The sequence below is a fragment of the Pinus tabuliformis genome, chromosome 7 (genome assembly GCF_031772625.1).
Source record: "Pinus tabuliformis cultivar Carrire ecotype Pingquan chromosome 7, CPIR1, whole genome shotgun sequence".
Lineage (NCBI taxonomy): Eukaryota > Viridiplantae > Streptophyta > Pinopsida > Pinales > Pinaceae > Pinus > Pinus tabuliformis.
The window spans coordinates 1,910,853,275-1,910,925,363 of record NC_142293.1 but is presented as its reverse complement, the minus strand read 5'-3'; the positions used below and the strand labels follow the sequence as shown (position 1 = coordinate 1,910,925,363).

Below are 72,089 nucleotides of genomic sequence, written 5' to 3'. Positions count from 1 at the left end.
ACAACTCTCGGAGGATTACCATATGAATGGTATGTGTTAAGGACTACTCTTCTGAACAATAATGTAATTCCTAGTTTCGAGGAATTAATGGCTAGATGCATTCAAGAACAAACAAGGGTAGAAGAGCAGGAAATGCCATTGCCTAAAGGTCCTCCTGCTTCTTTTTCTTCTCATGCTAAGAAAAGAAATAATTCTGGGTCTAAATCGAAAAGAAAGGCTGGATTTAAGAGTGGAAGAAAAGGACGATGTTTCATTTGCAATAAAGCAGGTCACTATGCAAGGGAATGCCTTGATAGAAAGGACTCTCACCGTGACTATGATCAAAATCCCTCTCATGGTAATCGAAGGAATGGAAAATTAAACAACAAAGGAAAAAGGGATGTGGGAAATCAAGGAAGAGGGCAATCATTCAAGAAGGCTAGAAATTCCAGGTATGAATCTAACACTGTTGACGATAAGCAGGCTGAATATTATCTACCAGCTGCTCTATCTACCTCTGCTCCTTCGGACTCAATGGGAATTTGGCTCATTGATAGTGGTGCCTCAAGACACTTCACTGGTTACAAAGAAGTACTTTATAATCTGGTAGATAAAGAAACTAACCTGGAAATTGTCCTTGGAGATGACATGAAATACCCAATGAAAGGTGTAGGCAATGTTTCTCTTAAACTGAATCAAGGTATTACGATTCACTTACAAGATGTATTATATGTACCTAATCTCAAAAAGAACCTGGTATTCATCTCAGAAATGGAAGACAAAGGCTATAAGGTAACCTTCAGCGATGGTAAGGTACGCATATGGAAAAATAATGTTAAAGATGCTTTCACTCTTGGGTTTCAAGTTGATTCTTTATATCAAGTCGGTGGAAGTCCACTAGGTGTCATGTCTTGTGACACAATGCTTCAGTTCGAACTTTGGCATCGGAGGTTTGCCCACCTTCATTACAAAGCTCTACCCGATGTAAGACAGATGGTAACAAGGATGCCCGAATTCCAAGTAGAGAAAGGAGGTGTATGTCCGGGATGTGCCAAATGAAAGCTCAAAAAGGGGACCATTCCCCTCAAGCCAAAGCAAGACCTTCGATATATTACAATTAGTTTACTCAGGCATATCTGAGGTTAGCATTAAGAGCGAGACTACTACACCACATACTCCTGAGCAGAATGGTGTGGTGGGAAGGAAGAGCCACACGATGATGGAAGTTGTCCGGGCCATGCTACATGATCAAAGACTTCTAAAGTTTCTATGGGCAGAAACTACAATCACTGCCGTATACGTACAAAATCGATGCCCTCATCAAGCATTGGGTTCCAAGACTCCTGAAGAAAAATTCACCGGTAAGAAACCTGATGTTTCTCATTTTAAAATTTTTGGAAGCCGTGTATACTTTCATGTCCCGAAAGAGAAAATAAATAAATTGGGAGCATCTAGAAAGAAGGGAATTTTTGTGGGCTATGGTGAAAATACTAAAGGCTATAGAATCTATGTAGCCGGTCAAATGGAAGTCATAATTAGTCATGATGTCACCTTTGACGAAGATATGGCTCTCAGCAAGGTGATCAATCTTCTGACTTTGAGGAGCTCTCAAGAAGCCGACACTAGGGAACCAAAAGAAAAGGATGATGAATCAATTCTTGATGTAGAAGAATCCATGGATCCGATTGATCCTCCTCCATATGAGCCTTCCTCTTCTAGGAAGAGGCCTTCATGGCTTAAGGGATTACTTGATGATGTTGAAGGACATGCTGCACCCTGAGGAACCTTTCGTGAAAGTAAGAAACCTAATAGGTATCAAGGATACCTGACCATCATGAGCACGATCATACAAAATGAGCCTTCGTCATTCTCAGATGCCGTCAAGCATCAAGTATGGAAGGATGCTATGACCGAAGAATATGATTCTATCATAAAGAATGATGTTTGGGAAGTAGTTCCCAGACCCGAGGACAAGACTGTTGTTACTTCCAAATGGCTTTACAAGATAAAGCATGCAACAGATGGAAGCACGGAAAAGTATAGGGCTCGTTTTGTTGCTCGAGGTTCCTCCCAAAAGGTATGTATTGACTATGATGAGATATTTGCACTTTTTGCCAGATATACGACCATCTGCTCGATCATATCCCTTGCCGCTTCACAAGGATGGAACCTACATCAGATGGATGTCAAGACTGCGTTCTTGCATGGCTCGATCAAAGAAGAGGTCTACGTGGAACAACCCGAAGGATTTGAGATTTATGATCGAAAATCTCATGTATGCAGGTTGAAGAAAGCTCTCCATGGGCTGAAGCAAGCACCCCGAGCATGGTATGAGAGGATAGATAGCTACTTGATGAAGCTGGGATTCACTAGGAGTGAAGCCGATCCTAACCTTTACTTTAAGGTTGAAGATGAAAAGCCTCTCATATTGGTATTCTATGTGGATGACCTCTTTCTAACAGGTGCAGACCCTCTCATTCACAAATGTAAGAGGGAGCTGGCCTCTGAATTTGAAATGAAAGACCTAGGACTGATGCACTACTTCCTAGGACTTGAATTGTGGCAAAAGCCAGGAGAAATTTTCCTATCTCAAGGAAAATATGTGGTGAAGATATTGGAAAGATTCGGAATGGTGGACTGCAAGCCTGTAACTACTCCGATGGAGCTTGACTTCAAGAAGTTAAGCGGTAGTGCTGCTAGACCTGTTTTACGAAATGCTACCGAGTATCGGAAACTCGTCGGAGCATTAATGTTCTTAGTGAACTCCCGTCTAGATATATGCTTTCAGTCAACATGTTGAGCCAGCATATGGTTGAACCCCACCACATACACTGGATTGGTGCCAAGAATCTGCTGAGATATCTTTGTGGCACTATCACTTATGGGTTAAGATACATTGCCAGAGATGTGAGACTATTTGGATACATAGATGCTGACTGGGTAGGCAATGTGGAGGACCGTAAGAGAACTTCCGGGTGTTGTTTCTCCTTGGGATTTGCTTCGATATCCTGGATGAGCAGGAAACAAAAGTCGATGGCTTTGAGCACCGCCGAAGCAGGATATATTGTTGCTAGCATAACCTCGTGTGAGGCAGTCTGGTTGCGAAAGCTCTTCAGTGATCTGTTTGGATTTACATTGGATACCACTGTTATTCTCTGTAACAACTAGAGGTGGGATTCGATTATTGAGGAATCCTGTATATGTCAATTGCTCCAGCAGATAGACATCATCTGGGATATGGTAAGTCGATGAGCAAGGAAGCTCCATCACATTAAGATGATGTACAGGTTGATACACCTTGCCAAAGCCCCGAGGAAAGATCTAATCTGTGATTTTCCCAATGACTTGGAGTCAGCAAGAAACCCTTGTACAAGGGTCCTGCATACATTGAGCTCTGAGGGCTTGCAGTTCCTATTGGAGCAACATATGACCACAGGGTGACTCACCCTCCCCTGGTGGTGCACACTAGAACAAGATGTTTCGCTCTCTTGTGGGACAGGATGATTCACTCTCCCATGTAGCAAGATGATTAGTTCTCCTGTGAGGCTTAGATTGATGTGTTCTCCATGGCAGCCTCGATTGATGTGTTCTCCATGGAAATTGTAGCAGGATTGATGTGTTCTCCTGTGAGGCCTAGATTGATGTGTTCTCCATGGCAATTGTAGCAGGATTGATGTGTTCTCCTGTGAGGACATGATTGATTAGTTCTCCTGTCGAGGTATCCTACCCATGCACTCTGGGACTCATGGGAAGTACCTCTCATCTGATCAATGAGTAGGGAAATGAAGTTAGGGACCATAGTAGTACCAATGGACGCATCGTTGTAACTACCGTACTCCCTACGCTAGGATGACCTCCATTGATCTGGGATTAATGATACTGGTCTGGGACCAGTGGTAGGAGTTGTACCATACTATGAGACTGACTTCGGGTCGGTTGAGACTGGTTTGGGATCAGTGGTACATACTCTGAGACTGACTTTGAGTCAGTGGAGGATGATATTGGTCTGGGACCATTGGAGTTGTACTCACTATGACACTGACTTTGGGTTGGTTGAGACTGGTCTGTGACCAGTGGTACATACTCTGAGACTGACTTTGAGTCAGTATGATACATCCTCGATCATTTATTCTTCTTCATAATTCAGACAAAAGCAGAGTAGAACAAAACAATGCAAGAGCTGAACAGAACAAAACAAAACATTACAGATTAGTGCAGGTGTTACACTAAAAAATGTCACCATAGCTATTTACAGTTGGTATGGCTCTATCAACAGTCATACTACCCTCTTAAGCAAGTCTTATGCCTCTGCTATTCATGTCAAACTCCAAGAAAGAGAGAAAGTCTTTATAAATATATTTATCTCTGGGTACGCAGGTTCTCTCAAACCTTGCCTGCGGGTACGCACCTATTGTTCATAAGGTCTGCGTCCAAGGACGCTCTGTATCTAAAGGGGCAGGTGCGTCCCTCTGAAAAGGTTAAAATGCGCAAGTTTTATCTTCAAAAACTTACTTGTGGTCATTTCTAGAGCATTCTAGAAGGTTGTTTGATGTGTATTGAGCGCCTCCAGATGGTTCATGCACTCCTACCAAAGAGGAACTTATCCCATCAATAAGGGAGTGATCCCATCCAAAGAGGGGACTATCCCATTGATGGTGGACCTGATTAACTTCCTCTTGAGCACTATAAATACAGGCATTGGGACAGAAGGAGAAGAGGTTGAAAGCTATACATTTCTAAGGGTAAATGCTGCAGGAATTAGGACTCCCATTTAGAAGCTTGTGAGGAGAGATTGCCATCTTTACTTGTTCTATTTGGAAGTGGGTGAGCTTTGTCAAAGTAGAGGAAAACTCTTGTGGACCCTGGAAGGAGATTGCACAACACCAAGGCTCAGGTTGTAATGGTTCCTTTTGATTACCTTTAATGCAAATTGGTCCATTCTTCTCAATAACTTGTTGTTTATGGGTTATTTCATGTACTCCTTGGTCTATATGTTGAATATGCTTTGTTTTATGTTATAATCCGGTGCTATTTAATTGTTTGACTGTTGGTGATTGCAGGCTTTGGAGAAAAGGAGGAGCTCATCCAGATCAACAAAGCTTGGACTTCTACAACAACGTTTGGACAAAGGTAAGAACGAAACACTTGATTTCTCATATCATAATGTATGTTTAGAGAAGGATAGCTCCAGTTTGTTTTGTTTGTCATTAGAATGGCTTAGACTTCTAGGAAGGTCGGTAGTGTCCGCACTCTTGACTGATTCCGTGTGACAAATTGGCGACTCCGCTGGGGATTCCATTGATGAGAAAAGTCTTTTCCGTTGTGTGAACTTTGCTTTGAGAAAATTGGTTTATTTTTCTAGTTTTGGCTCTGTGACTTTGTCTCTGGGTGGGTTAGCTTAGGGTTAGATTTATTTTGGTTTTTCTTAAATTTTCCAGTAGGACGCACCCTCTGAGTATTGCATAGTGCGGGCCCGCACCTGGTTTAACTGGTTGCCTGCGTCCCCTGCTAAAAATTAAGAAATTTCCATTTTTTGCATTTTTCCTCTTAGATTTTGTTTTTTCTTAGTTTTTTCTGCCCAGATTCATTCGTCCCTTGCCCAGAATCTTCACCTAAGCTTGTTTCATTAGCATTCCTGTTTTAAGCTTTCATCAATTGGGTGTTTTGAGTCTCTTTTTTGAGAAATTCTTGATTTGATTTCCTTTGGTCATTACTTGGAGGTTTCTCTCAGTCCTTTCACAATTTTGCATCTTTTTGCTTCTGTTTTTGCAAAAAAATTTCCCCCTCATTCGCCGGGGGGGGGGGGAGGGGGGGGGGGGGCTAAATTGTGTATGAGTGTTAATCGCCTTTGAGTGTTTTTATTTTTGATCTTTGGAACTCTCACCCAATTTTCTCGTCTTTCACTTGATTGGTTCTTAGATTCCATTAGAATCATCTTGTGTTTGAGAATTCTTTTGCATAGATCACATTTTCATAATTAGAATTCTCATTTTCAGAATATGAATGAAAAATGTGCATAGATTACATTTGCATACTTTTCAATTGAATTGTGCATAGATTACAATTGCATAGTTTACATTCTGAAAAATCAATCGTAGATTTAGATCAGTTTTCTTTGATTTGAATTTACACAAAAATAAAAAATAAAAAATGGTTTGGAATTGATTTGCATTAGTTTTTCTTGATGAAATTAGTGCATTAGAGAATTTGTTATATTTTCTCTTAGTGATCAATTTTTTGCATTGTTGGAAGTGAATGGAAACTCTCTCCTTACTTTAGTTAGGATTCATCGAATTGAAAATATTACATTATCATATTCGATTGCATTCAGTTGAGTCGGGTCATAACACCATTGGTTTCATATCCATTTACCTCTTTGAGTAATAACAGCCTTAATAACACAACGCTTAATTAAAATTCATCTAGTAATTTTTACATTTCTAGGGCTCTGATACACCAACATAGCTTAGGCTAGTGTCTTGGAGTAGGAGAGTAATTAACTCTCCAAGACAGCAAAACCAAACAAGTAGCTCATCTTGTGGTAGGATAAATCCAATTGTTTCATTTGTACTCTGGGAAAGCTCCTCTTAAAGGAGAAGCACGAGCTCGTGTCCGAACCAGTGAGGGGATCATTCCCCCCTCGTTGGGAACGACGCCAGACACGCACGTATTACAAATGGTAAACCTAGGATTAACCATTGTCGAGGAGCCAGGGGTCACTTGTCGGTAAACCTTGGATTATTGTCAAGGAACCGGCAAGGGGATTGAGCTTGCTACTCTGCCCTTGCGTGCTGTCGGAGTTTAGACTGTTCCCCCAGGTGCATTTGTTGCGGTTGGTAACCTTAGTGGCCATTATCTTTAGGATTCTACCGAGGTGACGGTGGAGGGAAGGTCCCACTGTACCTGGAGCAGACGTCGGCTATACTCACTTGGATTTTCTGGGGGGTTCACTTCACTCGAGACGGTTAAAGTGGAGGAACTTGGTCCAGTCTATTCATTAAGCAGGTTTTCGGGGTAACTGTTCCACCCACTATTTCTGTACTGGATTCTGCGAGGTTGGGCTTAATCACCAACTAGTGTTTTCGGTCCGGAGAGCTTACTGTTTGTGTGTGGTTTGACTCCTAGATTTGATAGCGCGTGTTAATTTGTTTGTTTTTACTTTTAGAGACCATAGGTGTGAATTGTGAATTTTAATTGTTAGGTGTAAATTGTGAATTGTTAATTTTAGTTTAAAATTGTTAATAAAATTCACTGAAGTTGAATATAATGGCAAATGTTCCGGAATTTATCAACCTAGGAACCCCTCCTAATGAGAATCCTAGTACTTTTCCTTACTTTGGGAATGTTGGTCCTCCTTATATGGCTACTTTGTCATTACCTGGATTTACAATAGGTTTACCGATATGGTTATTTTCAACTTCGTTGGCCCAAAATACTCCAATTGTTCAACCTCAACCGAATGCTTCTCCTTCACAGAGTTCACCATCTCAACATCACCAACCTTCTGTTGACCCTTTACCTTCTTCGCCTAATTTTTCTTCCTCCATTTCTTCCTCTTCGCCTGGTAAAAGCCTTGATGCTAGTAACCAGGAGGCTAAGAAGAAGAAGAAAAGGAAGAAGAAGAAGAAAAAGAAGAAGCAAGATAAGAAAGAAGTCAACCAACCAACCACGACTGTAAGTGTTAGTTGTGTTGAGGAAAACTCCGACATGCACCGCAAACCCAAATACCCTTGCAGGCTTTGTAAGGGTGACCACTTCCTTGTCAATTTTCCTGGTATTCCAAAGGTCTTGGAAGTATGGTCAGAAAAATACCATCAACTTTCCATTGATCCATCAACCAGTGATAGTCAGGTTCCTGGGAAAAAGGGTAAATTTAGGTTTCCTTGTAAGTTATGCAAAGGGAGTCATCAAACTCACATTTTCCCTCACATGGATGAAGCCTCAACATTGTTGGAAAACCTTACTGTTCCACAACAAGAATTTCCAACTGGTTACCGTAAAATTTCTCCCAACCTACCATCAACTGACGGAGTGATTGATTTAAATTCAAGTACAGTCGATCACACTTTTCCATTGGAGAGTGAAACTCATGTCACTCAGGTTGATGATCCGTTAGTTGATCAAGTGATCGATTCAATTTCACATTCGGTCGATCACACTTTCCCTTTGGAGAGTGAACTTCATACCGCTCAGGTTCTTCTTGTTACATCAGATTCTTCTATGCCGGGGGGCATTTCACCTGTTTCTCCAGAACCCCCTCCAAGCACTGAGGTCTTTTCCTTTGATTGGAATAGACTGACAGAACCTCGTCTTCCTTCCTCCATCCCTTTCCAAATCATTGTCAAGGCTGGTGGTAGGGACATACATCATACTCAGGTAGATGAAGGTGCTTCTGTTAGTATTTTATCCTCAACTGTTTGGAAAGCTTTGGGTTCCCCTCAGCTTGCACCTATTACGCAGAATCTGAAATCTTTTAACAGAACCATTAGTGAACCTTTAGGGATCCTTCCTAAGTTTTCCATTACCTTAGAAGGTAAAACTGTCTGTATTGATCTTATGGTAGTTCGAGGTCCCTTGGATTTCAATTTACTCCTTGGGCGAGACTATGTTTATGCAATGAAAGCTGTCGTATCGACACTCTTTCCCGTGATGTCTTTCCCTCACAATGGCAGTATTGTGACTGTAGACCAGCTTTCATTCCCTAGTCTTGTATCAACTACCAATAATATGACACCCCTAAATGTTCCTGATTCTAAAGTGGTATCTACCCTGCCACGGGTTAATTATGTGGCAACTGGTCCCATGTTTTCAGTTACCGAGGCAAGTGAGCCTCTCACTTTTGATTTAGATCCGGTAATTGACATGGAAAACTCTATGGGATTATTTGAACACGATGTTCTTATCCCTTTTGAGTCCCTTGACATGTTTTCCTTCCAGAGAAGTGTTCTTCCTTCTGATGAAGACCTTTTGGAAGCCATGATCAAGGTGTGTCCATTGACATGTCTTTCTTCCAATTGGAAGCCATGATCAGTGTTAGTGAGGATAGTTTGTTCCCGTCTCAACCTCATTAAAAAATGAAACTGGATTTAGTGAGGATAGTTCCTTTTACTGTGTCAACCTCGTTAAAAAATGAATCAGTGGGTACGAGGATAGTTTTTTCCTGTATCAACCTCGTTAAAAAATGAAATAGGTTGTAGTGAGGATAGTTCCTTTTACTGTGTCAACCTCGTTAAAAAATGAATCAGTGTGAGTGAGGATAGTTTCTTCTAGTCTCAACCTCGTTAAAAAATTAAACTGGAAGTCATGAGCATAGTTCCTTGTCTTGTATCAAGCTCATTAAAAAATGAAACAAGGAGTTGCGAGGACAGTTCCTTTTCCTGTGCCAACCTCGTTAAAAAATGAATCAGGTACGAGGATAGTTTGTTCCTCTCTCAACCTCGTTAAAAAATGAAATTGGATGGTACGAGGAAAGTTCCTTTTACTGTGTCGACCTCGTTAAAAAATGAATCAGTGAGTGTGAGGATAGTTCCTGTTACTGAGTCAACCTCGTTAAAAAATGAATCAGGTATGAGGATAGTTCTTTTACTGAGTCAACCTCATTAAAAAATGAATCAGCTAGATTTTAGGATATGTAGGTAGATTGTAGAAAGTAGGGTTTTGAGGATAGTTCCTGTTACTGAGTCAACCTCGTTAAAAAATGAATCAGCTATGAGGATAGTTCTTTTCTTGTGTCAACCTTCTTAAAAATGAAACAACTCCCTTTTCAAGTTAAATATTGAAATTAAACCTTCATTTCATCCAGCCGGTTGAATGCAATGAAGCCTGGGGGGCATGTAACTCGCTTTGCATCATTATGCTGGGGGCATGCAAACTTTTTGAGCATAGTTCCTTGTCTTGTGTCAAGCTCGTTAAAAAATGAAACAAGGGTAGGTTAAGTAGGTAGATTGTAGATAGTAGTCATGAGCATAGTTCCTTGTCTTGTGTCAAGCTCATTAAAAAATGAATCAAGGATTTAAGAGCATAGTTCCTTGTCTTGTGTCAAGCTCGTTAAAAAATGAATCAAGGTTTTTAGAGTAGAGTTTTTGTTAGATAGATTGTAGAGTAGTTATGAGCATAGTTCCTTATCTTGTGTCAAGCTCGTTTAAAAAATGAAACAAGGGTTTAGAGGATAGTTCTTTTCCTGTGTCGACCTCGTTAAAAAATGAAACAACTCCCTCGAGTCTTTCCAAGATCTTGAAAGTAAAGCTTCATTCCATCCACCTCATTGAATGCAATGAAGCTTGGGGGGCATGTACCTCGTTTTGCGTCATTATGCTGGGGGCATGTGAACTTATAACAAGCAGAGTTTTTCGTTTCAAGCTTGCCTAAACATGAAACCTAATCCGAGCATAGTTCTTTTCCTGTGTCAAGCTCGTTAAAAAATGAAACAAATCCTCCTCTACTTGAGTCGAGAGATTGACTAGACCTCATAGACGTTAAGTATTTAGGTTAGTTATTTCGGTTTTTGCATAATTTTCTTATAGTTTTAGGTCGAGTCTTTCTGATGATCTCGTAACTCAGCCTTCATTTCATCCAACTGGTTGAATGAAATGAAGCTGGGGGGGCATGCGCTCTAGCAGTTATGCTTAGGGGGCATCAAGCACAGTTTTCTTTCTGTTTCAAGCTTGTGTAAAAATGAAACTACTTTGAAGCATAGTTTTTCTCTGTTTCAAGATTTTGTAAAAATGAAACCTATCTCGAGTCAATTTTAGTTATTTTCAAGACTCGTTAAACTCATGAAAATACCGAGATTATTTTGCTATCTTTCATTCTCGTAAAACAAATGAAAATGCCGAGTTCTTTCCGTCTTTTCCTGCTCGTAAATTAAATTGAAATTCGGCCCCATGAGTACATTTTTATCATTTTTTCGAACTCGCTAAAACTTATGAAAAAGTGAAAACTTAGAGTTCTCTTTTAAGCCCTTTTCAGACTCTCAAAATATGAAAAGATTGCCGAGCATTTATTTTACACTCGTTAAAACGGAACTAAAAGACGGTCCCCTTATAGCTCTTTTCTGACCGTAAAAATCAGGAAAAGATTGCCGGGTTTTTGTCGTTTCAAACTCGATACGGAAATAAAACGACGTGTCCTTGATCGCTTTTTACTTTTCAGGTTAGTGGCACTAATTATGAAAGTACTCCTTGGTCGCAAGATCAAGTGGTTCCCCCAGGTATTATTTTATACTTTTTCGGGCTTGAGGGACACAAATCTACGAAAAAGTTCAACTTGGAGTCTTCTTAAGTTTTTCAGACTCTCTAAAATTGAAAAACGACGAGTTTTTCCTATACTGGGCTCGTTAAACATTTCACAGTAAAGGACCTGTTCAATTACAAACAGGAACGAACCACTCCTTCCTAGGGTTCGAATCAAAACTGGGTTGGACTCATCCGAAGGATGAGCTTATAATCAAGCATATGTTATCCTCCTCAAGCTTGTTAAAAATAAAGAGGTACTTGCCAGAAATGGTGGGGGAAAAGAGAGAAGAATGAGCCTATTTGTTACCTTTTGTCTCAGAAGAAACTTTATTACCACTCTTGGACACGACACTTTTCATTCACCTGGGTTGGGAAATCTTTTACCTCACAGTTGATCAAACCACTTTTGAAAGTCTTCAACCGGGTTCCGGGGATTAACTTTGAGTTATTTAGCACCAAACCATCTGTCGTGTCGTTATGTGTTCAAGAGGTCTGCAAACAAAACTTTCATCTGCAGAATACTTGTCATCCATTTGACCATCCCTGAGTCAGTCCTTACAGCAACATTTCTTCAACTTGAACAATGATTTCGTGTTGTGGGCTTGCTTGCAACGGGTCACTTTCTATCGACATCAGCACATTATCTAGAGAGATGACTTAGAAATCGTCAGTACCTTGAAGTCTGCATGCATCAATGGCAGGTTTCTCGCCTTTGACGTCAGTTTACATCATTGACTTTCGATCAAAGGATTCCGTGAAATGTTCGACATCAACTCATTCATTGACATCTCATGGATTGTACTGGGTACTTTGAGAACCATTGACATTACTGGTGGTCTCTCTCACACTTGTTAACAATTTACATCATCGACTGGTAATCAAGTGGTTTCTACCATGTTCGACATCGACTCATTTATTCGCATGGCTAGAATCGTACCAATTCGAGAAGTAGGAATGAAGACCCTGGATCGAATCTTTACCATCCAGGCTGCGAGGAGTTTTGTATTCATTATCTAAGTAGACTAACCATAAATAGATGGCTGCGCCCATATTGTGTCTACAAAAGTCTATGATTATGATGTACTGCAAAATCATTTCTGTATCAGAGTAGTTAGTCAGTTAGTTAAAGTTTTAATCTGAGTATGGGAATGCCTACCTCAGTGATGATATAATCTTATACATGTATTTTGTGTTGAAAATTGCAGGTTCTGACCAGGTTCTCCACGAGATAATCCTCGAAATGATAAAGCGCTTCACCCTTCCTAGATAATACAAAACCCTAATCTATTCCAGGCTTCTCACTTTAGGGGGCAATCTGTTACACTAAAAAATGTCACCATGGCTATTTACAGTTGGTATGGCTCTATCAACAGTCATAATACCCTCTTAAGCAAGTCTTATGCCTCTGCTATTCATGTCAAACTCTAAGAAAGAGAGAAAGTCTTTATAAATATATTTATCTCTGGGTACGCAGGTTATCTCAAACCTTGCCTGCGGGTACGCACCTATTGTTCATAAGGTCTGCGTCCAAGGACGCTCCGTATCTAAAGGGGCAGGTGCGTCCCTCTGAAAAGGTTAAAATGCACAAGTTTTATCTTCAAAAACTTACTTGTGGTCATTTCTAGAGCATTCTAGAAGGTTGTTTGATGTGTATTGAGCGCCTCCAGATGGTTCATGCACTCCTACCAAAGAGGAACTTATCCCATCAATAAGGGAGTGATCCCATCCAAAGAGGGGACTATCCCATTGATGGTGGACCTGATTAACTTCCTCTTGAGCACTATAAATACAGGCATTGGGCCAGAAGGAGAAGAGGTTGAAAGCTATACATTTCTAAGGGTAAATGCTGCAGGAATTAGGACTCCCATTTAGAAGCTTGTGAGGAGAGATTTCCATCTTTACTTGTTCTATTTGGAAGTGGGTGAGCTTTGTCAAAGTAGAGGAAAACTCTTGTGGACCCTGGAAGGAGCTTGCACAACACCAAGACTCAGGTTGTAATGGTTCCTTTTGATTACCTTTAATGCAAATTGGTCCATTCTTCTCAATAACTTGTTGTTTATGGGTTATTTCATGTACTCCTTGGTATATATGTTGAATATGCTTTGTTTTATGTTATAATCAGGTGCTATTTAATTGCTTGACAGTTGGTGATTGCAGGCTTTGGAGAAAAGGAGGAGCTCATCCAGATCAACAAATCTTGGACTTCTACAACAACGTTTGGACAAAGGTAAGAACGAAACACTTGATTTCTCATATCATAATGTATGTTTAGAGAAGGATAGCTCCAATTTGTTTTGTTTGTCATTAGAATGTCTTAGACTTCTAGGAAGGTCGGTAGTGTCCGCACTCTTGACTGATTCCGTGTGACAGCAGGGCAGAACAAGACAAAGCAGAACAAGAAAAACAGAGCAGAGCAGGGCAAGGGTCAGGCTATACAAGGCAGTGCATTTGATGAATGAATAGTAACAACCGACAGACGAATTGCAGGTGAAGTTCTCCATGGTTGAGAGGGAGTGTTAAAATTGGCAACTAGGGCAAAAATTCATGTGGGTCATCTTATTCATGGCTAATAACATTTTTATTAGATTCCTCTCGTCGAGAGGTGTAGGATTGATATAAATATCATCGAATTCCGATAAGTATTCATGGAGATATGAATTTATTTTGATTATGGAATTATTATCAAGCCGACCTACAACTCATGTAGGCTCAGAAGCCCAACAGTCGCATCTATTCACCCACCAATGTTTTGTATAAATATAGAGGACTTTTCCTAATTTGGACTCACTCATCTCATCACATCTCTCTCTCTCTACTGCGCAGATATGAGTCTCTTCTCTACTGCGTTGAAATGGGTCTCTCTCTCTCTCTCTCACATGTGAAGCCGGAAGCTGTTGAATTTGAAAGTGCAACTGCAAAAGTAAATATTGACTTGCATAGCTTAGAATATCTCCTCTTTGGAACCGCGTTGTAGGTTCATCTGAACCTCCTTTGAAAGCCATAAATTTTGATGGTGGAATGAAGTCAATCTGACGAACGGTTTGCAAGATATCCACTGCCCTAGTTTGAAGCTGAAAATTGCTGAAACTGAAGCTGCAACTGCAGAATTAAAGATTGACTTGCGTGGCCTAAAATATCTCCTCATCTGAACTGCACTGTAGGTTCATCTAAAACTCCTTTGAAAGCTGCAACTTTTGGTGGTGGAATGAAGTCAATCCGACGAACGGTTTGCAAGATATCGACTGCCCTAGTTTGAAGCCGGAAACTGTTGAAACTGAAGCTACAACTGCAGAAGTAAATATTGACTTGCGTGTCCTAGAAGATCTCCTCATCTGAACTACGCTATAGGTTCATCCGAACCTCCTCTGGAAGCTGAAACTTTTGGTGGTGGAATGAAGTCAATCCGACTGTCGGTTTGTGAGATATGGTATGCCCTAGTTTGATAATGAAGCCACTAATGCTGATGCTACTGATCTAGCGTTTGCTACTGCTGATATGAATCAGATTTATTGTACTATTTCTCTCTGTTGAATTATTGAAGATAAAATAAGATTTGATCAAAGGGTTTCCCCACACATTGTGGGGTTTGTCCCTGGCTAGCCGCCACATCTTGTGTCTCTTGTCTTGGCTTGTTTTTTGTCGATCGTTTAATGTTCTATCTGCACTTTACTTTACGTACATGTGATTGCTAATCGGTGGAATATAATAAGAAAAAGAAGTAAACTGTTATAAGCATAGAACATACCATAACTTAACATAGAGTAACGACAACGGTAGAGTAATGACAGTTGCATAGTAACGGCACCAACATAGTAACAACAGTTGTGGAGTAACAGCACTGGTGGAGTAACAACAATTGTGGAGTAACAACGTCGACGGAGTAACAACACTGACGGAGTAATAGCAGTTGCGGAGTAACAACATCGGCAGAGTAACAACAGTTACGGAGTAACAACGTCGGCGGAGTAATAACAGTTGCAAAGTAACAACATTGGCAGTGTAATGGCAGTTGCGGAGTAACAACAACTATGAAGTAATAGCAGTTATGAAGTAAAAACACTTAGTGGAGTAACAACACTTCGTGACACACACCAGTGGAATAACAACATCTTAATGGCAGCACTGGTCGAGTAACAACACCGAGTGTTGCATTTCTCCTAGCCATATTTCTTTTTTATTCCAACAAAACACAAACAAATAAGTAATAACAGTACATATATATATATATATATATATATATATATATATAGAGAGAGAGAGAGAGAGAGAGAGAGAGAGAGAGAGAGCAGAGTGAGACTGTCCTCTATTCCAATAACCATTAAATCAGATGACGCAGAAAGATGTTTGACAAAGGCATCTTTAGAGGCTGGACGATGGTATAGTTTTAGATGATGCCCATTTACTACGAACGAGGTATGACTCTCATCTATTGTAGTTAGTCTAACCGTTCCATTGTTGAACACTGCATCTACTTGATATGGTTTCATCCAGCGAGTGCGAAGCTTGCCTTTGAAATCCTTAAATTGGGAGTCATACAGTAATTCCCAATCCCCCATATGAAACATCTTAGTTTTGATAAATTTATCATGCCATTTCATTCTCTATTGTTGAACAACAGTAGTCTTCTGGTCAACTATTGATCAAATCTCGTCTAACTCATTCAGCTGTTTTAGTCGGTGTTTCTATGCTTCTGATAGATCTAGGCCTACTTCTAGAGCTGTTTTGAGTGTACTAATCTCAAATTCGATTGGAAACAAGGGGGATTTCCCATAGACTAATTTAAAGCATGCCCATAAAGCTTCTGGAAGTTTCTGTGCCTAGTCCCGGTGATGGCTTGCTACTGTCTTTGTCAAGATATTTTCCAATACCTTGTTTGTGCTTTCTAATTTTCCATTCGCTCGGGGGTGATAGAGGGTTGTCACTTTATGTTTGACCCCATATTTTTGCATCAAATTTCCTATCATATGAGGTGTGAACTATGATCCTCCATCTGATACCATTTCTCTTGGAGTACCATATCAGGCAAAGATTTCTTCAAAAAGAAAGTCTGCCACTACTTGCTCTGTTTCTCTCGTGACTGCTCTGGCTTCCACCCATTTAGTTACATAATCAGTGCAGACCAGGATGTAAGCTTTCTGATGAGAAGGTGGATTGAAGGGTCGAACAAAATCAATGGCCCATTTCTTAAATGGTTCAAGGACTATCTGGGGCTGAAGAGGCATTTCATCTGCTTTCCCAGGTTGTCCCATCCGTTGAAAACTATCACACCTTCGAACATAATCCCAAGCATCACGAAAGATGGAGGGCCAGTAATATCCCATTTGCAACACCTTGTGACCTATTCTTTTATATGCAAAATGTGCTTGTTATAGACATTTTTGTGCCTTACAGCATTGAGCATGAAATGTCCATAATCTAAGGGATCCAAAGTCCCTAAACATGTTGTTCCTACCCCTAGAGGAACAAGGCTAACTAACCACAACAATTCACAGAAGTTCTCCACCTAAAAATGCTCAAAAACAAGTCAATTCAGGATCATGTCAACTGCTCCACTGACCGTCTGCGCTGAATGTCAACTGCTACACTGGCTACCTGCGTTGAATGTTAACTCCAACACTAGCTACCTACGCTGAGTGAGTTTGGACATGTGGCAGACTCATTCCTCAAGGTGTTAGAGCCCAGGAAGCTTCCAAAATGACACTTGCCTAAGGGAATTCGACTGGTGATGAGTAAGAGGTTCCAAATCTCCAAGTGGAAGCAAGAACCTCCAAGTGGAATCAAGAAATGATAGAGGGAAAGGACACTAGTCAGATCTCAAGCTGACTCATCCTCTCTCCAAAACATCTATATATGGATCTTTCCTCCATGAGATCTGGGGGCTGGAATTTTGTTATTGCAAAGAATTGTTGTTGGTTTGAGACTGGAATCGTTGGGTGCTTAATTCTTTGAAGGGAGGTGAAGATAGGAATTCCATTCTGCTAGGAAGGAGATGCTAGATTGGAGCCCTCTGGGTTGTATCTCTTCCTGAACCTTGTTATTTATCAATAAAGATATCTTGGTTTCCTCCTATATACTGATGTATCTCTGATGTATGATTGCATTAGTGTATTTGATTTATTTCTAATCCTGAATCATTTATGAATATGAATAACTGCCTTTGTGTTGTGTTCTTCTCTTGTCTCGAGTAGCTTTTCTCTTGTCGCAAGTAGTTGTTCTCTTGTGATCTTGCAGGAAGGCAAGTAGATGTTCTCTTGTGGTTTTGCGAGGAGGCAAGTAGCTATGAACACCCAAAGAGAAGAGGATCTAGATCGAGGGACAAACGGAAGACACCGGTAAGTCCATTGATCTCTCTTCTTTCTCATTTCATAAAGGAAGAAACCAGAATAGCTGTCTCTGTTTGTTGCTAAGGCACTGTCACACCTTAGGTGGATAGGATCATCCTACATAGGCATTTTTCCCCACAACAAATTGGCTACTCCACTGGGGAGATTTGTTTTAGTCATTTTATTTGTGTTTACATCATTTTTTGCTTCATAGACTCAACAACAACAATCGAACTGCTTCTGCAAAGTAGACAGTTGCTGCCTTGATCCTTCACTGAATTTTGTCTGTGATCTGAACAATGGACTAACAAATGACTTGATGATCCTTTGTGATAGATCTTAGTACCCTCTCAAAGCATCCCTTTGATTATACCTTGCTTGTGTTTCTGATTTGGCCTGAAACTGTTGATTTTTGAGCAAACTGTGACCCAGAACCCAGGAGAAACAAGAGTTTCTCCTTCAGCGCAGACACTCTGAAGGCAGTCTGCATTTCAACGCAGGTCCCGTGAAGGCTACCTGCGATGAATGTCAACTCCACAGTGTTGAGGTTGCGGTGAACCAGTTTGGCCTTGTGCAGCTGGGGTTCTCTGCTCTCTGTTGCCCTGTTTTGATCTCTGTTTTTTGCAGCCTTTAACCAACATAGGTACCAGTCCGATAACTCCTTTTCTTTGCTTAGATTCCGCCTCCTTTTGTACAAAAAGACTGTGAGTGTTTTTATGTGTTTTTACGTCATTTACAATTTTCCTTTGCATGAGTGAAATAATCATCCTTTAGCCCTTGATTCAGATCTGATTGACTGTGATCTTAGGAGAGAGTTCATTGGCTATTCACAGTTGATTATACATTTGCTTTTGCTTATTGGTTTGAATTTGTCTCTTTTAAGTGTCGAAACAAGTATTCATTTCGAAAGTCGCAAAGTGATTGTAATCTCTTCTACCCTTGTTGATTTCGAAAAAGTAAACTTGTTTGTATTTGTCATTTAAAAGCAAATTCAAAGTTGTACAAAAAGATTTCTTTGTAGGCATCAATACTAAGAAAGCGGAAAACAAACACCTGCATTGTGCATTTGCATTTTGATAAGTTTGCATGCTTGATTTAGGAAGAGTGCATTAGAGTGTGCTGATTGCTCTTTGAGAAAAGATGGTGTCTTTCTTTTCCCTTAGTAGCTAGGATTTTCAAAGTTGAAAAGATAATAAAGCTTGCTTATCATCTTAGACTGCATTTAGGAATTGTACCATACATCTTGTGGTGATCCTGAAAGGCAAACTTCTAAAAAGATCAACTTAAAATAAACTGAATGAACCTAACAACGCTTTGCAACATAACACACAACATAGAGGTCTAGTCTAGAGATGTGTTCCGGCGTTGTTAAGCCTAGTGACTGTCGATCTCGTGGAAGGTGGGTGATTCCTCCTGAGAGACGATAGCGCTAGTACAGATTGTGCTCCCAAGTACCGTCGCATATATATTGGGGGACCCCTATAGGCATATATCCTTTATCCTTAGGAAGTCGTGTCGACCGCCCTACTGATCGCAATGCAGTGAACACAACATTCACGAAGATCGACCGCCCGTACCTTAAAAAGTATTCTGCGGTTTTGCGAAAAGTTTGGCACAACCTCTGCCTAGAACTCTAGAGCAGTTTCTTTTGGCCTTTTTCAAACTCTATAACAGAAAAATTCCATCCGAGCATTTGTCACTTCGGGCTCGTTAAAACATCGAAGGAGACTAGAGTCATCTTTAGCTTTTTCTCGACTCTTTAAAAGTGAAAAAGCAAGTTGTGTCTAAAGCATCGTTAACAATTTATTTTAAACGGAACAATCACCCTTTATTCCCGACTTGATCTTTAGGTTGAAAAGATGGAGCACACCAACCAAGGAATTCCCCTTGGTGGAAATCCTAGTCCCTTCTCCTCTTGGGGAGATGTTGGTGCACCCCACATGGCCACTTTGTCACTTCCAGGATTGACAATTGGCCTACCAGTCTGGCTCTTTTCAACCAATGTCGTTCAGAACACCACCATTCCTGAACAGTTGAGTCAACAGTTAGACCAGACTAGAGTTTCCCACCAGCCTTCGACTTCATCTTCCTCTCCTCCTTCCTCTTCGCTTGACGGAACTGGTAGAACAAAAAACCGAGTTCCTAAGGAGAAGAAGGAGAAGAAGAAAAAAGAGAAGAAAAAGAAGGAGCCTAAGGCGACTGGGGGCAAACAAGTGTCGTCTGACAAAAATACACACACAACACTCGCAAGGCCTAAATCACCATGCGTCATATGCAAGGGAGACCACTTCCACCGAGATTGTCCCTGTATCCCCCGGATACTAAGAGACTGGTCCCCCCGTTTGCACAATTCGGTAGCGTCGACCTCTGATAGCCATGTTGACTGCTCACCGTCAACTAGCGGAAGTGAAGCCCCAGGACAGAGTGGGAAAGCTAGATTTCCCTGCAAACTGTGTGAAGGCGATCACGCCATCCACCGTTGTCCCTTCTTAGACGAGGCAAAAAGAGTTCTGGAAGATCGCCCGATTTTACGAGCGCAACTTCCTCCTGGATATCAAAGACTCCTGCCAAGTCCTTCGCTAGTTGAGAACCCGGCTGACCCACCCAGGTGGTCAGCCGAAGCACCTGTCATTGAAGATGAACCGTCTGAATCCATACCTGACAAAAGTCTAAAGGTTGAAACGGCAGTTGACCCGGCTTTTCCTTCAGAGGCTCTATCTTCGAATGACACCATCACAGAGGAGAAAAAAGACGACACCGTCCAAATTCTCTTCATCAACACTAAATCTGATGATCAAGGGGGCAATGCCTCCATTCCTTTATCGCCAGAAGGAAGTTCATCAGAGCGATATCCGGCCGTCTATTCGGTCCCACCACCAAGAAACCTGGTTGTGTCCTTCGACTGGAACCAACTAGGCAGACCCCGCTTGCCAGCTAGCATACCATTCAAAATTATTGTCCAAATATACATAATGGTAATGGCTGGCACAGTTATTGATGAAGGGGCATCTGTGAGTATCCTTTCCTCTATTGCTTGGAAAGCGCTTGGTTCGCCAGCGCTTTTGCCTGAAATGAGAAATCTATCAGGCTTTGATAAGGGAACCAGTCGACCTTTAGGGATCCTCCCCAATGTGCCCATAACATTGAAAGGGGAGACCGTTCAAATGAACGTGATGGTCGTTCAAGGACCCTTGGATTATAACCTACTCCTTGGAAGAGACTATATATATTGCATGGGAGCCATCGTCTCATCACTCTTTAGAGTAATGTGTTTTCCGCATGAAGTAAGAATGGTCAAGCTCGTGGACCAACTTTCATTCCCCGGATCACGCATCGCAAATAGTCATATACCATCCCTAAATGGTCTGTTCACGCAAGAAGTGTCTCAACCCACGGTCCATCCTCCTGATGAGCGCGAGTAATCAGGGAGGATATGGCTGGAACCAAGGGGGCATGCGTCCTGGTCTGCTTCGGCAGGGAAACTTTGGGTATAGGGTAGGTTTCCGCGGGAGAATATGACTAGTCCATACCCCGTCCGTCTAGGAAGAGGGGCTGTTCTAGAATAAGATTCTTTTGTCAAAGTTATGTGAGTTGGCGGGCTACGTCACTCACCTTTGCCTATTTTGGTAGACATCACTGAAGAAGTGTCTTGTTTGCTCCGCGAACGAGACAATCTTTGGGTAACCTGAAAGAGGTAAGCCTCTCTCGTTAAAACAAATGTTTTGGCGGAAGTGAAGTAGAGGTAACCTTGAAATCGTACTTTATGCCTGGGGGCATGCAAACCTTTTAGAGTGCAAGCAAGGGGCGGCTATTTGTTTTTAAAATTTTTAGGTCCTTCCCTTTAAACCTGTAGGTATAACCCTTTAAACTCGTAGGATTAGTCGTTTCCGAACTTGCATGACGAAAGGATCCGGGGCAAAGCTTACATGAGATGAAGCTCCATAAAAAATAGCATCTCCAATGAGACACTCTTATCATATGACTGGTATAAACGAGCAGTTTTAGCATAAAGTTCATGCTCGTTAAAAAATAAACGCAAGATCCGAGCAGTTTTAGCACATAGTTCATGCTCGTTAAAAAGTAAACATAAGTTTGAGCATTGTTTTGGCGCATTCAAGCTCTTTAAAAAATGAACCTATTCCGGTAAATAACCATTGTGTATGTAACCTTATCAGCCATTAAAAGCCTTGGTCGTGTTTGCACCATCACCTCCACTTTTCATTTGGCCGATCGTTCACCTCCATATGATTGTTTACCCATTTTGAGGAACAGCTGCGAAGAGTGATTTCACCTAGCCATCCTTGTGACACTGCCGTGATTGGAAAATTCCAACCTGTACCTGGAATCAACTTCTAACCCTGTTTATCACTCGTTCCTCAAAAGATGAGTCTTGTTTAAGCTCTTTTCAATTGACTCGTAAAACATGAAAAGATTGCCGAGTTTTGGCCTTCCAGCTCGTTAAAGCGACAGGAAGAGCTATCCCTCCTCTAGATTTTAATCTTTTTGGACTCGAGGGATTATTGCACAAAAAGATCGAGCGCTTGTTTCTTCGGCTCGTTAAAAGTATCGAAAACTCATCCCTTCTGTATTGTTTTATACTTTTTTGGACTTAAGGGATTAGATGATGAAAAAGGAATTTTGGAGTTAACTTTACGTACCTTCTCAGACTCTCTAAAAATGAAAAGGACCGAGTTATCCTTGTCGTTAGACTCGTTAAACCACTAAATAGCGACAAACTTGTCTTTAGACGAGAACAAGTTTCACTATTGCTAGGCTCGTTAAAACATAGCGATGGGCTTGCCCGAAGGGCAGGTTATAGAACAAGCATATGTTATCCTCCTCAAGCTTGACAAAAATAAAGAGGTACTGGTCAGCAATGAATGGGGAAAAATTGCGAGAAAACTAAAGAGAACTTTGATGGTAGCAAGTCGCTCTTGAACATGACACTTTTCCTCCGTACCACAATCGGGTTTGGTTGTTTCATTCACCGGCCACATCACCATGGTCTCGCCATACCATTAATATTTGGGGTAATGCTACCGATCCATCGCATCAGTGTCGCCATATGTTCAATAGAAGTCATTCAGAAAGAGTCAACCAAGTCCCATCCACTGCCATACATTATCCTTCATCCATTCATGACCGCCACCCTGAATCATATGTCACAGATCGTTTTCACCTCCATTAAAATCATTAGCTCCGTTCCGTGTCATTGATGTGGGATTCATTAAGGCCCTCCTTTGACGGATCGCTTCTTGTTGACATCAGCTCATTATCCAAGAAGTTGATCTAGGAACAACCACTTCAGTACTTTGAAGCTTTCATGCCTTAATGGCAAGTTTCTCACTTCCGGCGACAGGTATAAATCAATGACCTTCGACCAGATGATTTTGCGTGGTGTTTGACGCCAAGTCCTTTATTCACACCACATGAATTTTACTGTAGTATCTTGAGGGTCATTATCATTATCGATGATTCCTCTCGCGCTTGTTAACGGTTTACATCATTGACCGGTAATCAAGCGATGTCTTTCCATGTTCGACTTCAGTGCAATTCTCACATGGATCGACTTGTACTTAGAGTGAAGATCGAACGAGTTTGAAGACCCCGAATCTAGTTTCATCCATCCGGGCTGTGATATATATTCAGGAAAGATAAATACATTTGACATGTACATCATTGCAGCAGATGATCATCCTACCCAAAGGATGATAATTTCACCAAAATTATCAGTCTACCATCAGACGATCGTCTGTTCTATGTACAAAAATGAATTTATAAAGCTGAGCATGGGAATGCCCGCCTCAGCTAGATCATGAAAGCAGTATGAAAATAATGTATTGTATTGTATCTTATTACAGGTCTCCTCCCAGCAAATGGATGAACTTCGGACCCTCCTGGATAAAGAATTTCACCCGATAAACGGCCTCATACTTTAGGGGGAAACTGTTATATACATTTTTGTGCCTTACAACATTGAGCATGAAATGTTCGTAATCTAAGGGATCCAAAGTCCCTAAACATGAAGTTCCTACCCCTAGAGGAACAAGGCTAACTAACCACAACAATTCACAGAAGTTCTCCACCTGAAACTGCTCAAAAACAAGTCAATTCAGGATCATGTCAACTGCTCCACTGACCATCTGCGCTGATTGTCAACTGCTACACTGGCTACCTGCGTTGAATTTCAACTCCAACACTAGCTACCTGCACTGAGCGAGTTTGGACATGTGGCAGACTCATTCCTCAAGGTGTCAGAGCTCAGGAAGCTTCCAAAATGACACTTGCCTCAGGGAATTTGACTGGTGATGATTAAGAGGTTCCAAATCTCCAAGTGGAAGCAAGAACCTCCAAGTGGAATCAAGAACTGATAGAGGGAGAGGACACTAGTCAGATCTCAAGCTGACTCATCCTCTCTCCAAAACATCTATATAAGTATCTCTCCTCCATGAGATCTGGGGGCTGAAATTTTGTTATTGCAAAGAATTGTTGTTGGTTTGAGACTGGAATCATTGGGTGCTTAATGCTTTGAAGGGAGGTGAAGATAGGAATTCCATTCTGCTAGGAAGGAGGTGCTGGATTGGAGCCCTCTGGGTTGTATCTCTTCCTGAACCTTGTTATTTATCAATAAAGCTATCTTGGTTTCCTCCTATATACTGATGTATCTCTGATGTATGATTGAATTAGTGTATTTGATTTATTTCTAATCCTGAATCATTTATGAATATGAATATCTGCCTTTGTGTTGTGTTCTTCTCTTGTCTCGAGTAGCTTTTCTCTTGTCGCAAGTAGCTGTTTTCTTGTGATCTTGCAGGAAGGCAAGTAGCTGTTCTCTTGTGGTTTTGCGAGGAGGCAAGTAGCTGTGAACACCCAAAGAGAAGAGGATCTAGATCGAGGGACAAACAGAAGACACCGGTAAGTCCATTGATCTCTCTTCTTTCTCATTTCATAAAGGAAGAAACCAGAATGGCTGTCTCTGTTTGTTGCTAAGGCACTGTCACACCTTAGGTGGATAGGATCGTCCTGCATAGGCATTTTTCCCCACAACAGTCCTCCATAGGGTCCATCATGTGTAGCCTTTAATATCTCATAAATATCATCTTCTGCCACACAACGTTGAATCTGTTGGTCAACCCTTGTATGGAAGAGATATCCTGCCATCCATGAATATCGAGTACTCTGGTGAATGATCTTCCTCTGCTCCTTATATGACAGATGATGAGGCACCTTTCTTGTAGCAAGATAATAGCAATATCTGCATACCACAACGTGTTAGTAGAAATTGAAAAAAGATGATCATCTGGGAAATTATCTTCAATTGGTGTATTCTTACCATCATGTTCTATCCTAGATAAGAAACCTACAACCACATTGTCCTTCCCTGGTTTATCTACTATAGTAATATCAAATTCCTGTAGTAGCAATAGCCACCTTGTAATGCGACCAGGGGTAACAGTTTATTCATTAAATACTTGATAGCCGCATGATCAATATGAACAAAAGTAGGATACATGGTAGTGTAGTGCCAAAATTTTTTGATGGCGTAAATGAAACATGAAACTCTTTCTTAGTCACTGTGTAGTTTAATTCAGCAGGAGCCAAATTCTTACTAACATAGTAAACTGCGTAAGGTACTTTATCCTCTTGCTGTCCCAATACTGCACCAATTGCTGTTTGAGAAGCATCCATATGAATGTGGAAAGGTAATGCCCAGTCTGGTCCTCTAAGGATCGGAGCACTACAGACCAATTCTTTAATTTTTGTAAAGGTTGCATCACAGTCACCTGACCACACAAATTCTGAATCTTTTGTTAGTAATTGAAATAGTGGGTGTGCTACTTTCACAAAATTTTCTATGAAACGCCTATAATAACCAACACAACCAATAAAATTGCATACCTGTGTGGGCATTTTGGGTGTTGGGAAGTGAAAAATTACCTTTATTTTCACTGGGTCCATCCTGATTCCTTCCGCTGAGAGAAAATGCCCCAGAACGATTCCCTCCTCCATCATCATATGGAATTTTACTGTACTCAGAGAGACACGCGCTTGTATACACCTTTCAAGAAAATTTTCTAAAATTTTCAGCCCTTCTAAAAATGAGTCCCCATATGGAGTAAAGTCATCCATATATATTTAAACATTGTCACCTTCCAAATCAGAGAAGATCCCCAAAATTTCCCTCTGGAATGTTGCAGGAGCATTACACAGGCCAAAAGGAAGGACCGGGTATGCGAATGTTCCCCAGGGGCATGTGAAAGTGGTTTTATCCTGATCCTCAAGAGCTATCTAGATCTGGTTATATCCACTAAACCCATCTAGAAAAGAGAAAAACTTCTTGCCAGCCAATGTGTCCAAAACCTGATCAATAAATGGCAAAGGAAAATGATCTTTCTGCGTTGCCTTATTTAACTCTCGATAATCCATGCAGATCTGCCATTTACCATTTTTCTTGGGGACCATTACTAATGGTGAGACCCATTGGCTATCTGAGATAGGGTAGATAAAACCTACGTCCAGTAATTTCTGAAGCTCTTCTTTCACAACATTTTTCAATGCAGGGTTCATTCTTCTCTGAGGTTGTCTTACAGGATGACAATCTTCCTTAATATATATGTGATGGGTACATAAGTTGGCAGGAATCCCCTTCATATCTGAATAATCCCAGGCGAAGGCTTCTTTATGTTTTCGAAGGACGTCTACAAGTTGCTTCTTCTGGGACTCTGACAGGTTTGGATTAATATTCAAGGTTTTTCCTGGTTCTAATTCCACTTGAACCCTTTCATGGGGTACGTCAACAGGTGGTTCCTTTAATCCTTCCATTTTTCTATAGTTTCTTGAGTCTCATAGCTTAGGATATATTCTAGGATTTGTTGGTTTGGCTCTGAAATGGAGCAAGGATTATCCATGAAGGAAGTGACTGCATCATCTTGCAATTCCATTTTCAACTGAAGGGTATGTCCAATAGTGAGGACTGGTCTCAATTCCTCATTTTTCATTTCGTGTTCTTCCCTAGATAAAGTGTTCTTTCCACCTGCTGGTTTTATAGATGGGTTTGGTTCTGCAGGTGGGTATAACACTAAGTTCTTAGTGTTATTCCCTTTATAAATAACCATGTTACCTGAACGAAACCCAATGTAAGCAATCACAATAGCCAGCCATGGTCTACCCAAAATCAAAGGATGACCACCCACCGAAGATCGCATATGTAATACCAGGAAATCTATGGGATAGTTCCATGAATCCACTAAAATTGTTACATCTTCCAACTTCCCTACATGTTTGACTATAGATCTGTCTGCCAATTCCAATACTGTAGGTGTACGTTTCAAATTGCAAAGACATAATGCATGCATGGTTTCAGTGGTGATGACATTGATGGCAGCACCCAGGTCTACCAGCACATTTGGAATCTCTACCCCATTAATTTGTACTGTCAAAATCAGGTTCCCTGGATCTCCATACTTTTCAGGCATTGATTTTCCCATCATGAAATCTGATAATTTTCCCATAACATGGATAGTGAGGGGGTATTTGGATTTCTTTGCAGGTTTCTTTGAACAATATTCCCTAAGAGTCTTTGCATATATTGGCACATCCTTCATAGCTTGTAACAAGGGAATTTTAACAAATAAGTTCTACAATTCTCCTAACAAATCAAATTTAGCTTGAGGGCTTGATTTACTCATAATTAGTCTCTCTAGGTAAGGTGGTTCAGATTGATGTTGTTTTATAGGAGGTGCCTTATTTCTATTAGTTTGTTTTGGCTCTTCACTAATTGGTTCTACCTTGTTACCTTCACTATCAAGTTGTTCAATGATAACTGGAGGAGGTTGGACATTAACTGTCCACCCTGATGGCAGATTCATTTCATACAACTTTGTAGTGGAGATGCTATATGAAGGTAGGTTAAGAACATCAGCTTGATGAGCTCCCTTATTATTAGGATTAGGATTAGGTTGTATTGGAAGCTGATGACGGGTAGGCTGATTACTAAGAGGCACATTAGAGGGTAATTGGAGTTGCTGTTGTGGCATCTGCTGAGGAAACTTCCCAGGAGAGGATCCTCACCAAGTTGGAGCCCATGGAGAGCTCATACTGGCTTGAGGATTCCACTGCTACCAAGGTGGTAATTGGTATTGTGGCCACATGGGGGGATAAGGCACGGTATGAGGATTCATGTTAAAATGATTGAAATAATGAGATGGATCTGGGTACATACCTTGATTTCCTATCGGTGGTCGAGGCTGCCATGGCTTCCTAGACCCCATGAGGTATAACTTCTCCATGTCTTCCCCTGTCCCTTGAAATACTTCTTTCAGGCCTGGAAAGGAGGGGCATGAGCTTGTTGCATGGTTGAGCTCACAGATTACACATCCCTTTATGGAGTTTAGTGGACATTCCCTTTCTGAGTGTTTCTTTCTACACTTCGGGCAAAATATCGCCATGGTCTTGTCCAATTCTAGCTGCTTCTATTTTACTTGTAGAGTATCCATTTGTGCCAACAGAGTGCTGAGGATATCTGTCCTTAAGTTGTCTAACAGGTTTCTGATTTCTACTTTTGTAACACCCCCACCAGACCCCTTTGCTGAGCGAATCCCTAGTCTATTTCTTGCAAGCCCCCTCGAGCACTAAATGCATAATTCACAAATAGCTTCGAAAGTCTCCTTATAGATGTCTCCCTTTCCTACAATGTTCAATAGTTCCATCGAGTCCTCTCGAAAAGATCAAAGGAGGATAATCTTTAAAATTTCCTTATCTAGGCCAGAGTGACCTAACCTCTGTAAGGTGTACTTGAATCGCTCCACAAAATCTTCCAAGCTCTCGTCTTCTTTTTGTGTGAACTTGAAAAGTTCCTCCTTGATATTCCAGGATTTACAATAGTCCTAGTATTTCTCTAGAAAAGTTATCCGCATATCATCCCATGTGGAAATGGACTTTCCTCCAAGGCCCATGAACCATCGCAGAGCCGTTCCTTTTAATGTAGAAGGAAAACTTTTTAACTTTTGTTGATCTGTCGTGTAGTCATACCGTTAGCAAACTATGTCGAACTTGAACAAAAATGTGTCAGGGTCTTTTGAAACAAGCCCATGAAATTTTGGTAAGGTTGCTAATGGAATAGGCTTTGTGGGTGAACCAGATCCCAGATCCCTAATCGGAAACTCGATGGTGGAGGTTGTGGGAGCCATAAATATCTTCTAATGATCACTGGGGATTTCAACAGGCTCTGTGGAAGATGTCTAAGGATTCCTTACTACTCGGACTTGAGTCACTTTAGTAGCACTTCCCCAGTCCCTTGGTGATGCAAGTACCTCCTTGTTTCCTTCTACTGTGTCTTGATGGCTTGATCCCTCTGCTACAACCTCCTTTCCCTTACTAGAGTAGTCTAACCCTGTCGATGTTCTTCCTGCGACCTCTTCTTCTGCTATTAACAACGTAATATTTTCCTGGTTAGGTCTACCACTGGATGCTTCTTCCACTGCGAGAGGGTCCTGCTATGTGGAATCACCAAAGAATGTTGTAGACAACACTGGTTGATCTACTGACTATCCCTCTGACTTCACTCTCCTTGCCCTTGGTCTCATAACTACGTGAGAGGATGCTTCTGATTCAGCCTTTGCTATGATCTACTGGATATAGGTCTTTCTTCCCAGATCTAGTCCTCCACTCTTTGGGGCTATCCCTCTGCCCCTCTTATTTGGTTCTTTGTTCATACAAAAGTTGATATGATGGAAGGTCTTGGTATGAACCTACAATGCTTCAATCTTGAAGTAAGGTGTCAAAGGACCATTCCTTCCCCAAGACGAAAGAACTTACAAAAAAAGAAAGGCAGCTAAAAAAGCACAAGGATCTAGGGTTTAGGACCCAGAGCAGGGCATCAAAGGACTCCTCCCTCCCCAGGGCAAGAACTAGGAACAAGCACACACCACAGGAAGACCTAATACTTCCAGATCTGAAGCAGGGTGTCAAAAGACTCCTCCCTCCCCAGGGTAAAAGCTAGGGTTTCCCAAAAAAAAATACACAAGGGTTAAAGGAAAATAAATCTAACTCAGGGCCTGGAGTAGGGCTTCAAAAGAGTCCTCCCTCCCCAGGACAAGACAGTGGCCCAAAATCAAACATAAACTAAAAAATGAGAAAACGGAAAAACACCTATGCTCAAGACCTGAAGCAGAGTGAGGAAACTCATTCTCTCCCCAGGATGAGAGATTGACCCTTTGGATGGTCCGGATCGTTGTTTTGAACCTTGTTAGCCTCCCTGTCAATGGCGCCAAAATGCGGGTGTCTAGGTATGATTGATTTATTCACCCTATTCCGACATTAATTTATCAATCCCGGTGCATATCCTTTCAAGGCAACACGCAAGGTATATGTAGGGGAAAAAGCACAATCCGTTCCGACCAAGGGTTCATGGTTAAGATTCAAAACATTGCTTGTAAGATTAAACTAAATATAGAACTCTAGAAAACAATTGCAAGAATTAAAGAACTATAACAACAAGCATAAGCTACTAATTAACATATAAAGAAAGAAACAACACCTAATCAAAAGAGCGGGCCCAGCTCTCTAATTCGGGCTGCGTTAGTCACAACGAAGATTAGAATAGAAAAATAGGTGATACTTTATTAATCTGTAATAGGTGATTACAATATCGATTGGGGGGGGGGGGTTCCCCATTTACAGGAAAAATCTATCTTTTATACACAGTGCGGGAGAACAACATATTTCCCCAAAACATGGTAACCATATGTTCAAAAATATACATTATTTGAAACGACACCAATGCCAGATGAATAGGATCAACAAGAGGTCCAAAATGGTTCAGGAATTTGTGACTGTAGCTGCGCGACCTCCCTATGGTTGGTCATTGGAGAACAAAATATTTCCCCAAAACATGGTAACCGTATGTTCAAAAATATACATTATTTGAAACGACACCAATGCCAGATGAACAGGATCAACAAGAGGTCCAAAATGGTTCAAGAATTTGTGACTGTAGCTGCGCGACCTCCCTATGGTTGGTCGTTGTCGGATCTGCTATGAGATGTTGAAGCAATGGTTCTTGTTCTCCAGAAGTTGCGGTCAAACATACATTTTAGTGCTGCAAATAGGTAAGACTCTGTGACTTTACTTCATTAATAAAATATTCCAATAGACAAGTCAGGGGTGTTTACCTTATAGATTTAGCATAGCAAACGTGGGTAAATAAGTACAAAAGGGTCAAAAAGGGTGATGGAAATGCAATAGAAAGATAGCCCGATTTGGTGCCCAACAATATTGTTTTATGAACTATGGAATCTAAGGACAATTATTGATGCTTTGTAAAAGTCCAGTACATCTTGTAACCCTTCATATTTTGGAAGGCAACTTGAAAAGATATAGACTTCAAGCAGTATATCACAGACAACATCTTTGGTATGACTGAATCATTTGTAAGACATGACAATTAGGTTCATAATTTTGTATTATCATCATCTCAAACGAGTAAGTTGATGCACATTGTATAGTTATAAGAAGCCCACAGTATGTGTGACTTCTTATCCCTCTACAATAAAGAACATTATTTTGGCATCTCACTTATAGGAAGGTTAACATTGGCATTATCACACATACATACTTAGAGTCAACATTAGGAAACGTATTGGTATGGCATACTTGCAGTCCGAGGCAGTTATGATATTTTGATAAATTATTGATGATTGTATCATATTGAAATTATGATGTCAAGGCTTCACAATTAAAATTGGGAACAAGTCATAGGCATAGGTAGTTTGAACTTCTCTTTCCTCATCATTCAAATAAAGACTAGAAAATAAGGAGCAATGTTCCATTATTCTAATCATAATGAAATTCAAACCTGTATCATAAAGAAAAGTGAGTTGAGTCTCCTATATGAAAAGAATACCTACGATGATGGATCTCCAGTTAAAACTCATCACCTTGCTCTAAAGTTTGGACAGTAGCTGATCCAGGTGGATATTGGTGGCCACCTGCCAAGTCCACCTGGACCCCCACCATTTTTTTTCTCAGCATTTTCAGTTTCCTTAATTGTAGCACAACTTACTATTTTTAGCAGTTTTTCGGGTCGTGAACTTTGGGAGCCGTTTTGAGGCCCTAAATGACGTTTTTTGGGAAATCTGGGGGCAACATGGGTCCATGGACCGATGTTTCCCTTCCCAAAGTGGTAGTGCTTGGATAGATCTTTCTAACGAGCTATTGTACGCGTCAAACGGAGATCGTATGCCAAAGTTACGAGCCCAGGAAGTTGATGTACCAATTTACCCAAACGGGGCCCACAGTTTGGCGTTTCATCTCCTAGGGTTAGGTTTTGGAATGTTAAGGGTTTTCCATTGTTTCTCAACAATAAATAGGCCTTTGAGCCTCATTGTAACACAGTTCAGAGGCATGTAGCCACCACATCTCTTCTCAGAGATAAGCTACCATTTCCCTAGCTGGTTTATTTCCATTTCTGGTTGTAAGCATATTTCAGTATTTTCCATTAATGAAATGAAGTATTATTTCCACTGCATCTTTGTGTATATGGTTATCTCTGTAATTTGTTGCGTTCCTGTTTAAATCCGGATCAGTGGTATCAGGGCGGTCTGCTTTTTCTTTGTTTTTCTTTGCATGTCCCCAACAAGGTCGGGATATAAGGAGTTAGGGCTTGAACTGGTTGAACCTTTGCAAGACCAGCCTCGCAAATCTCGACGGCCTCCCATTGCGGATGAGAAGAAAGATGAGGGGGAAAGAGATCCCATCAAAATCTTGCTCGAAGAAGCCCTCGAGCGACAACGGAATGCGATGATGGACAGCGTTTCCCAGATCCTTCATCAGCTACCCAGAAGCGACGCATCGGCTTCCAGCAGCTACTCTGGAAACTCCACACCCTTTAAGGTACAAGTTAATTTTGAAATCCCCATATTCAAGGGTAAGATAGACGCAGATGTTGTAGATAAATGGTTAAATCTGCTAGAGGGTTATTTTTCTGTTCATGAATTTTCGAGTCGGGAAAAGATTTTTTTCGCTCTTCTCAAAGCAGCCCCCCACGTCAAGGACTAGTGGAAAACCTACTGCGAGCAGAAGGATGAAAGTACTGGCTCACTATTTTCAGCGGCACCTACCTGGAATTCATTCCGGGATGCCATCAAGGAGCAGTACTACCCTGTCGGAAGCTATGAGGATGAATACATAAAGTGGACGACGCTGCGACAGGGAAGGGACCAAGACGTGCCGGAGTTCACCAATCTTTTCCATACCCTTCGCACAAAGTTGGGTATCAAGGATTCAGAGCAACATTTCATACTCAAATACCGTGGCTGCCTGCACAAGTACATCCAGGAAGAAATACAATTCATGAACATCTCCTCGCTCGGCGCAGCATACCGATATGCCGTCAAGGTCGAGCAGAAGTTTAAACAAAAGAAGCGATACTTTGGATCTGTGAATCTAAAGCAGGGGAAAGGTGCCCCTAAACCACAGAACAAACGAAAAAGCCAAGGCGGGATAGCCCAAGACAACCTGCCGAAGCTGCAAGCAAAGAACAACGCCACGAAGCCAAAAAAGGACACTGGAAAATGGTGTGAGTTCCATAAGAGCTCCACTCACAACACAAGTGAGTGTCAGGCCAAGCAGTCACTAGTGGCTGAGCTAAAGGTTTCAGAATCAGATGCATGTTCTGACTCTGAGTCAGAACCCGATAAGGGGAATGAAAAAGGGAAGCAGATCATTGATGCGGATCCCAACGCCACTATTGCTACTGCCAAGATCCAGAAAAATGAACCCGAAGATCTAGAGGAGGAGGAGCGTCTCTTCCACTCCCATATGTGGGTAAAGGGCTCCCTGATACAGTTCGTTGTTGATAGCGGGAGTCAAAAGAACCTCATTTCGGCAGAGGTCATGAAGCGGTTGGGCTTACCGACCACAGCACATCCACAACCATACACCATTGGGTGGCTTAACCAAGGACGAGATCTTCGCGTGAGCCAGCAATGTCGCCTTCCATACAACATCAAGCCCTTCACAGATGAGGTATTGTGTGACATTGCTCCCCTTGAAGTTTGTGATGTAATATTAGGACAACCATACTTGTGGAAGGGACATGTTGTGTATGAATCAAGGCCCCGTGCTGTTATTATTACATTGGGAAATAAGTTGTACAGGATACCAGAGGTAGTACCACCTATCGCCATCTCTTTGATTACTGCAAAACAATGCAGTAAGATCATTTCCAAAACCAGGAAATTTGTTTTCCTGATGATACGCCCTTAAGGAAAGAAGAAGACGGTGGACGCAGCCTCCAGACGGGGTCCCTCTGCATGACAACTACAGATGGACAAGGTTGTGGAGGAGTACGAGGAAATCTTCACCTTCCCTGGAGGGGTTCCTCTGCACTGTCAGGTCAAGCACTCCATCGATCTGACCCTAGGTGTGCCGCTACCCAATGGACCAATTTATCGGCGCTCCGTTCTGGAGAACAATGAAATCAAGAGGCAGATTCAGGAGCTCCTGTAGAAAGGTCACATCTGTTTGAGTTCATCGCCTTGTGGGAGCCCGATAGTGTTGGTACAGAAGAAGGATGGGACGTGGAGACTCTGTATTGACTATCGGGCGCTGAACAAGATCACTGTCTATAATAAGTACCCGATCCCGCGGATTGATGACCTCCTGGACCAACTAAAGGGGGCGAAATATTTCAGCAAGATCGATCTGAAGTCAGGATATCACCAGGTACCAATCGAACCCTCTGATGTGTGGAAGACTGCCTTCAAATCCAAGGAGGGCCTTTTCGAATGGTTGGTTATGCCTTTCGGATTGACGAATGCTCCTGCAACCTTCATGAGGCTAATGGTTGACATCTTGCGGCCATTCACCAACTCCTTTGTAGTAGTATACTTGGATGACATTCTGATCTTCAGCCAGAGTTGGGAAGAGGACCTCCACCACATCTGACAGGTTCTCCAAACACTGCGGCAATACAAGCTATGTGCCAATTTGGAGAAATGAACTTTTGGCATGACCCAGGTTCAGTATATGGGATACATCATTGATGAACAGGGGGTGCATTTCGATCCAGCCAAGATCCAAGTCATTCGGGATTGGCTATCTCCAACCACTCTAACAGAGCTCTGTAGCTTTCTAGGTCTTGCCAACTTCTATCGCAGGTTCGTGTTGGGGTTTTCTCATATTACTTGGCCCTTGAGTCAAGTCACCAAGGGAGGGGCGAAAGCAAAATTCTTTTGGTCTGAATCTCAATAGAAGGCATTCATGGATTTGAAGGATCGCCTCTGCACAGCACTAGTGCTCGCATTACCAGATTTACAACAACCATTTGAGGTCGAGACAGATGCCTCTGATTATGCTATTGGGGCAGTCCTTACTCAACATGGACATCCAATGGCATATCACAGTGAAACACTTTCAGACACAGTTCGGAAGTACCCCACTTATGATAAAGAGATGTATTCCATTATACAGGCCTGCCGACAATGGAAGCATTACATTTTGGGGAAGCAAACGGTCATCCACATAGACCACCGACCCCTGCAGTTCATATAGACCCAAGGGAAATTGCAGAATGATCACCATCAGAAATGGTATAAATACCTGCAACAGTTCCACTTGAATATCAAGTATAAGAAGGGAAGCACCAATAATGTTGCAGATTGCCTCAGTCGACCACCAATCATGGCGTTAACCACCGTGCTCAACTCTTGTGGGCACGAGACTTCTGATTGGCCACTTCTCTACAAAAGTGACCCAGAATTCGGCCACACATACCAGACGCTCTTGGAGGGTCGGCATGTTCCAAATTTTCACCTCCAGGATGCCCTGTTATGCCACCTGGGTCACTTTTGTGTTCCTTCAAGCGAGCATGCCAAGATGATTCGGGAAGCACACTACAGTTTGGCTGCTCGGCATTTCGGGGTCGAGAAAACAGTGGCAGTACTACAAAATTATTTCTATTGGCTGAATCTTCGACAGGATGTTGGGAAGTACATCAGATCATGTACTGCATGTGCCATTGCCAAACCGACCATTAAGAAGCATGACCTCTATACCCCATTGCCTACCCCTAGTCGACCTTGGGAATCCATCTCCATGGATTACATGTCAGGCCTCCCTTCCACTAAGCATGGAAATGACTGTGTTTTTGTGGTCGTCGATAGGTTCTCGAAGACGGTCATTATGGAGGCCTGCAAGAAGAATATCACAGCAGAAGCCACTGCTAAACTCTTCTTTGAATGAGTGTGGGTGCACTTTGGTATCCCACAGTCTATCATCTCAGATCGGGACAGTCGGTTTCTCAGCACATTTTGGTCCAGTCTCTGGTCAATGCTGGACACCAAACTCACGAAGTCCACAACCTTCCATCCTCAAACTGATGGCCAGACAGAGGTTTTCAATAGGATGATTGTGCACATTCTGTGCATGTATAACTCAAAGCATCCACGCACATGAGACAAGAGCCTCCCTTATGTTCAACACAGCTACAACCGAGCTCTTCACAGCTCCACTGGCCATAGCCCTTTTCAGGTGGGTTTGGGATTCCAGCCACTATGCCCCATTTATGTGGCCATGCCACTTGCAGCTACTCACATAAATTCAGCACATGTCCAGTCCGAAACAGATAAGGCCACCAGCTTCATTGAGCGCATACAACATATTCGCCAGCAGGTCCATGAAATTCTTGAGAAATCAAATTCCAAGTACAAGCAACGACATGATCAACATCGAGTGCCACACAAGTTTCAGGTGGGCGACAAACTCTGGTTGCATTTGCAAAAGGAACGCCTTACTGGAGCCTATCGGAAATTGAGACCACTTTGATATGGTCCTTACACCATTACTAAGGCTATGGGAGACAATGCATTTGAGCTCAGCATCCCCCCATTCCTTGGCCTGCACCCAGTGTTCAATGTGGACCACCTTCAGCCATACTTTCCACCATTGCTAGACACATCCGACATTGCAGAACAACTCAAACCCACAGAATTAAATCCAGATTGCATGGAACAAGCTGCAACTGATTGGATCATGGACACACAAATCAAGAACACTCACCAACATAATATCCAACTGTATCGAGTTGTCAAAGTAGGCCAACTCCTTTAGCAGGGCAAGTGGCTCACCAGGGAACAAGTTCAACAAAAGTTTCCTCATCTCATGGAGGAACTAAACGCAATGGGGACCATTGCTTCCTAAGGGGGGAGGAATGATCCAGGTGTATATTGGTGGCCACCTCCCAAGTCCACTTGGACCCCCACCATTGTTTCTCTCAGCATTTTCAGTTTCCTTAATTGTAGCACAACTTACTATTTTTAGCAGTTTTTCGGGTCCTGAACTTCAGGAGCCGTTTTGAGGCCCTAAACGACGTTTTTTGGGAAATTTGGGGGCAACATGGGTCCATGGAATGATGTTTCCCTTCCCAAAGTGGTAGTGCTCAGATAGATCTTTCTAACGAGCTATTGTACGCGTCAAACGGAGATCGTATGCCAAAGTTACGACCCCGGGAAGTTGATGTACCAATTTACCCAAACGGGGCCCACAGTTTGGCGTTTCATCTCCTAGGGTTAGGTTTTGGAATGTTAAGGGCTTTCCATTGTTTCTCAACAATAAATAGCCCTTCGAGCCTCATTGTAACACAGTTCAGAGGCATGTAGCCACCACATCTCTTTTCAGAGATAAGCTACCATCGCCCTAGTTGGTTTATTTCCATTTCTGGTTGTAAGCATATTTCAGTATTTTCCATTAATGAAATGAAGTATTATTTCCGCTGCATCTTTGTGTATATGGTTATCTCTCTAATTTGTTGCGTTCCTATTTAAATCCGGATCAGTAGCTTAAAATTATAATTTGAGAACAAGAGGATAGTCACGGTGAAAGGAAGAACACCTTGTATTTGTGCATTAATCTGCAACAAATCTATAATTTGATCAAAGCTTGTAGCCTAGAAGTGGTTTACACCCAACATAAAGCTTCTGAGCATTTTATTTAAATTTTATTACAGGGAATTGTGGTTGTGTATATGTTGTTTTGATCATACTCAAGACAGAACTAAGTCTGATATGACCTCTTCTGTCAGAATTCTATTCTTCGACACGTATAGCCATAAGTCCTCACAAATTATTGATGTTGTACAAAGAGGTGTGTTGCAGGCACATATGCTACCAAAATAATGACTTAAGGAGTAAAATATCAGAAATGATCTTTGTAGCCATACTTCTCTCTAGGACTTGCCAGTGCTGGAAAGGTCAGATGCATACACATAAGGTGACTGGCAACCAATGAAGAAGTGTAAATCCTCTGGAGTAAAGGAACATATATGAGGGTGCTCTATGATTGTCTCATCTTCCACAATTTTGTTTCCAATCAGTCTGGTTCTCTTGAAGTATTGTAATTGAGATAGAAGAAATGACAATTGTTGAAGGATAATACAATGAATACCTCTGGAAACGATCTTTCTTAGTGAAGTCTACAACTCTAATCTAAGTTTTCTTCATATTAAAGTTTGAGGTTCTAATCAAAGATCAAAGAATGTTAAAAGGGACAGTATGAAGAAGCCTAACACTTAATGAAACCGCGTTGGTAGCACATTTGGGTACCCTTGGAAGTCTAGTCGTTAAGAGAAGAAGTGCATAGCACTTTGAAGCAGTTTCTTGTAATGACCCTTATGTGCAAGGAAACAAAGGTACCTTGAAGAAAGATATGGATTCCTAAATAAGAAATCATGAATTAAGTAATTTGATGATTCAAGGCTAGGTGAACACCTGAAGCAAGGCTTCAGAGGGAGTGACAAAATTCCTGATGACTTTTACTACCCAATAAATTTTGATAAATGTAAGTTATGTAAGTTGGGTATGATGACTTCGATGATCTATTTCACCTCAGAAGGTTAGGTTGCAGATATCTCGATGTTTATGTATGGACGAGATATGTCGATTAGAGTATAAATATACAGTGATTGATGATTATAATCCTCATGTTTATCAATATAAGAAGAAGTTGACTCTTAAAGTCAAGGTGGAAGACCTTACCATGTTTCATTGTTCCCTTCCCTTAAAAGCTGTTGGTCTACATTCATATATCTTGTGGATCCTTGTTTATTTCTATGGATAAGCCTCATATATTGGACAATTTCTTACTGAGGTATGTCTGTGACTCTATTATCTATGATTTGAAGTGCATTATTGAACATTTCTATATTGACAGTATGTGATGTATGTCCTGAGATCCACCTTTATTGCATGGATGACTTAAGGATTGAAGTCTGTGGCTCTAGGAATTCCATTGACGCTGAATGAATAAAGTAGCAAGCATGGCTTATTATGAATACATTTGAGAAAGCTCTTCAATAAGTCATTTGAGCACATATTGGAAACCACTGATTGGCATCAGGTACCACTTTATTAGGGATATGATTAAGATCCAATAATATAGGATGGATGCATAGGATTATTACCATCCCTCTCAAATCCTCCTAGAAGGATTCTTTCAAAGAGAGGTGGGAAGTCATCGATAAACCTTATTATGAGGGTCTCGTTTGAACATTAAGCTCTGGGAGCTCCTGGGGGCTTGCACTAATTCTTTAGCTATAAGAAACCATAATGTGAGTGGTTCACCTTCTCCTAAAGATGTGTTGTGTACAAGGTGAGTGGTTCACCTTCTCCTGTGATACCCCATGATGATTGACATGTGTGTAGGGTGAGTGGTTCACCTTCCCCTATGATTGATGACACATGTGCATAGGGTGAGTGGTTTACCTTGTCCTACGATTGATGAGATATGCATAGGATGAGTGGTTCACCTTCTCTTATGGCATATAAGCAGGATGAGTGGTTCACCTTCTCATGCGGACACTCTAGTGAGATATGCATATAGGCATCTGCTGGTTGTCACATGTGGACATGTCGGTGGGATGTGGTTCATCCTTTACCCACATGTAGGATGGTCATTCCCTACGATAGATGGTTGACATGTCGGTGGGACATGGTTCATCCTTTCCCCGTGTTTAGGATCCTTCCACCCATTTATGATTGGCATGCATGTAGGACACGGTTCATCCTTTCTGTACTCTCGGTGGTTTTCATGCGCGCAGGATGTGGTTTACCATTTCCCTACAATGGTTGTGACATGTGACTGTAGGATGTGGTTTATCCTTTCCCTAAAAGTGGTTGTGACATATGTTGGTAGGATGTGGTTTCTCCATTCCCTACGTGTGGTTGTGAGCAGGATGTGATATATTCTTTCCCAGCTAGTGTTCTAGCATCATCCTACCCATGTAGTCTGGGACACCTGGGAAGTACCTCTCATCTGGCCAATGAGTTGCGAAAAGTGGTTAGGGACCATAGCGCTACTGATGGACGCATCATGCATTGCCATACTCCCTATGAGTAGGATGCATGATGTTCAACAACTTGATCACTTGCGATCAAGTCCAATTAGGGTTCGGGCCAAGATCGGGAATACATACTCATTCTTCCTCGATAAAGCCACCCTAAAATGTCAAGGTCATTTGATATAATAAATTTCCTATATTATAATCAAAACAATGTGTATCACTAATATCTATTAAAACTCCATTTAGTATAGCTTTTAGCTAGCTATATCTGAACTTCATTCATAAGATTCTAGCTGATTGGCAAGATACCAGTAATACAAAAAAACAGAATTTAAATAAAGGAATAACACATTTATCCTAGGTCCCAAAATGTTTCGAATCCAGGATGTTTGGAACTATAAAAGAGAAGAGGGTCAAACTACTAATTGTATTGACATCAAATCCCAAGAACATATTACAAGTAGAAAGGAGAATGAAGCCTTGTGATCAAACCTATTTATCCATCTCTAAAGACTAATTAAATAGATGTACCGTCCTTTCAAGTAATGTCCTATCACCACTCAAATTCTCACTACATTGAAAATTCTAAAGATGCCATAATCATATGATCTTGGAGGCAACTACTAGGCAAGCCACCTGCTTAGACCTTAGAAGCCTCACCTAGAAGTTGCCTCTATGCTCTTACATTTATGGTTTAGATTTCTAAACATGGTGAGAGTTTGAGCAATAACAGAGCTCCACTCTTCACCAACAATAGGCATGCATGCTCACTCTAACTAAACCATGAACATAATTTATTAAGCAAGACATAATAATCTGTGTAAGTGGATAACACTATATGTAAGGCACACTTAATTGTAACTAGATAGATAAGATTAAGTTTGAAATAAACTACATGTATCCACCTTGACCAGTGTACTATCTTGGGCATGACAATTCCTTTACCATAAATAATTTCCAACCAACTATAAATCTACAAGCATGATGCCATGTAACACCTATTTGATTTCTAACTTATTTTACATTTAGATTTATCACCAATAAATGTAAATTCCAGGTTTCTCATGAGCAATTTTGTTCCCACAAGGAGGTTGGACTTGGTACAATTGAAAATTGTTAAAATTGGCAACTAGGGCAAAAATCCATGTGGGTGATATTATTTATAGCAACTGATATTTTTCTTGGATTCCTCTCATCGAGAGGTGTAGAATTGATCTAAATATCATTTGATTCTGATAAGTATTCATGGAGATATGAATTTATTTGTCTTATGGGACAATTTTTCAAGGTCGACCAACAACTAAACTGCCCCTACTTGTGGTCCCCATTTTAGTATAAATACAAGTTCCTTGCAAGTCATTTGTACATGCAACTCTAATGATATTTATTCTTCTCTATTTGTTTTGGGTTTTACTGGAAAGAATAATCTCTAAGGGAAAAACACAAGTCTAGAAGCAGACCCTATACACAACAAAAAAAGGATTCCCTAGCCCTTGTCATAATGAAGCCTAGCCGCAGGTCTTGTGAAGTTTTGGCCATAGTTCAAAGGGAGATCTAGCACGAAGAAGGAGGCCTAACAGCTGATCCTAAACTAAGTCTTATCATACCCTAGATACCATAATCTATACGTTGTTTTGGAAGGGTTTGAGATAGCCCTTAGACGCAGCAAAAGGGATACCCTAACCGCAGTAAAGAGGATCCCAGATGCTGCCCTAACCTGGTTGTCTAAGGGATGCCTAAATTTAGTTATGGAGATGCCCTAAATACACAACCATGGAAATTAAGGCAAGAACCCTAGCCGTAGGACTAAGGGAGAGGATATGCCCTAAACTTAGTTGCTACATTGCCTAATGGAGATGCCACCTAAACATTGTTTTAGAAGAGTGTTCTACATAAGCTATACCCTCATTTTCATGGAAGGAATTCTCTCACACTTAAACGCTAAGATAAAGAAGCCACACCTTCAGCTATCCTTAACGTTGTTCTAAATAAGGATGTTCTAACTGTTGTTTTGATTGAAACACAATTATGAATGATAGATTCAATCGTTGTCTTAATGAAAGCCTATTGATGTCACTCTAACGTTGTCATAGAGGAGAAGGCATTGGCATTGTTATGTGCTATGCCACAGACCATAGAACTATAGCTAGCCATCTTGGTCTTATGATGAATGTTGTAACATTATATACATCATAGTATATGTCAGTAGGATGCATAGTTCAACATAGTGCACACAGTAGCAGTGATGGGTGTTATTACAAAATCTGACCTTGATAGGCTGCTGATCAAGTAGACTCTGAGTAACTATTTCAAACCAATCTTTAGGTTGAGGCTTAGCCTCCTCAATTTGAGAGGTCTCTCTCAATAGTTTTAATATTTTTTATTAATGATTATATGGCTAACTCTAGGAATAAAAATGGATAAAAATGTGTAACTGGTTGAATCAAAGATTATCAAACATCTATTGGGCTATGGAGTCAAGATAGTTTTCAACCAAACATCATAATCAACTAAACATGGAAGTCAAGGCACTTGGAATTTAGGTTTATAAGTGAAACAGTAACACAATTAATAAACACAGTTTACAAGCATGTGAAGGAAGTTAGAGCATTTTACAATGAATTCTAAGTAACACATGCTTATACCACTACAAATAAGTAATTGAAAAAGGCCATATAAATATAAAACACATAAACCCCTTGTGAATCTTGAGTATTAAAACTGATCTCTGTATTAAGTTTGAAAAACAAATAGTCTCTACAATAACACAACCTATTTTGCTAATAATATTTCCAACCTTGAGGAATTTGATCTCATTCTTCATATAGAGTTTTTAAAACCTTGGATTCTACGATCCATCCTTAGGAGAATTCAAATTTCTAAAATTGACACCTATCTACTTATAAAACAAACTTCTTAATTACAAACTAATAGCTAATTGTCTTTTAGGATACCTAATACAAATAGGAGTGAAACTCCTAAAACATGTTTCAAAAACCTTCTCTATGACTTAAATACATTCTTTGACAGTTGCTAATCCATATCTTCAACCTTTATGATGCCTCCAACACTGTTACAAACCTTTTTGATTCATAACATAACTGTCCTAAAAACAAGGAGACAGAGTTCCTCCTTTTTAGCCCTTAATCCTTTGTGCTTATCTTAGAGCAATTTTGTTGGTATTGATGATTGTTTCATATATGTGAAATGTGTTAGCAATCCATTAAAACTTAAGTTTTCCACCTGTGAAAAAAAAAATGAACCTCAAACAAATGGAGAAGAAGATGAAACATGACTGCACTACGAAAATACCCGGTTTCAATGTTGTTGTAGCCTCTCTTCAGATTTTGTTAACTATATTTCTAGGTCTTCAACCTGTCTCTTCAATCTCCTATTAGTAGCTATCAACTGAACATTCATCATCCTTACAAATATGACTTCTTTAATTGTAGGTATAGTCCAAGTAAAGTACTGAGCTTCACTATTGACTATTTCTAGTTTGGAAACTTTTTCAACATCCCAGAGAGCCTTTATCCTCTTGAAATCTGTCTTCTTAGCAACATGCCTTCTTGCTCTCTTCCTTACTCTAGCATTTTCATTATTAGTTGCTCTTAATCTTTCTTCCATTTCTTCATAACTAGTTTTTTCTATTCGAGTGGAAAAAACTTTGTTTTTGTCGACTTCAGGTATTTGTGATGAAAGGTCTGTCAACTCTTCCTGAACAATGGAAGCTTCCTCTGTTTTCCCTAACTCAATATTGGACTCTTGCATATTTTTAGATTTCCCGGTTAAAGGCTTTCTGGGCTTGAACACAAATGCTGTAACCTCATCCTCAAATTCCAGTATCTTAGAAGATTTCATCTTCTTCGATTTTCCTTCATCAGATTTTATGAAATCCGCCCGCACCAAAGGGGATTCTTCAATATCAATGGATTGTAAAATATCATTTAAATTACCTTTTAAGTCTGGACTTTCTCCTGAGATCATTGATTTACCCTTCTCCTTTGCAATTTGACTTCTAGTGAATCTCCTTTGAAATGGTTTGTTAGCTGAATGTTCTTGTGTCATTTCTTTAACTTCAGCTATCTTTTCCTTTGTAGATTGAGGAGTCTCAAGAATAATCACTGATGCTTTACTCACTTGCTCTTTCACCTGATTTCTAGGTTTCAGCGTAACAAATCTTTTTGATAATAGATTTGAGACTTCTGCGATCTAAATTTTGTGTGGTTATGTCTTCCGGATTCATCACATTTTACTATTTTGTGTGTCGACGTTTCGAACCATCCTCCGTGGTTCATCATCAGGATTAGATATGTGAAGAAGTAAAAGAATGATGTGTAATAAATAAAGGATATGGTAGGGATGGTAGTGTAAAGAGCCAATAGGTTTGATAATGGAAATGTGGTTGTTTATGTAGTTTTTAAGGTTGTGTTTAATGCAGGAAAATGGAGGAATAATGGAGGTGTCTCTCCAGCATTTGAGAAAGGTAAGGTCTGACCTCTTCATTATAATTTTTACCCTATATCGTTCTAGTGCACGAACTTCTTGTGATTTCTCCCTTCCGTATAGGTTGAAAATAATAGATTTTAGACTTCTGCGATCTACATTTTGTGTGGTTATGTCTTCCGGATTCATCGCATTTTACTATTTTGTGTATCGACGTTTCGAACCATCCTCCATGGTTCATCATCAGGATTTGATATGTGAAGAAGTCAAAGAATTATGTTGAATAAATAAAGGATATGGTAGGGATGGTAGTGTAAAGAGTCGACATGTTTGACAATGCAAATGTGGTTTTTTCTGTAGTTTTTAAGGTTGTGTTTAATGTAGGAAAATGGAGGAATAATGTAGGCGTCTCTACAACGTTTGAGAAAGGTAAGGTCTGACTTCTTCATTGCAATTTTTAACTTGTATCGTTCTAGTGCACGAACTTCTTCTGATTTCTCCCTTTTGTATAGGTTGAAAATAATAGATTTGAGACTTCTGTGATCTACACTTTGTGTGGTTATGTCTTCCGGATTCATCGCATTTTACTGTTTTGTGTATCGACATTTCGAACCATCCTCCATGGTTCATCATCAAGATTAGATATGTGAAGAAGTGAGAGAATGATGTGTAATAAATAAAGGATATGGTAGGGATGGTAGTGTAAAGAGTCGACATGTTTGATAATGGAAATGTGGTTGTTTCTGTAGTTTTTAAGGTTGTGTTTAATGGAGGCAAATGGAGGAATAATGGAGCCGTCTCTGCAGCATTTGAGAAAGGTAAGGTCTGACTTCTTCATTGCAATTTTTACCCTGTATCGTTCTAGTGCATGAACTTCTTGTGATTTATCCCTTCCGTATAGGTTGAAAATAATAGATTTGAGACTTCTGCGATCTGCATTTTGTGTGGTTATGTCTTTCAGAATCATCATATTTTATTGTTTTGTGTATCGACGTTTCGAACCATCCTCCATGGTTCATCATCAGGATTAGATATGTGAAGAAGTCAGAGAATGATGGGTAATAAATAAAGGATATGGTAGGGATGGTAGTGTAAAGAGCCTATAGGTTTGATAATGGAAATGTGGTTGTTTCTGTAGTTTTTAAGGTTGTGCTTAATTCAGGCAAATGGAGGAATAATGGAGGTGTCTTTGAAACGTTTGAGAAAGCTAAGGTGTGACTTCTTCATTGCAACTTTTACCTTGTATTGTTCTAGCGCACTAACTTCTTGTGATTTCTCCCTTCCGCATAGGTTGAAAATAGTAGATTTGAGACTTCTGCGATCTGCATTTTGTGTGGTTATGTCTTCCAGATTCATCACATTTTACTATTTTGTGTATCGACGTTTTGAACCATCCTCCGTGGTTCATCATCAAGATTATATATGTGAAAAAGTCAGAGAATGATGTGTGATAAATAAAGGATATGGTAGGGATGGTAGTGTAAAGAGCCGGCAGGTTTGATAATGGAAATGTGATTGTTTCTATAGTTTTTAAGGTTGTGTTTAATGTATGAAAATGGAGGAATACTGGAGGCATCTATACAACGTTTGAGAAAGGTAAGGTATGACATCTTCATTTCAATTTTTACCCTGTATCATTCTAGCGCACGAACTTCTTGTGATTTCTCCCTTCTATATAGGTTGAAAATAATAGATTTGAGACTTCTGCAATCTGCACTTTGTGTGGTTATGTCTTTCAGATTCATCGCATTTTTCTATTTTGTGTATCGACGTTTCAAACCATCCTCCGTGGTTCATCATCAGGATTAGATATGTGAAGAAGTCATTGAATGATGTGTAATAAATAAAGGATATGGTAGGGATGATAGTGTAAAGAGCTGATAGGTTTTATAATGGAAATGTGGTTGTTTCTATAGCTTTTAAGGTTGCGTTTAATGCAGGCAAATGGAGGAATAATGGAGGCGTCTCTGCAGAATTTGAGAAAGGTGAAGTCTGACTTCTTCATTGCAATTTTTACCTAGTCATTACAGGCTTACTGATTTCTGCTGGTGGAGTTTCTTTAGCATTAGGGTTAATGACTGTATCTTGATTTTCCATTCCAAAACCACATAAAAAAAAATTGAAGAAAATTCTTTGTTGATCCTTTTGAGTTCATGTAAAAATATCAGTTTAATTAGACCATGATGAAAAGGGGAGGTTTCATATCCTTGAGATTTCATTTCCACTTTATCTGCCATCTTAGCTATACTTAGATATAGGAAGAAAGGAAAATCTAAAGAAATCATACCAGTAAAATGCAACATGAGTTTAAAATGATATAAATATACTTTATGATATCTTCCCTCACAGGTAAAATACCTTTGAATTTTGAAAAGCAAGTTGGCATAGATGACTTTGATGTAGTTCCTTGGAATTTCCTTGGTTAAGTCTTTTTCTACAAACTCTGGCTTCAGAAATACTTTACATGGTTCCATGTCAAATCTGAAGTTTTTGAACCATCTATCTTGGCCCCTAGGAATCTCTGTCACCAAAGCTATGATCTCAAGAGTATGTCCAATTTTTGTGTTTGAGCTAGTGAAATGTAGGGAAAACTCCTTTGTCACCTGATAAAATTTCCAACATCTTGTTTTCTTGAAGGCTTCCATTACTAATTTATTTCTGGTTAAGACCTCGGTGCTTTTAGGCTCTGTTCTTAAACAATGACCAGACCTATGGATTTTCCTCTCTTCTGTCATCTTTGCCTCTAAATTCCTATAACAAATCAGCCTCACTTGAATTTCTGTTTATCAGCCTCGCTTGCTTATGGTCGTTAGCCTCACTTGGTAATGGTAATCAGCCTTGCTTGAATTATAGATGAGAGAAGCTTTGGTAAGAGATTACCATAAGCTTATCATTCAAAAATGGTTTGTTTGAGTGTTTGCATGCAAACTGCAATAAGAAACCAACCAGCCCTTTCGAATTTGAAATTACCTATCATGATGACCCCTACATTTGAAATGATGGATTTGGATGGTTGCATGCTTAAGAACTGACTCCTAGCTGACACCTAATAATGAAAAATTAACGGAATTTGAACAAATTGATGTTTTGACAAGACTTCCTATGAATCCATGCTTTCGTAGCATGCTTAGTGTATTTTCAAGGAAAAGTGCTATGAAAAGAGCAACATTTTCACAGCACAAAACAAACCTTTTACACTGTCTATGCTACGAAAACGTGGTTTCAGGGCTAATTCCAAAAAAATTTCAAAATTGTTTAAGATACGAGTTCTAAACAGAATGTGAGACTTCTAAGACATGGAATAAGGTTGTTAAACTTTATTTGCATATGAAAATGAGACTTTTGAGACTCTTAACCCATCACCCACCCATTAAAACATAAAATGACTTAACACCTATCTAGGACCAATGACTAGGAACAATGTAAACTGTTCAGGTTTAGAAAAAAAAATACTTTTATGGTGATAACAATGGGTACAAGATGCATAGTGCAACATAGTGCACACAGTAGTAGTGATGGGTACAAGATGCATAATGCACACAGTAGCAACAATGGGTACAGGATGTATGATGCAGCATGGTGCAACTCAGTGATGTTGGACATAGTGATGGTGCAGCATGGTGTAGCTCAGTGATGTTGGACATAGTGATGGTGCAGCATGGTGTAGCTTAGTGATGGTAGACATAGTGATGGTGCAACATGGTGTAGCTTAGTGATGCTTTACATAGTGATGGTGCATCATGGTGCAGCTCAGTGATGTTGAACATAGTGATGGTGCAACATAGTGTAGCTTAGTGATGCTAGACATGGTATGATGGGGCAACACAGTGATAGGCTCAACATGGTGATGGAGTCACCTTGGAGAATCAGTTGAAGAAGCATGTCTTCAACTGAGTCCAACTACCTCATGTACCATATTCTTAGAGATGATCTCTGCTCTTATTTAGATAAGTTAAAGTGTTGAATTTTGTTGAGGAAACTAAGACTTTTACTGTTGAGGCTCCTAACCAAAATGCCTATTGGCAAGGGCACTCTTAGGTGTTTGTATTCAATCTTGATCTGCTTCTGTTTCATATATTAATGGTATTTTTCCTTACCACAAAAAATTGTCTATTTTACTACTACAATCCTTTTTGTGTTCTATTTATTTTATGTTAAATATCTTAAACTAATGACATCTACAATCATCAAATATTGTATTCTAACCTTGATTCATAATGAAAATCATAGAAACAAAGACATGAATTAAAAGTTAGCTGACATGGACAAAATGCCACATTGTCATGTATCCTGTGGAAAGATACCAAGAACTTACATTAGGAAACCCTAACCACCAGCGACACGTTATCTTTATGGAAAAAAGGGTATCAGAGAAGATGGGTCGAGGTGGAATTCATGCATTCAAGTTCAGGTGAAGGAAGAGGTGCAATCTAGCTGGATGTTATAGTGATTCTGAGGGTGCCATCAATAGTCGGCCACTATCTCATGACCATGTAATGACTCTACTTGCCAAGTGATTCATCAAACATGTAATTTATTTTTCTTTCCATTTGATGTTTGGGTGCTAAGATTGTGCAGACAAAGCGCTTAATATATTGAAGCTCGTTCAATGAACTTGCACAACCAATATCATTGAGATCAAAACTCTGACATGAAATCACGGTGATAAAACATAAAATGGAGTGGATTAAGCTTGGGCAGACGAAGAGCATAATATAATGAAGCTTGTTCAATGAACTTGCACAACTGATATCATTGAGATCATGTTAGGGTCCAACCCTAACCCCCTTATTTATGTAATAGGGTCGAGTCATAGTTATAGTTAGTTAAAGAGTCAATAAAGGCCATATAAATAATTGTAAGTGGTTGAACCACATTTAAAGAAGGGACCAAAGTTAGTTGCAAATGGGCCATGGTATTTGTTATCACTGTAAAACTTCCTTAAAAAGTTTGGACAACTTACATGGTTTCTCAATTCTTGTATCAGTCATGGTCAAGTCATTTTTATGTTTTAAAGTCTAAGTCATAGGGTTAGAGTCTCATGTCCATCTTCAAATAAAGTTTGATAGCCTCATTCCATGTCCTAGAAGCCTCACCATGTGTTTAGAAGACATATCTCACATAATTGCGGATAAATTTTGAAACTAGCTACGAATCCACATTTTCGTAGCGCAGACAGTGTAAAAATCCTGTTTTGCGCTACGAAATCAGTGTTTTCGCAGCGCGCTGCGAAATCCCTGTAGCAGCCTGTTTCAGCAGAAAAAATTGTTTTACTAGGTAACTTCCAGAAGCTTTCCAGAGCAGTTGAGAACTCAATTTTGCAAACTGAAAGAGGCTTTTCTTCCTAACATGTTGAATTACAAAAACCTCTTTTATTTTCTTCAATTCCATTCTGAGGTGGGAGAAATGTGTGGTTAAACTTGCGCTACGAAACTGCTGTAGCTGCCTATTTTGCTGTAGCTGCCTATTTTGATGTAGTTAACCAATTTTGAGGGACAAAAGGGAAACCTTTTTTGAAAGGGATTTTCTGAAGAATGATCATTTTCACAATTCAAGCATCCAGCAAGGGAAAAACGGGCAAAGGAAAAGCATATATGAACCATAAGCCATTTGTTATAAAAGTGATCACAGCTACTATTGTTCATCATACTTCAAGCAACGTTGAAGAGGTTTTATTTTCACAGGGGTGCATGAACAAGGTCTACAACACATGAAGAACATGGCACTTCAATACATTTTTGTGTAATCAAAGAAGATCCTTGTGGAGACCAAAAGCAAAAAAGGAGAGACATTTTTGAACTCCAAACTTTATGAGTCAACTTATCAGTCAAACTGTCTTCTTGTTTTTACCAGTCAACTTATCAGTCAAACTGTCTTCTTGTTTTTACCAGTCAACTTCTAGACGATATTCTGAGCAGTTGAAAACTTATCTCTGAAAAGTGAAAGAGGTTTTAATTCCTAAGATACTAAAGTGAAAAAACCTCTTCCACGTTCTTCAAATTGATTATGAGCTGGGAGAAAAGGGTGACCAAAGTTGCGCTACGAAACTGCTGTAGGTGCAGTTTTTCATCTCCTGTTTGACAACTGATTTTCAAAGACTTATTCTGGGCAGCTGGAGTAGTGTTTCAAAATCCAAAAGAGGTTTTTTTTCAGCATGGATTGTTTCACAAAAAAATCCTTCAGTTTTTCCAAATACATTTTTTACGAGAAGTTATGACCTCTGTCCCAAGCCCTATTTTTCAGCCAGAACAGAGCAAGGAATAGTTACCTATTTGACATGTGTTTTGCAAGGACAAATTCTGAACCGCTGGAGGAATGTTGTAAAAAACCAGGAGAGGTTTTTGTTCTAGACAACATGGGCTACAAAAACCTCCTTCATTTTTGTAAAATGTCTCATGGATGAAGAGATAAAGGCTCTGTCCCACGTGCCATTTTCAGGGATCCTAAACCTAAAAACAAGGAAACATGTTCCCTAATTTCTAGGGTTTGTCATCAACAGTTGGGTGACCACGTGGGAGGCTTCATCAAATTCTACTTCATGGAGTGTTAGGTGTCAAATAATGCTTCAAATGTCTAGATAAGGTTGTTTTAGTCATAATAAGGAGTTACACTCCTAGTTGTATTAGGCCTCTAGGACTACTAGTTAGGTGTCAAATACATTTAATGGTTTGTTTTATGGTTAGAATAGGTGTCACTGATGGAAAATTCGAATTCTCTTGATGAGGGATGATGGAATCCTAATTGTAAATGCTTTATATAGAGCAAGAGGTCGAATTGGCAAAGGGTTGGAGACTTTTTGGCTCAACTGCTGCTCTATGTGCAGACTGTGTATATTTTCAACCTAATGCAGAATTTCTACTTAGACAACTCAAGATTCATGAAGAGTTCTTGTATGTTCTTGTTTTGATGGCATCTTCCAATACTTAAATTGTAGTGAGGTTTACTTATGATACTCAGAATTCATCAATGATGCTCTGACTTCCTTCATAGATAAACTAACTGTGTTTCACTGTTTTATATTTGCATTTCTGCACTTGAACTCTATAATACCTTGACTTCCATGCTAGGTAGAATGTTTTGGCTTCACTACTCAAGATTCAAAGAGGGTTTTTAATGTCCTATTGTCTCATGGCTTTCCTCTTTCACTTACTTGCAGTGGTATGAATACATGTTACTTAGAACTCATCAATGATGCTCTAACTTCCTTCATGTATTTATAAACTGTGTTTCCTTGCATTGTATCTTTGTTTTGTTGATGTATAAAAACTCTCTATGCCCTGACTTCATGTTAAGATGATCTTGCTGTGGTACTAAACATACTTTGACTCGATAGCCCAATGGTAGCCAACCTTCATCTTTCAACCTATAAACATAGACAACCACAAACCATAGAGTTAGCCATCTATCTTATTCTTTAATCAAAATCTTTAACCCTTTGAGAGAGCCCTCTCAGGCTGAGGAGGCTAAGCCTCAGCCAAAAGTTTGGTTTGAAATAGTTACTCAAAGTCTTCCTGATCAACAGCCTATCAGGGGCATGATTTTGTGATAACATTTTGGTGCGTCTGCCGGGAGCCTGAAGATTACTCATTCCCGAAATTATGAAGCTGAACTTCTGAAGGTAGCAGGAGCTCAGAAGACTTTTTGAGGCTGCAAAACTACCTTGGCGACTCCACACATCGAATAAGAAATTGGAAGGTGACTCCACTGCTAGAAGATCAGTAGCTTGATGAAGTTACAAGATGAGTTCCACTGCAAGAATGAATGCCAGGTATGCTCCAATGAATCGGTCTCATATCCCTGGTTTTCCAAATCCTATGCCAAAAGTTGATTGGTTAGAGGATCTTCCGATATTCAAAGATGAAAGGAAAGACAATGCTGCTCTTCATTTGGTTAGGTTTCATATGCATGTACGCAATCTTAAGGTTCAGTTTCCTAAGGATTGTCTCATGAGGATTTTTATGACCACTTTAGAAGGAAAAGCATGGTCTTGGTATAAAAGTTTGGGAAATGGTTCATTATATTCTCTTGCTGATTTCCATGATGTGTTCTATGACATGTATAAAGAGTGTCATCCCTCCTTATTGTTGCTCAAAGATTGTTGTAGACATTCTTTAAGTCTTGTTCAGTACTTGGAGGATTGTTATGATGATGATGAGTTTATGGATGAAGAAATTTTAGAGGCTCTTCATAACAATGCATTTCAACACCAAGAATAAAGTATAACATCTCATGAAACGCAGCATGAAGATCAGCAGGGGTTTATTTGTGAAAACCATGTTTCATCCTTTGATATGAATGAAAAGATGCAGCAGATTTGTCAGTCTTTTGATCATAAAGAATATGAAATTGATTGCAAACACCAAGAAGAAGTACTGGAAGATATTTTTTATAATCCTCAGGCAAAAGAAAAGGTTGTTCATTTTTGTGATTCCTTGTAGCAGCTTACATCAAAGAATGATCACAATAGTGATGAAAATTACATTTTCTATGGGAATCATGCAGAAAGGCAGTTGGATAGCACATCAAAGGAATTTTGTGTGGCTAAGGATCAGTTGTCTAAAGAGATAGAATGTTATGATGATTATCAAAATAACCATGTTTTCTTTGACCCTATAAATGAATACATGGCAAAGTTTTGCACATCAGTATTTCAATTTCATTTGCATTATGAAGATCATATACATTATAGGTTGATTTGGTCATCTCACTACCATGGTTATTTTGAGGTTGAATGCAGTCAAGAGCCTCCAATATCAGAGAAGACATTTGATTGGCTTTATTGGAAATATCATGTTGCTTGAGCTACAAGTGGAGATTGCAGCTGATAGGGTAGGTAGGTAGGAAAATGCAAATAAGCTCAAGGTTGAATGAGCATCTGTTTCAGTAGGTGCAGTTGGAATTCTTCATTCAAAAATAATTAAAGGCTTGAGGAGAAAATTGGGCAGAATTTCAAAGTTTTCTTCTAAAGGATGGATAGCGGCACTCGAGCTACAGGTTCTTAATGTACCACAAGGGCACACTATCCCTAGTGGAGCCACTGTTATCACTGTAAAACTTCCTTAAAAAGTTTGGACAACTTACATGGTTTCTCAATTCTTGTATCAATCATGGTCAAGTCATGGTCAAGTCATTTTTATGTTTTAAAGTCTAAGTCATAGGGTTAGAGTCTCATGTCCATCTTCAAATAAAGTTTGATAGCCTCATTCCATGTCCTAGAAGTCTCACCATGTGTTTAGAAGACATATCTCACATAATTGTGGATAAATTTTGAAACTAGCTAAGAATCCACGTTTTCGTAGTGCAGACAGTGTAAAAATCCTGTTTTGCGCTACGAAATCAGTGTTTTCGCAGCGCGCTGCGAAACCCCTGTAGCAGCCTGTTTCAGCAGAAAAAACTGTTTTACTAGGTAACTTCCAGAAGCTTTCCAGAGCAGTTGAGATCTTAATTTTGTAAACTGAAAGAGGCTTTTCTTCCTAACATGTTGAATTACAAAAACCTCTTTTACTTTCTTCAATTCCATTCTGAGGTGGGAGAAATGTGTGGTTAAACTTGCGCTACGAAACTGCTGTAGCTGCCTATTTTGCTGTAGCTGCCTATTTTGATGTAGTTAACCAATTTTGAGGGACAAAAGGGAAACCTTTTTTGAAAGGGATTTTCTGAAGAATGATCATTTTCACAATGCAAGCATCCAGCAAGGGAAAAATGGGCAAAGGAAAAGCATATATGAACCATAAGCCATTTGTTATAAAAGTGATCACAGCTACTATTGTTCATCATACTTCAGGCAGCGTTGAAGAGGTTTTATTTTCATAGGGGTGCATGAACAAGGTCTACAGCACATGAAGAACATGGCACTTCAATACATTTGTGTGTAATCAAAGAAGATCCTTGTGGAGACCAAAAGCAAAAAAGGAGAGTCATTTTTGAAATCCAAACTTTATCAGTCAACTTATCAGTCAAATTGTCTTCGTATTTTTACCAGTCAACTTCTGGACGATTTTCTGAGTAGTTTAAAACTTATCTCTGAAACGTGAAAGAGGTTTTCATTCCTAAGATACTAAAGTGCAAAAACCTCTTCCACTTTCTTCAAATTGATTATGATCTGGGAGAAAATGGTGACCAAAGTTGCGCTACGAAACTGTTGTAGGTGCAGTTTTTCATCTCCTGTTTGACAATTGTTTTTCAAAGACTTATTCTGGGAAGCTGGAGTAGTGTTTCAAAAATCCAAAAGAGGTTTTTGTTCAGCATGGATTGTTTCACAACAACCTCCTTCAGGTTTTCCAAATACAGTTTTTACGAGAAGGTATGACCTCTGTCCCAAGACCTATTTTTCAGCCAGAACAGAGCAAGGAATAGTTACCTGTTTGACATGTGTTTTTCAAGGACAGATTCTGAACAGCTTGAGGAATGTTTTAAAAAACAAGGAGAGGTTTTTGTTCCAGACAATATGGGCTACAAAAACCTCCTTCAGTTTCGTAAAATGTGTCATGGATGAAGAGATAAAGGCTCTGTCCCACGTGCCATTTTCAGGGATCCTAAACCTAAAAACAAGGAAACATGTTCCCTAATTTCTAGGGTTTGTCATCAACAGTTGGGTGACCACGTGGGAGGCTTCATCAAATTCGACTTAATGGAGTGTTAGGTGTCAAAGAATGCTTCAAATGTCTAGATAAGGTTGTTTTAGTCATAATAAGGAGTTACACTCCTAGTTGTATTAGGTCTCTAGGACTACTAGTTAGGTGTCAAATACATTTAATGGTTTGTTTTATGGTTAGAATAGGTGTCACTGATGGCAAATTCGAATTCTCTTGAGGAGGGATGATGAAATCCTAATTGTAAATGCTTTATATAGAGTAAGAGGTCGAATTGGCAAAGGGTTGGAGACTTTTTGGCTCAATTGCTGCTCTATGTGCAGACTGTGTATATTTTCAACCTAATGCAGAATTTTTACTTAGACAACTCAAGATTCATGAAGAGTTCTTGTATGTTCTTGTTTTGATGGCATCTTCCAATACTTACATTGCAGTGAGGTTTACTTATGATACTCAGAATTCATCAATGATGCTCTGACTTCCTTCATAGATAAACTAACTGTGTTTCACTGTTTTATATTTGCATTTCTGCACTTGAACTCTATAATGCCTTGACTTCCATGCTAGGTAGAATGTTTTGGCTTCACTACTCAGGATTGAAAGAGGGTTTTTAATGTCCTATTGTCTCATGGCTTTCCTCTTTCACTTACTTGCAGTGGTATGTATACATGTTACTTAGAACTCATCAATGATGCTCTAACTTCCTTCATGTATTTATAAACTGTGTTTCCTTGCATTGTATCTTTGTTTTGTTGATGTATAAAAACTCTCTATGCCCTGACTTCATGTTAAGCTGATCTTGCTGTGGTACTAAACATACTTTGACTCCATAGCCCAATGGTAGCCAACCTTCATATTTCAACTTATAAACATATACAACCACAAACCATAGAGTTAGCCATCTATCTTATTCTTTAATCAAAATCTTTAACCCTTTGAGAGAGCCCTCTCAGGCTGAGGAGGCTAAGCCTCAGCCAAAATTTTGGTTTGAAATAGTTACTCAAAGTCTTCCTTATCAGCAGCCTATCAGGGGCATGATTTTGTGATAACAGTATTAATAAGAACCATGGTACTGACCCATGGTATTGCATGTATGAATCCTATATAAGGGATATAGACTTCCCATTGAGGAGCGCCATGTCTTATTTTGCAATCGAGCCTTGCTCTATTGGAGGTTGCCCCTCGAAGAGGCAAGTGAACATTGCTTTCCTTTTTGAATAATAAAATACATGCTGTTATTTCTCATCTGTTCTGTGTTCTGGGTTGTATTTATCACAAATTTACTTTTCTGGCATCTTCTCGCAGGTCAAGGGCATAACAAGTGGTATCAGGGCATTTTCTAGGGCTGGTGGGATCTCCTTTTTAGCAGAAATATTTTTTGGCTAGAGATGTGTTTTGGCGTCTTTAAACCACATGATCTGTCATTGAGCGCATAAGCCTATGGATTTGGGGAGGCATGCACGCAGGAAATAAAAGAGGTGGTCACGCTTGTTGGAATCCCTTGTAACCCCTGTGGGTACCCCTTCGAGTAGTAGCACATTAGACATAACTGTGCACGGAATATCTTCCACATACCCTTTGAGTATATCGAAAGCCCCCTTGGCTCACCTGAAACCTTGCCGTAGACAAACCGTCGACCGTCTTGCTGCTACAGTATATCGAGAACAACACTCGGGGAGATTGCGTAGGCGTAGGATAGGGTAGTCGGGTAGTACGACTAAGGGTACGGTTGATCCTCCTTAGTTAGTGCCCTGAAAGATTGGGCCGAGTACTACTGTTGGACCCTTATGTATATTGCGATCTGTAGCACCTGACACTCTTTGAGACCATAGTTCCCTTGTCTCTCTACAGATCACCCATCATCTTCTTTTCCAAATCAGATCTAGCAGGTGGGGTTTTTTTGTAGCCGCAACAATCAAATCCGCCATTCAAATCTAGCAGCGGGGGTTCGACCGTTGCCACATTCCTACTCACACTTTGCAGTTGAGTGTTTCACAAACAGATCTCACTATTTGTGCAGGGAGGCTTTTGGCTCCTATACCCTGGGGTGATTCTTGTAGGACATTGGTCAGGATTAAATTTTTTGAGAATTGGCTATTGTAGTATTCCTAAGTGAGAAGTAAACTCCTTTCAGAAAAAAAAACGAGTTTTAGCCCCTCCCGAGACGCTTATAGGAGACTTAGCCCATAAGAATCAGGACAATGGGTTGAGGAAGGTGGTACCATTCACTTGTAAGCTTCAAATTTTTGGGTTGTCCCAAATTTTTTCATAGTGACGATAAGTGAACCAGATCTGTGCATGGTAGAATCCAGAGCTCAAGCTATGGCCAATGAGAAGATGGACACCCTTGAAAAAAAGTTGGAGGAGTTAACGAGGTAGATCCAGAATTTAAATGACACAGTCACAAAGGGCAAGTCGGTGTTACAATCAGAGGCATATGCTTTTAATGAAGACCATGAGGGAAAATCTAGCCATTCTCTTCACTCCCATGGAAACCACCAACATTCCCACCCTCAACCACCCAAGATGGACATGTACAAATTGATGGCTCTCATCTGGCCATATGCTATCACAAATGGACCAATATTTCACATTGAATCACATCAGAGATGATGAGACTAAGCTAAGTGTGGGAAGCCTTTATTTGGACCAAGAAAGATGGAAATGGTGGTAGTGGCATCAAAAGTGTTATGCAAGGCCAAGTACTTGCTAGATATTTGTTGTGGGGAAAAATGCCTATGCAGGACGATCCTATCCACCTAAGGCATGACAGTACCTTAGCAACAAACGAATACAGCTACTTCGGTTTCTTCCTTTATGAAATGTGAAAGAGAGGAGATTGGTAGACTTATCGTTATCTTCCGGTTGTCCCTCGATCTAAATCCTCTCCTCTTTGGGTGTCCACAGCTACTTTCCTCCTCGCTTGCTCAAGAGAACATCTACTTGATTCCCACGAGATCACAAGAGAACAACTACCTGTGACAAGAGAACAACTACTTGCAACAAGAGAAGGACACAACACAAAGGAAAATATACATATTCATAAATGATTCAGGATTAGAAGTAAATCAAATATACTAATGCAAATCATACAAAATACACCAGCATATAGGAAAGAACCAATAAGCTTTATTGATTGATAACAAGGTTCAGGAAGAGATACAACCCATAGGGCTCCAACCCAGCATCTCCTTCCCAGCAGAATGGAATTCTTTCTTCAGCCCATTTCAAAGCATAAACACCCAATGATCCAACCACAAACCAACAGCAATTATTTGCAATCACCACATTCCAGCCTCCCTAATCTCATGTAGGAGAGATCTATATATAGGGATATTGGAGAGAGGATGAGTTAGCTTGAGGCTGGTATGAAGTTGACTAGTGTCCTCTCCCTCTCTCAGTTCTTGAGTCCACTTGGAGGTTCTTTCTTCCACTTGGAGATTTGGAACCTCTTACTCATCACCAGTCGAATTCCTTGATCCAAGTATCATTTTGGAAGCTTCCTGGGCATTGACACATTGAGAAATGAGCCTGCCACTTGTCCAGTTACGCTCAGCGCAGGTAGCCTTTGTTGCAGTTGACATTCAACGCAGGTAGACAGTGGAGACATTGACATTCAGCGCAGATGCTCAGTGGAGCAGTTGACATGATCCATAATTGGCCTGTTTTTGAGTGTTTTCAGGTGGAGAACTTCAGTGAATTGCTGTGGTTTGCTGGCCTTGTTCCTCTAGGGGTAGGAACAACATGTTTAGGGACTTTGGATCCCTTGATTATTTAAATTTCATGCTCAGTGATGCAAGGCACAAAGATGTCTATAACAGTTGCCCCCTAAAGTATGAGGCCGTTTATCGGGTGAAATGCTTTATCCAGGAGAGTCCGAAGTTCATCCATTTGCTGGGAGGAGACCTGTAATAAGATACAATACAATACATTATGATTCATACTGATTTCATGATCTAGCTGAGACGGGCATTCCCATGCTCAGATTTATAAATACATTTTGGTACATAGAACAGACGATCGTCTGATGGTAGACTGATAATTCTAGCGAAACTATCATCCTTTGAGTAGGATGATCATCTGTTGCAATGATGTACATTTCAAATGTCTTTATTTTTCCTGAATATATATCGCAGCCCGGATGGATGAAACTAGATCCGGGGTCTTCAAACTCGTTTGATCTTCACTCTAAGTACAAGTCGATCCATGTGAGAATTGCGCTGAAGTCGAACATGGAAAGACATCGCTTGATTACCGGTCAATGATGTAAACCGTTAACAAGTGTGAGAGGAATCACCAATAATGATAATGACCCTCAAGGTACTGCAGTACAATTCACGTGGTGTGAATAAAGGACTTGGCGTCGAACACCACGCAAAATCTTCTGGTTGAAGGTCATTGAGGTATACCTGTCACCGGAAGTGAGAAACTTGCCATTGAGGCATGTAAGCTTCAAAGTACTGAAGGGGTTGTTCCTAAATCAACTTCTTGGATAATGAGCTGATGTCGACAAGAAGCGATCCGTCAAAGGAGGGCCTTGATGAATCCCACATCAGTGACACGGAACGGAGCTAATGATTGTAATGGAGGTGAAAACGATCTGTGACATATGATTCAGGGTGGCGGTCATGAATGAATGAAGGATAATATATGGCAGTGGATGGGACCCAGTTGACTCTTTCTCAACGACTTCTCTTGAACATATGGCGACATTGATGTGATGGATTGGTAGCATTACCCCAAGTATGGATGGTATGGCAAGACCATGGTGATTGACCGGTGAATGAAACAACCCAACCCGATGTGGTACGTAGGAAAAGTGTCATGTTCAAGAGCGACCTGCTACCATCAAAGTTTTCTTGATTTTTTCCCAATTTTTCCCCAGTCATTTCTGACCATTACCTCTTTATTTTTGTCAAGCTTGAGGAGGATAACATATGCTTGTTCTATAACTTTCCCTTCGGGCAAGCCCATCGCTATGTTTTAACGAGCCTAGTGATAGTGAAACTCGTTCTCGTCTAAAGACAAGTTTGTCGCTATTTAGTGATTTTTAACGAGTCTAACGACAAGGAAAACTCGGCCCTTTTCATTTTTAGAGAGTATGAAAAGGTACATAAAGTTAACTCCAAAATTCCTTTTTCGTCATCTAATCCCTTAAGTCTGAAAAAGTATAAAACAATACAGAAGGGATGAGTTTTCGGTATTTTTAACGAGCCGAACAAAACAAGCGCTCGATCTTTTTGTGCAATAATCCCTTAGGTCCAAAAAGATTAAAATCTAGAGGAGGGATAGCTCTTCCGGTCGTTTAACGAGCTGGAAGGCCATAACTCGGCAATCTTTTCACATTTTACGAGTCAATTGAAAAGAGCTTAAAGAAGACTCGTCTTTCGAGGAACGAGTGATGAACAGGGTTAGCAGCTGATTCCAGGTACAGGTTGGAATTTTCCAATCACGACAGTGTCACAAGGATGGCTAGGTGAAATCACTCTTTGCAGCTGTTCCTCAAAATGGGTAAACAATCAAATGGAGGTAAACGATCGGCCAAATGAATGGTGGAGGTGACTGTACACAAACACGACCAAGGCTTTTATGGTTGATCAGGTTACATACTCAATGGTTATTTATCGGGATGGGTTCATTTTTTAACGAGCTTGAATGCACCAAAACACTGCTCAATCTTATGTTTATTTTTTAACGAGCATGAACTATGTGCTAAAACTGCTCGGATCTCGCTTTTCTATTTTTTAACGAGCATAAATTCTGCGGTAAAACTACTCGATTATACCAGTCATATGATAAGAGTGTCTCATTGGAGATTGCTATTTTTTATGGAGCTTCATCCCCTTACGCTTTACTCCACATCCTTTCTTTATGCAAGTTCGGAAACGACTAATCCTACGGGTTTAAAGGGTTAGAGGTCCTAAAGATTTAAAAAAATAATTAGTCGCCCCTTGCAAGCACTCCAAAAGGTTTGTATGCCCCTCGGCATAAGACAGAATTTCAAGGTTACCTCTACTTCTCTTCCGCCAAAACTTTCGTTTTACCGAGAGAGGCTTACCTCTTTCAGGTTACCCAAAGATTGTCTCGTTAATCTTTCAAACAAAAAACTTCCTCAGCAATGTCTACCGAAATAAACAAAGGTGAGTGACGCAATCCCGCCACCTCACATAACTTTCAAAAAATAATCTTATTCCAGAAAAACCCCTCTTCCTCTACGGACGGGGTACGGACTAGTCATATTCTCCCGCGGAAACCTACCTTATACCCAAAGTTCTCCTGCCGAAGCAGACTAGGACGCATGCCCCCTGGGTTCCAGTCATATCCTCCCGGATTACTCGCGCTCATCAGGAGGACGGACCGTGGGTTGAGACACTTCTTTCGTGAACAGACCATTTAGGGATGGTATACGACTATTTGCGATGTGTGATCCGGGAAACGAAAGTTGGTCCATGAGCTTGACCATTCTTCCTTCATGCGGAAAACACATTACTCTAAAGAGTGAGGAGACTATGGCTCCCATGCAATATATATAGTCTTGTCCAAGGAGTAGGTTATAATCCAAGGGTCCTTGAACGACCATCACGTTCATTTGAACGGTCTTCCCTTTCAATGTTATTGGCACATTGGGGAGGATCCAAAGGGCGACTGGTTCCCTTATCAAAGCCTGATAGATTTATCATCTCAGGCAAAAGCGCAGGCGAACCAAGCGCTTTCCAAGCAATAGAGGAAAGGATACTCACAGATGCCCCTTGATCAATAACTGTACCAGCCATTACCATTCTGTATATTTTCACAATAATTCTGAATGGTATGCTAGCTGGCAAGCGGGGTCTGCCTAGTTGGTTCCAGTCAAAGGACACAAGCAGGTTGCTTGGTGGTGGGACCGAGTAAACGGCTGGATAGAACTCTGATGAACTTCCTTCCCGCGATAAAGGAATGGTGGAATTTCCCCCTTGATCATCAGAGTCAGTGCTGATGAAGAGAATTTGGACGGTGTCGTCTTTATTCTCCTTTGTGATGGTGTCATTCGAAGATAGAGCCTCTGAAGGAAAAACTGGGTCAACTGTCGTTTCAACCTTTAGACTTTCATCAGGTATGGATTCAGACGGTTCATCTTCAATGACAGGTGCTTCGGCTGACCACCTGGGCGGGTCAACCGGATTCTCAACTAGCGAGGGACTTGACAAGAGTTTTTGATATCTAGGAGGAAGATTCGCTCGTAATATCGGGCGATCTTCCAGAACTCTTTTCGCCTCGTCTAAGAAGGGACAATGGTGGATGGCGTGATTGCCTTCACACAGTCTACAGGGAAATTTAGCTTTCCCGCTCTATCGTGGAGCTTCACTCCCACTAGTTGACGGTGAGTAGTCGACATGGCTATCAGAGGTCGATGCTACCGAATTGTGCAAACGGGGGGACCAGTCTCTTAGTATCTGGGGGATACAGGGACAATCTCTATGGAAGTGGTCTCCCTTGCATATGACGCATGGTGATTTAGGCCTTACGAGTGCTATGTGTGGATTTTGTTAGATGACGCTTGTTTGCCCCCAGTCGCCTTAGGCTCCTTCTGCTTTTTTTCTTTCTTCTTCTTCTCCTTCTTCTCATTAGGAACTCGGTTCTTCGACCGACCAGTTCCGTCAAGCGAAGAGGAAGGAGGAGAGGAAGATGAAGTAGAAGGCTGGTGGGCAACTCTTATCTGATCTAACTGTTGACTCGACTGTTCAGGGAATGGTGGTATTCTGAACGACATTGGTTGAAAAGAGCCAAACTGGTAGGCCAATTGTCAGTCCTGAAAGCGACAATGTAGCCATGTGGGGCGCACCAACATCTCCCCAAGAGGAGAAGGGACTAGGATTTCCACCAAGGGGAACTCCTTGGTTAGTGTGCTCCATCTTTTCAACCTAAAGATCAACGCGGGAATAAGGGTGATTGTTCCGTTTAAAATAAATGTTTAACGACGCTTTTAGACACAACTTTCTTTTTCACTTTTAAAGAGTCGAGAAAAAGCTAAAGATGACTCTAGTCTCCTTCGATGTTTTAACGAGCCCGAAGTGAAAAATGCTCCAATGGAATTTTTCTGTTATAGAGTCTGAAAAAGGCCAAAAGAAACTGCTCTGGAGATCTAGGCAGAGGGTGTGCCAAACTTTTCGCAAAACCACAGAATACTTTTTACGGTACGGGTGGTCGATCTTCATGAATGTTGTGTTCACTGCATTGCGATCAGTAGGGTGGCCGACACGGCTTCCTAAGGATAAATGATATATGCCTATAGGGGTCTCCCAATATATACACGACGGTACGTGGGAGCACAAGTCCTTATTAGCGCTATCGTCCCTTAGGAGGAATCACCCACCTTCCCCAAGATCGACAGTTACTAGGTTTAACGACGCCGGAACACGTCTCTACCTAGACCTCTATGTTGTGCGTTATGTTGCAAAGCGTTGTTAGGTTCATTCAGTTTATTTTAAGTTGATCTTTTTAAAGTTTGTCTTTCAGGATCACCACGAGATGTATGGTACAATTCCTAAATGCAGTCTAAGATGATAAGCAAGCTTTATAATCTTTCAACTTTGAAAATCCTAGCTACTAAGGGAAAAGAGAGTGACTATCTTTTCTCAAAGAGAAATCAACACACTCTAATGCACTCTTCCTAAATCACACATGCAAACTTATCAAAATGCAAATGCACAATGCAGGTGTTTGTTTTCCACTTTCTTAGTATAAATTCCTACAAAGAAAGCTTTTTGTACAACTTTGAATTTGCTTTTAAATGACTGAAAAATAAACAAGTTTACTTTTTCCAAAATCAACAAGGGTAGAAGAGATTACAATCACTTTGTGATTTTTCGAAAGAAATACTTGTTTCGACACTTAAAAGTGACAAATTCAAACCGATAAGCAAAAGAAAATGATAATCAAACTGTAAACAACCAATGAACTCTCTCCTAAGATCACAATCAATCAATCAATCAGATCTGAATCAAGGCTACAGGATGACTATTTCACTTATGCAAAGGAAAATTGTAAATGACGCCACAAACACATAAAAACACTTACAGTCTTTTTGTACAAAAATTAGGAGGAATTCAAGCAAAGAAAAGGGGTTATCAGACTGGTACCTATGCTAGTTAAAGGCTGCAAAAACAGAGATCAAAACAGGGCAAAAGACAACAAGGAACCCCAGTTGCACAAGGCCACACTGGTTCAGCGCAAGTCTAACACTGTTAGTTTGACATTCAGCGCAGGTAGCCTTCACGGGACCTGCGTTGAAATGCAGACTTCCTTCACAGTGTCTGCGCTGAAAGGAGAAACTCTCGTTTCTCTTGGATTTCGGGTCATAAAATGCTCAAAAATCAACTGTTTTAGGCCAAATCAGAAACACAAGCAAGGTATAAACAGAGGGATGCTTTGAGAGGGTACTAAAGACTATCACAAAGGATCATCAAGTCATTTGTGAGTCCATTGTTGAGATCATAGACAAAAACCCAGTGAAGTATCAAAGCAACATCATTCTACTTTGCAAAGCAGTTCGATTGTTGTCGTTGAGTATATGAAGTAAACAATGATGTAAACACAAACAAAATGACTAAAAAAAATGTCCCCAGCGGAGTCGCCAATTTGTTGTGGGGAAAAATGCCTATGCAGGACGATCCTATCCACCTAAGGCGCGACAGTACCTTAGCAACAAACGAATACAGCTACTTCGGTTTCTTCCTTTATGAAATGTGAAAGAGAGGAGATTGGTAGACTTACCGTTATCTTCTGGTTGTCCCTCGATCTAAATCCTCTCCTCTTTGGGTGTCCACAGCTACTTTCCTCCTCGCTTTCTCAAGAGAACAGCTACTTGATTCCCACGAGATCACAAGAGAACAACTACCTGTGACAAGAGAACAACTACTTGCAACAAGAGAAGGACACAACACAAAGGCAATATACATATTCATAAATGTTTCAGGATTTAAAGTAAATCAAATATACTAATGCAAATCATACAAAATACACCAGTATATAGGAAAGAACCAAGAAGCTTTATTGATTGATAACAAGGTTCAGGAAGAGATACAACCCATAGGGCTCCAACCCAGCATCTCCTTCCCAGCAGAATGGAATTCCTTCTTCAGCGCCTTTCAAAGCATAAACACCCAATGATCCAACCACAAACCAACAACAATTCTTTGCAATCACCACATTCCAGCCTCCCTGATCTCATGTAGGAGAGATCTATATATAGGGATATTGGAGAGAGGATGAGTCAGCTTGAGGCTGGTATGAAGCTGACTAGTGTCCTCTCCCTCTCTCAGTTCTTGAGTCCACTTGGAGGTTCTTGCTTCCACTTGGAGATTTGGAACCTCTTACTCATCACCAATCGAATTCCCTGATCCAAGTGTCATTTTGGAAGCTTCCTGGGCATTGACACATTGAGAAATGAGCTTGCCACTTGTCCAGTTACGCTCAGCGCAGGTAGCCTTTGTTGCAGTTGACATTCAACGCAGGTAGACAGTGGATCAGTTGACATTCAGCGCAGATGCTCAGTGGAGCAGTTGACATGATCCAGAATTGGCCTGTTTTTGAGTGTTTTCAGGTGGAGAACTTCAGTGAATTGCTGTGGTTTGCTGGCCTTGTTCCTCTAGGGGTAGGAACAACATGTTTAGGGACTTTGGATCCCTTGATTATTGACATTTCATGCTTAGTGATGCAAGGCACAAAAATGTCTATAACAATATTCTCAAAATCCCTTTCTGATCGCTTTGAACATGAATCTAATTTTTTAGGTCGACTTACTAAGCTCAGATAGATAGGCATAGTACAAGACTATATTACAACCTTTGAAGCATTAGCATTTTGCACAGGAGGTCTAGCAGATGAATTCTACTTGGAATGTTTTATCAGTGGTCTCAAAGACACCATACAAGCCCACGTCCATATGCACTACCCATCCACATGGTTGGCAGCTTGCACGACGGCTCGTGAAGTGGAACGTGAATTAGCGGCCCAGTTGCCTCGTCAAAATTTCACAGCTAAGGGATGCCCCACCCAGACTTCAAGCACTACCCAAACACTTAAGGTTCAAAAGTTATCACTAGCAGAATGGCAGAAACAAGAAAGAAAGGATTGTGCTACTACTGTGATGACAAATACTCCCCGGGGCATAAATGCAAGGAACCCATATTATTTCAAATTGATGCTACTGAGGAAGCCCCACCCTTTGAGGGACCAGAGGAGGATGATGAGTACAACCAACAAGACAATGAGCTCCCAGCTACACCAGAAGAACTAATTATCTCACTCCATGCTTTGGCAGGCATTTCTTCTCCCCAAACTCTCAAAATCAGAGGTTTTGTTAAACATCGCCCTATAGTAGTCTTGATTGATAGTGGTAGCACGCATAACTTTATCCATCAAAGAGTTGCAGAAGCAGTGCATTGTTTTGTGAGAGTAGTCTCTAATTTCCAGGTCCATATTGCTAATGGGGGGACAATGAAATGTGACAACTACTGTGAAAATGTCAAACTTCATATGGGAGATTACCACCTAAAGACCCACATGTTTTCCATCAACATGGGTGGGTGTGCCATTGTCTTGGGGGTTGAATGGTTCCACACACTCGGCCCAATAACAATGGATTTCTAGGGGTTATATATGAGCTTTAAGCAGAATGACCACACGCATACCCTCCGCGGACTCTAGGCAGGTGCTCCTTCTATTATCAGCGCACATCAGATGGAAAAGTTATTAAAAAAGGGCCACCATGGAGTTATCGGCCAATTTAATGCCATCCAGACCTTCAAGCCCACTTCTCTTCATATTCATCCTGAGATGCAACAGGTCTTAAACAAACATTTGTAGGTCTTTGACAAACCTCATGAGCTTCCACCCTCGAGAGGGGAACATGATCATAGCATTACTATGGTCCTAGGGGCACAACCACCAAATGTGCGTCCATATGGATACCCTTTCGCCCAAAATAATGAAATTGAAAAAATCATCAAGGAACTCCTGGAAGCTGATGTCATTCATCCTTGCATTAGTCCTTATTCATCACTTATGGTCATGGTGCTCAAGAAAGATGGGGAGTGGCGTATGTGTCCAGACTTCAGGGCCCTCAATAAGTTGATGATCAAAGATAAATTTCCCATCCGGATTGTTGATGATTTGCTGGATGAACTAAATGGGGCTCAATTCTTTACTAAGCTAGACCTTCACTCAAGGCTATCACAAAATTCGCATGAAAGAAGTAGACATTCCAAAGACTGCTTTCCAAACTCATGAAGGCCATTATGAATTCCTGGTAATGCCATTTGGTCTCTGTAATGCCCCATCCACTTTTCAGAGCCTCATGAATCACCTTCTCAAACCATATCTCAAAAAATTTGTCCTTGTTTTCTTTGATGACATCCTCATCTACAGCCTCACCTGGGAAAAACATCTTTAGCATGTAGACCTACTCTTGCAACTGCTCCGGAAGCATAAATTATTTGTCAAATTGTCCAATTGATCGTTTGGCATGAAAGAAGTCGAGTATTTGGGCCACATTGTGGGGTGTGAAGGTGTGAGGATGGATCCCAAAAAGATCCATGCGATGTAGGATTCGCCCCAACCAAAGACCTTGAAGAGTTTGAGAGGATTTTTGGGTCTTACTGGCTACTGTTGCAAATTTGTCCACAATTATGGTCACATTGCTAGACCCCTCACTCACCTTCTCAAGAAAAATTGATTCCTTTGGAATGATGAAGCGCAACAGACATTTATAGCTCTCAAACATGCCATGTGTTCCACTCCTGTATTGGCATTACTCGACTTCGCCAAATATTTTGTGATTGAATGTGATGCTTTAGGTACGGGTATTGGGGCTGTCTTAATGTAGGAAGATCGACCCTTGGCCTTCACTAGCGAACAACTAAGTGGGACAAATTTAGGACAATCTACTTATGAGAAGGAGATGATGACCATCATACATGTAGTGGATACTTGGTGACCATACTTATTGGGGCAACGTTTCCAAATCTACACAGACCATCAAAGCCTTAAATATTTTTTGGAGCAACGCCTATCCTTGCCACAACAAAATAAATGGCTAGCCAAAATGTTGGGATATGATTATGAGATAATTTACAAGAAAGGGCGCGAAAATATCGTAGCGGATGCTTTATCATGCTAATTTGACGAGGAAAGCACCCTGCTAGAAATCTCTCTTTCCATTCTAGAGTGGATTGAAGAGGCTTGCAAGGAATGGTTTTCACATCCTTCACTCTCCGAACTCATTAATAAATTGCAGGAAGATCCAAATTACACAGCGGGATACTCTTGGTAGGATGAGATTCTTTGCTACAATGACAAAGTAGTGATATCACCAACATCCACCCTCAAAAGTCGCATTTGTGCAAAGTTGCACTCATCTCCCACTATAGGCCATCCAAGCTTTCAAAATACTTATGCTCGCACTCGGTGTTCATTCTTTTGGACAGACATGAAAAAGGACATTCTTACTTTTGTAGCTAAATCTGATGTGTGTTAGTGCCTGTTATCACTGAAAATGCTGTAGTTAAATTTATTTTTAGCCTGGCTTAAAGAGTGGGTGTTTTCGCAGCGCCTGAATTCTTTTCAGCAGTTTCGCAGCGCTACCTGTTTGAGTGGTTTCGTAGCGTGCTACGAAACTGGGGATTTGTTTGAGTTTTCAGTGAAGGTCCAAATCCTAGCATGCTTATCGTACAGAGTTCTACTTCCCTCCAGGAATGTTGATGAGAGCAGTGGCAGTATGTTCAAGGAGACACCTTATGATGATGCAGCTATTGTAGGATTGCCATCAAATACATTAAGGGAGTTATCTCTGAATTCTGGCTCATGGGTGATTGTGAAAGATGTACATACTAATGTGGGAGACTTGCAGGAGATTTTGTGTTGAATCCTCTAGACAAAGAACCTATTAAATTTTATAAGTCATAGAGTGTTTGATATTTGGGATTGTCTTTTCACAATCTGTAACTTCTTTCACAAAGCAGGGCGCCACAATGGATTGAAAGATTTGAAAAATATTTATGATAAAGTTCATGTTCCCGTTTGTTGGGTATTGGTGTTCAAAGTTGGATTAGGTAATAAAGGGGCTGCGCTTGCAAATAGCATTTCCAATTGGCTAAATGTGGCACTTCTATCAATTTATGTTAAATTTTCCCCTGCATGCAAGAAGACATGGACATTTTTCTCAAGGGAAGCTTTATATGACATTACAAACTTTCTTAAGCTTGCTATTCCATCTGCAGTAATGCGTTGCTTGGAATACTGGTCTTTTGAAATGCTTGTTCTCTTCTCCGGTTTGTTGCCTAAGCCTGAACTTGAGATATCAGTTCTCTCCATCTGTCTTAGCACTGATGCAGTTGCATATATGATCCCCTTTGGCGTGGGTGCTGCTGTAAGTACACGAGTTTCCAATGAACTAGGAGCTGGACGCTCACGCACTGCACAGTTATCAGTGTGTGTCGGGGTTTGTATAGCAGTCATTGAGGCTCTTATGATAGGATATATTTTATTCTCTATCAGAAATGTATGGGGCTATGCTTATAGCAATGAAGTAGAGGTAGTTGAATTCATTTCAACCATGATGCCACTGCTTGTACCCTCAACATTTATGGATGTCATCCAAGGTGTTCTATCAGGTATTGCTAGAGGATGTGGATGGCAAACGTTGGGTGCCTATGCAAATCTTGGGGCATACTATGTGGTTGGCATGCCTATAGCTGTCATTTTGGCCTTTGCACTGCATGCTGGCGGCAGGGGACCTTCGGCATTTGAGCACCTGTTCTGTTGCTAAGAACATTGCGCTAACAAAGGAAAATCTTATCAAAAATTTATCACTGCTGCACAGAAAAGGATATATGGGAGCACCCAAAAGAAGTTGATCAGGTTTTGGTTAAATATGAGCGCCTTCAAAAATTTCGCATTCATACTCCAAGGTATGCACTTGTGAACAGAGATTACCCCTATTAAGAGTTGAACTACTTTGTGGAGCAAGGGATTTTTTTCAAAACCATGCATAGCGAATTATCAAGCCTTTTGTGGAAAAAACCAGTTCATGGAGATGATCACAGTGTCTATGGTTTAGTGGCCAATATTCTGGCTTATCATATGTTTTCGAGCCTCTTACACTATTATGGAGGATTGAACCCGCGTTATCAAAGGCAAACAGAGCGAAAAGTTGTAGAAGGACAATGGGATTTCCAAGAGCTAAGGCCGCTGCATCACTTGTATCATTTTTTCCGACAATATCCGTATGGAGGAGGCGAAGGCAGATATGAAGAATGCAGTTCTGAAAGTGTTCATGTCGAAGGTCGAGGAAGCTAAAAGCCAGAACCTTATCAATATGAAGGTTGAATCAATTTTGGAAGATTTGTCTTCGGGATTATTAGAGTCTATGAAGAGACACGTCTTTTGGTCCCGTGGCAAATTCATGGAATAGCTTAATGTATGGGCGCAAGTGTTTGATGAAAGAGACGTAGCTCATTGTCATCGTGGCCTAGCTTCACAAGAACTCTTTTTCTACGCAAACAGGTGGCAGAGGAGGTTGATAGTCACTGTTGTTATAATGAGACATCTGGCAATTCTGTTTCCAGGAATTCGTTCACTTGAAATAAAGACTCTCATTGGAAATATATGCGCTATATATCTATTTGAAGCTACGCAACAAGCTGTGATATGAACCGGTGAATGAAGCTGTGATATCTATTATAATAGCTTGATGTATGGGCGCAACTGTTTGAAGTCACTTCAAGTAGAGTTTTTGCTGCTTGGAAGAGGTCACAAGGTTGAATACGAGTTGCAAATGAATCGCCTAACAAGACAGTTCCAAAGGCGCAGAGGATTTTTCAAGCATGAGCATGTATCAGAGCAGAAAAAGATGCTCGTTGATCGAGATTTGCAAGGGGTGATCAGTAGATAAATCAGTTTAGATCTTTTCGACTCCTTCTTCATTTAACATAAGCTCGAGCTCATCATGTCAGCTCATAGAAGAACTCTGTTAAAAGCTGTCATTCTTGGTAATAGTGCGGTGGGTAAAAACTTGCTGATGAATCAATATATAAATAAGAGTTTCAGTATGAGGACAGATGGTTCACGTTGTAAATATGGGATAACGCTGGCCAGGAAGGTTTTCAGAGCTTGGGTGCTGCCTTCTACCGTGGTACCAATGCTAAAATTCTTAGTTTATGATGCTAATATGCTAAAATCATTTGATAGCAAATCATTTGCAGTTGTCAAGGAGCTGGTGCGAGAAATAAAATTTCACATTGGGGAAATGTCCAGATAACTAAAAATTATCATGTTTTTCATGATGGCGCTCGAATCAAAGGTGGCTTTGCAAAGATTGAATACCAAGCAAGACCTAATGCTAGAGGTTCATCATCTTTTAAGAGTTTCGTGGCGAGACTGCTACCTCGAGCACATTCGGTTTATTACCAAAATGAAATTGGGAATATTTCTTCCTCACTTTTGAACGCTGACTTTAGAGAAGCAGAACTGGAAATTGAACCTTGATATCCTATGTTTGAAGGCTGGCAAGCCACTTGTACAATAGGCTAAGATTGACATTATAATATCTATGCACCTCGTTGTCTAGAGAACTCGAGTGCAGGAGCAAGACCTAAAAAAATAACCAAGCTGTGAGAGAAGAACAAATTAATTACAAGAAACCTCATTGTGAGAGAAACATGGAAAACAGATAGCTCTGGTTATAATGCTGCAGTGACAAGCACATTTAGTTGGGGCATAGTGAAGACCAGAAATGTGAACAGAAGAATGATGGCATTGAATGGAGACAGTCATCACAATGATGGCATTGAATGGAGACAATCATTGAAGCTTCAAGGATTCTGAATTTTTCAAACAGTGAACACTTTAGTGAATCTTATGGAAAAGATTTTGTCTTCGTTATCAATAATTGGTATACATTTTTTCTTCCTGGTTAATCAAAGACAGCTAAATTTATTGATGAAGACTGTGTTTTCTTTTAATCACACAGCAGTTTCGTAGCGCGCTACGAAACTGCTGTAGGTGATGATTTTAAGCGCAGGACAGCTAGTGTGATACTGTGAGCAGGAGTTGAGGAAGAAAAACAACTGCCTATCAATACCACATACAACACATCAGAAATCTGGCATCATTCCATACCTGGAGTTATTAAAAGATTTGG

The 72,089-nt window shown here is 40.5% G+C and overlaps 1 protein-coding gene across 1 annotated transcript; it reads left to right on the top strand.

The window, feature by feature from the left end:
• Positions 1–44,644: 44,644 nt before the first annotated feature.
• On the top strand, positions 44,645–69,716 carry LOC149256133 (protein DETOXIFICATION 16-like). Its single transcript, XM_089455245.1, has 6 exons — positions 44,645–44,747; positions 45,068–45,136; positions 45,457–45,530; positions 45,846–45,914; positions 46,243–46,303; positions 68,992–69,716. The coding sequence occupies exons 1-6, from the start codon at positions 44,645–44,647 to the stop codon at positions 69,714–69,716; spliced, it is 1,101 nt and encodes a 366-aa protein (XP_089311371.1).
• The last annotated feature ends 2,373 nt before the right edge of the window (positions 69,717–72,089 follow it).

Coding starts and splice junctions, on each gene's coding strand:
- LOC149256133 (XM_089455245.1), top strand. CDS start 44,645: ATGTTTGACAATGCAAATGTGGTTTTTTCTGTAGTTTTTAAGGTTGTG. Junction 45,137..45,456: donor CTCTGCAGCATTTGAGAAAG/GTAAGGTCTGAC, acceptor TTGTTTCTGTAG/TTTTTAAGGTTGTGCTTAAT. Junction 45,531..45,845: donor AAACGTTTGAGAAAGCTAAG/GTGTGACTTCTT, acceptor TTGTTTCTATAG/TTTTTAAGGTTGTGTTTAAT.